This window comes from Gavia stellata, chromosome 2 (assembly GCF_030936135.1).
Source record: "Gavia stellata isolate bGavSte3 chromosome 2, bGavSte3.hap2, whole genome shotgun sequence".
NCBI classification, from domain to species: Eukaryota; Metazoa; Chordata; class Aves; order Gaviiformes; family Gaviidae; genus Gavia; species Gavia stellata.
In genome coordinates this window covers 43139891-43203327 of record NC_082595.1, presented here as the reverse complement: position 1 = coordinate 43203327, position 63437 = coordinate 43139891, and the positions used below count along the sequence as shown (strand labels likewise).

At 41.2% G+C, this 63437-nt stretch overlaps 1 protein-coding gene across 1 annotated transcript; it reads left to right on the top strand.

The window, feature by feature from the left end:
* Nucleotides 1–10124: 10124 nt before the first annotated feature.
* IPCEF1 (interaction protein for cytohesin exchange factors 1) lies at nucleotides 10125–53723 on the top strand. Its single transcript, XM_059831108.1, has 10 exons — nucleotides 10125–10148; nucleotides 16133–16169; nucleotides 16834–17003; nucleotides 25138–25211; nucleotides 27406–27477; nucleotides 30455–30516; nucleotides 34180–34274; nucleotides 39685–40054; nucleotides 49709–49902; nucleotides 53395–53723. The coding sequence occupies exons 1-10, from the start codon at nucleotides 10125–10127 to the stop codon at nucleotides 53593–53595; spliced, it is 1299 nt and encodes a 432-aa protein (XP_059687091.1). The 3' UTR covers nucleotides 53596–53723.
* Nucleotides 53724–63437: the final 9714 nt, after the last annotated feature.

The following is a 63437-nucleotide window of genomic DNA, read 5'->3' as shown; positions in this document are numbered from 1 at the left end:
CAGTTACTCAGCATGCTTAACTATTTTGTTCCTACTTTTGGGCCATAATATTGCTTTATACTATATCACTTGATATTATATTTGGGTCCTATATTGCTGCCTGAGGATGTGCAGGGATCTCGGGTGCTCAGTTAAAGTTTGTATCTTTTCTCCACTGCTGCTTCCCCCTTCTTTCACTTTTAATGAAGTGACACAGTAGGAACATATTGGTTGCACATGCAACACATTATGAAATGTGCTGAAAACTTGAATGATGTCCAGTTTGAACAGCTGTTCGACCTTCTGACCTGACTTATAAAGCCTTGTGGAGTTTCATCCTTGGCTACCTTGAATTCAACATTTCAGCATTCTTTTTATCCTGATATTTGTGGTCAGCTCACCTTCTTCTGCTAAGAACTGGTGCTTAAACTCTGGAGTCGCAGACTTTTAAAAAAAACCCAAAACCACCAACACAAACATTTTGAGAGTGAGTCCTCTGGAGTAGTTTGATTTCCTTGTTTGGAGTAGCTTGGATTTTTTTCTTCCTCATTGATCTCAACAAATCACAGATTGATGGTCAAAAGTCTGTCTGCTTCATGAGAAGTGGGTTTCTTATGCCAACCTTCTTAGGAATTCGGGTGCATTTTATATTACTGTTCAATTGTATGTAAGGTATAAAAATCAAAATTTAAGGACTGTAATAGAATTTGATACATAAATATTCTAACATCAGGACAAAATGAACTTTAGACATGATATTGTGTCTTGATTCCACTTAATGTTTTTGTCATCCTGTGCTGGGGTATGGGTTTCAGCAAAAAGGAAAGATTAATGAAAAAAAAAAGGAAATAATATTGTGAGACAATACAACTGAAAAAAAAATTGTCTAGTTAGTCATTTAGTTGTTAGACTGTTGATCTAATTTGTGTTTTTAGATAAAAAAAATTCTCTTCCTTTTTTTTGTGGTAAGAAAGCAAGACTTTTCCTTCAAGGCTGTGTATTTTTTAACAAAGTTTGTTATATTTTCTGTTTTAAAATCTCTGGGTTTTGGGGGGAAGAGCAAAATTTTTCTTGGTGTTTTTTTTTTTTTTTTTAAATGAGAACATTGTTTTCTCTGAGATTCTCCATGGAAGAGAAGTACAAGGTAGGATTACTGGTAGCTTGAAGATGAGAAATCTTTTGAGGTCATGACTGTGGTGTTAACTTCTTAGTGTAACAAAACTCAAATTAATTGATGGGATTTAAGATTGTCGTATTGGCATGTTAAAGTCACTTAAGTGTGATGCTTTCTCTTCACATTTAGACTTTCTTCAAGATATTTCTTCATAACTGAAAAAATGAGGGTGGAATGGATAGTAACACTCTTGCCCAGAAAGACAAAGTGCTTACTGGTATTGAGTAGGACTTTTGCATTCAGATGTTCCCCTCAGAGGTCTCTGTGCTCACTGAGGTGTTTCTGGTCATGCCTATGTGTCTGAAAAGCACCATCACCCATCATGAGGTAGTAATTAAGTTGCCATGTGCCTAGAGGAGTTGTATCCAAATCTTTCGATGCTCTTTCAATCTTTCCCATCTTTTCCGTGACTTTAACAAGACAGGAATATTACAACCTTACTGTGCTCGACAATCCTTGCAAAACAGATGTGCTAAATTGTAATACCTGGTCAGAAGGCATGAGAAGCTATCTAGCTGCCAACAGAAACAGGATGTGTCATGGCACTTACTTGAGTAAAGCCTGAGAGATCAGCTAGGAAGACAAATACAGCATTCCTTCTCTGTGTAAGAAAAAGTGTGTGTGGAAAGTTGTGTCATCAAGTGAGTTGTTTTAAACTGAGGCAATTTAAATTATGGGTGTTTCAAATCCTTATGTTAGCCTCAGACTTTTTAACTGGTATAAATTATAGCTCTGCTGCAATGGAAAATACCAAGTGTGGGGTTGCTTTTCTCCAAGCATTTAGTGCTCGTTAATTATTTGTACTACCATGTGGGTTTTGTTGCCAAATTCTTTTGTTGCGAAAATGGCATGTGGCATGAGAGGGAAAACTGAAGTAACAATTAAAACCAAATTATTTAAAGAGGTTCATAAAAGTAAGAGTAACTATTGAGGCTGCAATTACTGTGAGCTATACATTGCCATTAAATAGTTAATAATACTAATCTTATTTTGTCTTATATTAATATTTTTTGTCACTGGCAAGTATAAATGTTACTTTGTCTATTTGCTTTTCTTATGTAAAACTTGAAAGATATTTGTATAAGAAATAAGTTAAAAAACAGAGGTACTCTATGTTGGAATATACTCATCCAAATAGAACAGAACATAAACAGCTGGGGACTGGCTTAGAAGAAAAATAGAAGAGAGAGAATTTTTCCTTAGAAGAAAAAGGAGACAGACAGACAGAGACTTAACTTTGTATAAAGTGTTGGGAGAGCCATAATATGGTGGAATTTAAAGGAAAAAGCTTGGTGAAATACAGCTTATGACATCAAAAAAATCCAGATCTTCTGAGAAAACCTGGAAATTGTTCCTGTGAAAGAACAAGTTCAAATTTTAGTTTTATGTAAATAGTTTCACCATATTACTTTCTTCTTTAGAAAAACGCTTACTGCTTTCCTTTCAGGTTTTACTACAATGAAGGCAACCCCAGAGAAAAGGAGTAAGGAAAAGTGTTCATTTCTGTAAGATTCAAGAAGCAAGTGTCTGAAGTAGTCAGATCTGCATTTGCAGGAGTAGAAAATAGTCATCTTTAATGATTTATTTCTGTGTGCAGATGTTTTGGCGAAGGCTATAGTGTTTAAGAAGCAAGAATCATAGTAAATCCTGAACGCCTAGAGGCGCTGATGGCTGCAGAAAAGTATTGCAGCAATCTTTTGCAACCGGTAAGAGGTTTTTTCTAAGTTTTATTTCACCTCTCAGGACCAACCAGCTTGTTATGCTACCCATCTTAGAGAAGACTCCCTTTTCACACTGGTGGGAGGCTATCTTCCAGCAGATACTTCTTAACTACTTTCTTTTTGTGTGGTGTAGCAGGCTTTCTTCTCTTGCTCATTGCAAGCATAAATCAAAGGAAAGATGTCTGGTAGCAATTTGAACAGATAATGAGAATTAATGCGATTAAAAGAAAACCAAATCTACTGCTGAAATAATCTAGAAGCGGGGAAGCCACTGATGATTAAAACTGGATTTCCAGGGCAAAGTGTTTCTAAGAGCACCTTCTCATCATATCTTTGAGCTTTTATCCTAGAGTTGATTTTTTTTTTTTTTTTTTTTTTTTTTTGCTTCTCAGCAGTCCATATATGGTCTAATTTAGACATACTGAGAGCAGCACTGGGCTCCCAGTCGCCTGCCCGGCTTGCTTGTTCTCCTGTCCTGGACCTTGGAGAAACTTTATGTGACATGTACTAGCATGTGGACCTGGATGTTGAATTGAGGAATGGGTGTGGGTTAAATTTCTCTGGAGAAGCTCTGATGTGAGCAGTCCAGTTTTCTCCATTTTCTTGTTCCTGGGGAAATGCCTTTCACTGATAGGGAAAAGACGACCACATGTGAATCCTTATGGCTGACCAGACTACATTGTAGTGCTGGAGCAGTTTCATCCTCCTCTGGTGCAACCTGCCAGGGCAGTTTTTCATTTGCTACACCTCACCTCACTGAGATTGCCCCATTGCAGAGGTGATGTTTGAGTACAGTGTGTGTACTTTGTGTACTCTGAAGGGTGAAAGGAGGATAAACTCTTCAGTGCTCCCAATCTTTTAATGAAGAATCAAACAGGACTCTCAAGACTTCTGTTTCTTGTGAACTTTGTGAACATGGAGTGGAAGTCTTTGATGGAAGAAACAGCAAGTCCCCCAGCTATTTCTTTCTTCCTTCATCCTCATAATCATTGTCATAACTATTTTGCTTTACTCTTTAAAAGCTCTTCTCTTGAAATTTCTCTGGAAGTGTGAATGCTGGCCTTTTGTATAGTGCTGTTGATATAATGAACGTTGCCTGGGTGGAAGAAGGAAGGAGAGGATTCACATCCAAGCTTCAGAGAGTGCAAACCGTAGGAATTTTTTGTGGCCTTTTGTTCTCAGATACAGAAGCCAAAAGTGTGCTACTGTTATCCTGATGTATTGTATTGCAGCTGCGGCCAGTTGTAATGGGACTGAATGTCCTTGTTGGATCTCTTGTCAGGGCAACAGCTCGGGAAATATTGCTCAGGGGACCCTGGTTTTTTTGGACATAGGAGAAAACTCCATCCCTGGTGCTCTGGAGAGCAGCTGTAAAAATAGAAAGGACTGGTCAGCTTCTTCTCTAGCCTTGGCTTCACTGCCTTAAATCAAATTATCGCTGCCCACGAGATGCCTCCAGCAATGTGTGTTTGGGGGCTGAGCCCCTCTGGGCAGCATGGCAGCGCTGTGGGGAGGCCCTTCCCTGCCCAGGGCACTCCTGCCTCCGAGGTGGGTTTTCATCCCGATGGCCACTGGAGGGGAAATAGTAAAAATTCTCCAAAAGGGAAATGCAACTGTCTTGTGCTGAGTAAAGGGCCCCAAAGTCAGTTTGTTCTTGAAATGGTGTGGGGCACAGCTGGAAGCCGGGGTGTGCCAGACAGCCTCTCCATGTCAGGTCTATCTGGCAGAATTTTTTTTATTAGTCTTATTTTAGGAAATTTGGTTCATTTTGATCACAATACCTTTTCTCTTTCTTTTTTTCTCTGAACCTCATCCTCCAAATTCACAAAATGTTTTGCAGCAGCTTATTGCCATGATTAATTTTTTCAATTTTTACCTTCCATTGGACATAAAACCTTCTGCAATACCTTGACAGCAAATGTTTGTCAGAACTGCCTTCCAGTGAGGATGTCTCAGGTTCCTGTCACTGCAATGATCCACGTTTACAATTAGTGCAGCGGTTCTGTGCTCATGTGCTGGGGGGAAACATCCCCCTCGTTCTCTCTTTAGGTGCTTGACCTTGCAGCGTTCCCTCAAAACTGTGTTTGCTGAACAGCTGATCTGAAAAAATAGAGGAGGGAATGATGGTCCTTCTCCCCTCATTTGTATCTTTTTGCAAGGGACTTGTTTCAAGGGAACCCTCTTAGATTGTTGTCTCAGGAGGGGCTATAGGCTTTCAGCTTTTTTTTCTGCCTCCCCTCCGTGTTTCACCTTCTGTGCTAGCAAAGAAATGTGCATCTTTGAAAGAGAGCAGAACACCAGAGAAGTGCTTCTTCAGACCGGGAGTATTTTCCTACTCCCTACCTGCACTAGCTCCATCCATTTCTGCAGCCAACTTAACTTTGCCTGCTTTTGTTGCCTGCCACAGCAAAAGAGCCAGCTAGGAGGCAGTAGTAATTGCAGTATTGCACTTAGTGTTTCTGCAAACCCTTTCTTGGCCTTCAAACATAACAGCACTAGGAATCAGCTCAACACTATGAGGAGTCTGCATGAAAACTCACGTTTGGGGCAGACACACTTCACTAAGTATACCATTTTGATTTCTTGTTTTTGTCTGTGAGGCCGCAGAGGCAGCTGGACCATCTCCCTTCTGTTGAACCTCTTCTTTCTTTCCAGCCCCTCTCCTCCGGACAGTGGTGAGCGTGGGCTCCTGCAACTGCTTGCTCAGAACTGTCAACGCCTGTAATCTGCTGCTCTTGGGCTTCCTGGTTGGACTGACAGGACCTGGCCGTGATCCAAGCAGGCTGATGTCTCCAGACCTTTTCTGTCTCCGAGACAGGACCAGTGAACTTTGTTCCAGTTTTTCCTGGCCCTTTCCCAAACAGAGTCAGGAGTTGTCCTTTTGAATTGCTTGCAGGTGAGGGAATTGAATAGTTTCAAATGCATTTGAAAATAAGGTTATAACCAATGGTATTATAATGTGATAAATGCAGTTCTTGTTGCTAGGCCTGTGATAAGAACCCTTTTGGCTTTTCAAAGGGTAATCTTTATTTAACAAACCTAAATTTATCCATTGTGGTCAAAGCTGAAGGTATACTCTGACAATTATGACTTATGATTACACTTCAGTGGACTGTTTCTGACGCTAATGGTGAATCTGTAGTTTCATCTGCAATTGGAAACACAAAGTCATGGGGACCAAGGTGGGTGGGACATAACTTATCCAGGGTGGGATGGTCCATGAGCTTTTGTGAAAAGTGCCTTAATGTCTGTTTGTCATTGTGCCATGGCACAGCATGAGCTTAGTATCCGACTCCCCTGGTGAGCCAGTAAATGAGAGAAAATCTGCAGATGAAGAAACTCCTTGTACAAGCAAGATAGTTGATTCAGATAGCTAATTAACCAGTTAAGTAACTGACTAGATCTGATTAATTAATAGTTAATGGTAAGGCTCTGTCAGATTAAATTGATCTCTAGTAACCCAAAAGACAATTATGAGCTTACAATTGCTGTGATTATTTTTCCCCTGCATTGTTGCAAGAACCCCAGTTAGAGGTAATGTGATAATTTAGGACTATTATATAAGGCTGTCTCCTTGACACAGGACAGTGCTTCAAGCACTGCTATGATTTGGGGCAATGCTATTCCTAATGCCTGGTAAGTGAGATATGTGATTAAGTAATCATTGATTTTTTTAGGGAAATTTTTGTAGTGCTACCCCTAGATTCATATCGCCTGTCAATTCATTGCCCATTGAAGTGCAGATTGTTGCAGGCAGCCAAATAAACAGAAAGCAAGCAGAGAGGTTAAAGCTGGTGACCAGTGTAAGAAATGTAAATAGAGGGAAGGCAAAAAGTTTATTTTCCAGGTTGTCTTATAGACCTGACTTGGTGTTTGGTAAAGTGGATTTTTTTTTTAGTAGTCTGTGTCAACGCCATCTGAACAGGAACTGAGCTATGCACATTTTGTGTGCTTCTGCAACACAAAGAGCTTGAGTCATGTTACATGTCTCAAATATTTTACTCAGAAGCAGGAAGGCATATGCCCATTCTGGATGTCATCTGAGGGATGCCTGGAAGGCATGTCTGGCAGGCTTATACCAATATCATCGTGATCGACATGCTCACTGTAGCTTGTAAATGGTAAGAGACAGCATCAGGTCTTGTGGATTTTGACTTCCACAAGAAGAATATTACTAATGAATTAAGATTGCTTTTTGCAATTAGAATCATTGGAACTTCAGTGGCTTTTTTCCCTTTTTTTCACCCTTAACATTGCCTTTGATCTTTAACAGAGATATTTCTATTTATTTCAGAAGAGATGATGTAGTCAAATGGAAATGATTGCAAGGTTTTTCTGATAAGCCACTTGCTGTGTTTCGACATTTGTTGCATCAGCTATTACTCATGTACCTCCTTTTTTTATAACTCTTCTTAAAAAGGCAGGAGTGAAGTGGGACAAATAATGCTGTGCAAACTGATCTTTATAGTTCAGTTGCTGAATCAAAATAAAAAAAGTCAAAAACTTGAATTAGAAATCTTTTAGCTGAAAGCACTTTTGACATACTGTATTCAGTTCAGACTGAAATTAAATTAGTTGTTTCGGGCACCAAAAAAAAAAGAAGAAAAGCCAAAGAAATGTAGGTATGGTTTACAAACTGATAATGTAAATCCATCCCCTTTGCTTTTATCCAGTAGATCCATTATGTTTTATCCTCCAGGAAGTGAGAGATTCAAGCTTGTTTTCTCCTTTATAAAGTCATTTGAAGTAGGAGAGATTTCACTGTGCCTTGTTTTATTTTCTCTCTTCAGTTTGTTCCACTTTGCAATTTTAGTGAATTGAACATCCATCACAGCTGACTGCAATCCTGGTGCACATTTTCCATGTGGGTGCCTTAATCTGTAGGCTGGAGGGTTTCCCTCTCCTATGCCTAGATCTTATCTCGTTGCAAATGGAGAGGCTTAGGAATAGGGCTGGAATCCCACATCCTGACCTTGGTGCTTAGGGTACACCTTTGGGGGTGAGACCCTGCTTCAAGCTCAGTGTCCACCTAAGTCAGGACAAGGATACACGCATGGGTGTCTCCAGTCTGTAATCTAGCACACGGAGTGCTATGAAATGAGGTGGTCTGGGTCAAGTCTTCTCCTGCTGTAGCTGTTCCAGGAATCAGGGCACCTTCCTGATGGTATGACCTCGTGTTGTCTCCTACTAACCTGTCACTGGCTTGCCAAGCTCCCGAGCTCAGGTGTAGCTTTCATGGGCTGGGAAGCTCTTCTGCCAGCAAAACTGCCAGCCCTGGGCACGCTCCCGGGCTGCCCTGGTGTGATCACCTACCATCACACAGAGGGCATGCGAGGAGCACAGCTCAGCAGGGGATGCTAACTGTAGCCTGTGGGAGGGGAATATTGGGGGGTGGGGGACAATGGTTCCCAGAGACAGCCCCTGCAGATTCATGCTGGACCATCCAGTAAGGCGGGTATAGGCTAGCTCTACTTGAGTGGCTGTATTTACCCAGCCCCTTCTCCTAATTCACCAGTCTGTTTAGAAAGGATAGATGGTTTTCCCACACTTCACCTGCAGAAAATTGAAAGGAAACACTTATTTTACTCTAGTGCAGAGCTAAACAGGTTATCCCTTCTGAAATGTTGGTTTTGCAACAGTTGAGTATGCTTGAGCGGACATAAAATCCTAGTGCTATTTCACAGTGTAACTAATCTCACTCAGGTTGGGTTTACTTAGGAGAAATAAACTCAGGTTTTCTGTATGAGAGTTATTTCTGCAGTGAATGTGTGTTTTTTTTTTTTTTAAATATCTTTCTTTACATGGGGAATAATAAATTATACTCTTAACTAGAATGAGACAGAAGTCAATGCTGCTTTTGAAAATTGGATGCTGGCTCAAAGATTGCTTGTCCAGTTTCTGGAAACTAAACAAAAGTTTGAGTTAAAGTCACTGAGAAAGTTCTGCTGAAATCCATTTCAATTCCTTTGGCACAAAGCATGCAGGCGGAAACATTTCCTTGCCAGTTAACTAATGCTTCTCTTGCTCCTGGTACCATGGCTGATGCAAATCTGTGCAGTTTGTATAATTACACCCCACCCTCCCCAAACCCAAAGCACACATGAAATGAAGAAATGACAGGAAAAAGGCCACATGTCACAATAATTACTATAATTTGGTCTGTTATTCCCTCGTTTTTTGGCTCAGTATTTGAGGCTCAGTGTTAATTTGCTTGTATAACTAAAGGTGTTTCCTCTGCTTGTTTATACTAGCTATGATTTCTAAACATCCTTGAAATTATTTGCCATAACATCTCTCTTCATCATGATATTGCTTCAGTTTAAGCCACTTATAGGAAGTGCTTCTTTCTATTTTTGAACAGAAACAGTTGGGAGCCAGAAAAATATGTATTTGTTTGCCTTTCTATTTTTGGTTTGAAATTGCTGGAAGCCAATAGGTGGGTTTTTATTTTCTGTTTTAAGATTTTATTTTCAAACTAAAGCAAATATTATGTATGAGGAATGGCACATATCTTAAATTACTGGTTTTAGTAACAGGAAAAAGTTCTTGTTAGAGCTGCACTTCAGAAGATTTTCTATTTCTGGAAAACCTTTCTTGCCCACTTCAACAGAGTCTTGTATTCTCTCCCATTTCACTCAATGATTCTTTCATATGCAGAGGGTTGAATTTTATAGGAACTTTGCTGGCACTAAAAAGTTGGTGTGTTTTCCTTCATCTTGTACACTGCACCGATTCTTTAATCATCTGTCCTTTCTCCCAGCCAAAGGCAAATCACATAGGGAGCTGCCTATTAGTGGTGTATGCCAAATGAAATGACCTGAACGGTCACCTAAATGGATAACTAGTAACTTTGTGTGTCTTTGGAAAATAAACACTAGTGTCTACTGTTGGACTGCACAGAATTTGGTCTCCAGAACAGAAAATTGCAATTCATTATAAAATGGGTTTATGCTGTTTATTTCACAGAAAAGCTTGGATAGCTTTGCGTTACTGTTCCTTACCACTCGTTGACTTCTAAATCAATAAAATCAGTTCATGTAACATAGCATTATCTTTGGGAAAGGTCTTTTTTTTTTTTTGAGGGGGTGGCTGGAGTGGGGAGGGTAAAGTTGGCAGGTCAAAGCATCTTAACACATTTTTTTTTTACTCTACTGCCAAAACTTGTTATATGAAAATATAATACAGGACTTAGTTAAGTAAACAAAACTTTCTCTTTTTACAGCTTTCCCACTAAGATTTTGAAACCATTCATGGAAGCTGATGGCAATGCTTTTGTGAGTATAATTGAAGTTATGCCAGAGTTACTGATCAGCTGAAGAAGTTGTATGTTGGGGTTGTGTCCTTGTGATCATAGAAGACTGTGGACAACGTCAATATTCAAACAAGATCTTGCTTATGGGCCAGACTAAGTGGTGAGATTGCCACAGGCTGCCCCAGTTCTGCTCTAAGGATGAAATGAAGTCTATTGCATGGGCCTGATGCCAGGGGTGCCCTCACTTCCAAGTCCTACCCCTCAATAGATGAAAAAGCAGTAACTTAGGATACAAGAGCTTAGCAAAGGATTTTCTTAGCCACGTATCTGTCTAACCCTTGAGAAGCTTAAGGAAAGTACAGCTCTGTAGAAGATAAACTGTTGATCGCAGCTGCCTTTGGTGCCTCTCAGACTCATGCATTGTGAGTCCGGTCTTCAGTATTAGCCCAATGCCCCTGCTTTTGCCTGTAGAACAGTTATTTTCTTTCCCTCAAAACAGCCTCATACACCTATTTCACCCCACATTTTTTTTCCTGGGGAGTTTGCAGGCTGCAAGCCCCTCAGTCTCTAAGCAGAAGCATCCCCTGAGATGATGATCCTCGACTGCTCCTGGCAGCTCCCCAGAGGGATGCTGCCCACCTGAGTTTGATTCCCAGAGACGATTGTTCAAGCCCACCCATTTGGAAAGGAGGCTGGAAACATGTAGCCCCCATGCTATATATTTGCAAATCATTGCTCTCAGGCAAGGACAAGGTAAGGGGAGCCACAAGGGTGTGGGCCTGAGGAAGCTCTAGCAGCTTCTAATGATTGTGATCAGCTGCCCCTGGCTCAGGGTGCCTGGAGATTTTGATGCAGCTACCTCTGCTTAGGGAGGCACAACCATCCTTTAACTGGTGGTGCTTGGGAGGGACCTGTCTAAGAGCCAGGTTCAGAGCACAGCCAACAGACCCAGCAGTTTGTGCATCAGGGTGTGAAGAAGGAGCGAACTAAGGCGGCCTCAGTTGAAATTGTGCTGCTGTAACAGTCAGACATGGTGGTAACAGGGCAGTTTCCCCAGTGGATGTGGGAGCAGCCGTCCCGTGCTAGGGCAGAGGCTTCCACACAGACTGAGCTTCAGATGGCGGATGCAGCCATCCAAGTCCCAGGCTGCAGGAAGTGCCTGAGACCTCTCTCTGAGCCGGGAGAGATGCCCCTCTGCCCAGCAGGAGGTGCGCCATCTTGGAGGAGCTGTGCTGGCAGGTGGAGGAGGTATGGGAAGAAGTGGAGCAGGCTGTGCAGCATCAGAGAAAATGAAAGGGAGATAGATAGGGTCTCCTCTGAGACACAACAGCTTGAAGACCCTCAGTCCCCACCTGCAATGGAGAAGCAGGCAGTGTCTACCCCCACTATCAAAGTAAGCGAAACCTCTGGAGAAGGGGAAGGATGGAAGTTGATGACTTCTAGTACCAAGAGGAAGGCTCCTGCCCCGACTAAGAACTTGCAACTGCAAAAGAGTTTGACTGTCCTCAAAATTGAAGAGGACTCAGATGTGCCTACTAGCAAAGGATCTGGTTCACTCAACCGTAAACCATGCAAGGCTACTAGGAAGAAACAGTCATCGCAACGGCTGACTTCCTGCTGTGGGGGACAGAGGCACCCACCTGTAGGCCCGACCATCCATCTAGAGAGGTTTGCTGCCTGGCAGGGGCCAGGATCCAGGACTTTGTGGAGGGACTGTCAAAGCCTGTCTAGCCCTCTGACTTCTACCCCCTATTGTTATTCCATGTGAGCACAAATGATACTGACAGGGGAAACCAGTATACGCTGGAGGCCTCCCAGCTGGCAAGCAGCTTTGCAGAAAAGGACCTGGGAGTCTTGATGGACATCAAGTTGAACATGAGCCAGCAACGTGCCCTTGCTGCAAAGAAGGCGAATGGTATCCTTGGCTGCATTAGACAAAGTATTGCCAGCAGGTCAAGGGAGGTGATCCTCCCCTTTATTCAGTGCTGGTGAAGCCACGCCTGGAGCACTGCGTCCAGTTCTGGGCTCCCCAGTACAAGAGAGACATGGACGTACTAGAGAGAGTCCAATGAAGGGCCAGAAGGATGATTATGGGACTGGAGCATCTAATATATGAGGAAAGACTGAGTGAGCTGGGACTGTTTAGCTTAGAGAACAGGCTCAGGGGGATCTTATTAATGCATATAAGTGCCTGAAGGGAGGGTGCAAAGAAGACAGAGCCAGGTTCTTTTCAGTGGTGCCCAGGGACAGGACCAGAAGCAATGGGCATAAACCAAAACACAGGAGGTTCTGTCTGAACATCAGGAAACACTTTTTAATTGTGAGGGTGACCAAGCACTGGCATATGTTGCCCAGAGAGGCTGTGGAGTTTCCATCCTTGGAGATATTCAAAAGCCATCTGGACATAGTCCTGGACAACCGGCTGTAGGTGTCCTCGCTTGAGGTGGGAGAGTTAGAATAGATGACCTCCAGAAGTCCCTTCCAAGCTCAACCATACTGTGATTCTGTAGAAAAATAGGATCTCTAAACTGACAGAAGTCTCCCACTGAAGTTGTCACTTCTCTTGTACATTTTTGCTCATTGGGCGAGCCTGCCTGGCACAGAAGTGTCTGTGAACAACACTTAGTTGTACAGCTCCCCTTGCAACTGATTAATGGGTGTATTTGCTGAGTGGTGGTGTAATGGATATCAAGCTTGAAGCCTGCATTGTCCTGCAGGATCGCTATCCCATCCTGTTCAGCCCTCAGGTCTCAGTAAACTGATGAGTAAACAAAAACCTACCAAAAAAGATTAAAACCTACCCTGTATTGCCAACCTTGCACAAAAATGATGACCCTCCTAAAGTTGCAAATAACTGTAATGTTTTGCATTTATTTCGGTGCTTTCTGAGGATTATTTCTTTGGGATTTTCCCTGGTAACAACAAGAGCTAGAAATAGATCTGATTTCTTTGTTTGTTTGTTTTTCAGTTGAACCTGTGCTAATGAAATAAATCATTTGCCATCAGGAAATTGAGCTTTATGGAGAAACATCCACCATGGTCAGAAGCATAGTAAAATCATGACATTAGGTTCAGTTTCAGATTGTTCCAGTGACTATGTCTGGTAGTACCAGTACATTCACATCTGAAACTGATGTTATGCCCCTGTTCGGTACCATTGGTTTTCCTGGTAATAACTCTGCCTTCCACAGTTTTCTTTGTTTTCCACTGGTCTCCCATTAGGAGTGAAATTAAAAGTATCTCTTAATCAATGTTCACCCAGGTTCACTGAAGTGAAAGATTGTTGACTCTCATAAGCCAGTTTTCAGAGGAGGAAACTTAAATTACTTCTTGAGGAAAGGTTTGCCACTGGAGACTTGCTAATGTGTTGTATTCTCATGGAAAACTGAATCCAAATCCTGCTAGTGAGGCATTTTATGCATTTTGTGGTAGTTTTTCTATTTTCTATCGGTTTAAGATGAAAACAGTTTCACTGAAAACTGTTTATTTCATAAAATTAACTATATGACCCCAAACACGGGTGCTTTGGAGAAAGAGGTTGCTTTTGTTTGTTCATAAATCAACAAAATTTGAGAAGAAAATTTTGTGAATAACAGTGGATTTTATTGCTGCAGTCTGGGATTAGAGGTTTCTCTCGTGCAAAGTAAACCAGATAATTTTTATAAGATGATGCTGGGCTTCTGAACAGCACTAAAACATCTAAAAGTTGCTGAATTCCAGGTTTAGGATTAATTTGTTGAAAATTTACTTCAGCTTTCAGGAATACTGGGAAAGAAAACTAGAAATTTATCTTAATTCACAAAATCTTACTCAGCAATGATTTTATTACAGATTTATCACTGATTTTATCCAGGCAAATTAAACCCCGTGCTGGCTGGGAAAGCTTCCCTTTCTTCCCCTGTTAATTTCCCAACTCATCCCACAAACTATGGAGAGATGGGGATCCATCACCCCTGTCAACCTGCAGCAGGATACCATCATTGCTGCTGAATAATAAACACACATTTGTAAACTCTTTTTGCTACCCTGAGCTCTTACTAGGTAATAATTTTTTCCTCAGTCTGTATATAAAGTGGGCCCTAACAGATGATTTACATAATATGGATATTAACCCTTTCTTGACAGATGAGCCATAGACCATGTTGTTTTGCTTTAGATCATCAATAAGGTTAGTGGAAAGATCTACTTCTTCCTCCGTTGTTTAGAGAGCCACATCCTGTGTCAGTATTGCTCTTCTTGTTTTACAGCTTTGTGTTGGTTAAAGATGAAATGAACCCACCGTAGTATCATGGCAAAGATGTGATGTTGCCCCACTACATAGGTTTTGTGCAAGGAGAGCTGATTCACATTTGGTTTTCTTAATATCACTTTGGGTAGCTCTAAAGGAAAGTAATTAGTGTGACTGCATGACCCATTGATTCACTAAGGCCATATATTATTTCCACATGTCCTAAACAGGGCGTTACTTTCTTTGGAATGAAGACACGAAGGGCGGCCTGTATAGGATGGGGAACTAGCAGGGCCTCCAATAGAGCCAGTGTGTTTTCTCATTGCTTTTCTTTTGTCTGTTGTCATGGAGAACAGTCTGAGAGCGAGGCAGGCAGTAGTAGAATTTAAAGGAAAAAAGGAAAAAAGAAAGCAGGACTCTGGGATTATTCATTCCTGGTAAAGCTTCCCACAAGTGTGATGTTCAGGTCATCTCAAATAGGCACCAGATAAGCACATGACTGTGATATGCCGTTCTGCACTCTGATACGTGCTCAAAGATCACTGGTTAGAGAAAGTTCTAGCTCTTGTAAATACTGGTGGCAGTGGTCTCTCCTATTACTCTTTCCAGATGGTGTAGCTTTAGTCACCTTTAATTCACCTGTGAGAAGAGCCATCAAATCCTTCAAGAAACAGGGTTTTGTTTTCCTAAAAACCTGGCTGGCTAGGCAGAGGGGCTGCATTAGGGATGTTCATAGCGTAGCTCTGCAGCGGATCAGGTAGCTACTGACTTTGCATAGAAACATTGTGGCTGAGCATATTAAATCATATGTCACCTTATCCAGCGTTTGTCATCCAGAGGCTTCAAAACCTTCCTAAAAATAGAAAAAGGTGAATGCTTTTGTTCCCATACTAGAGATGGAAAGGTTGAGGCAAACAGAAGTCAAGTGCTTTGTCCACAATCACATGACCAACCAGGCTGGCTGGGGAGAATTTACTCCAAAAGTGAGACCTTACATTTCTAATGACCTCTTTTTCACTCTGTGGTCTTCTGTTTTAGTTTCATTTTCTATGTGTTTATGTGGGATGAAATATATAGACTGCAAATGAGTAAATATAATTCAATTGTGTTATTTTTGCAGTGACTAAAACTCTCATATATGGCATGGCAAACTTCTGGCATATTTATGTTTTACGGTTTGGATAATCTGCCAGGTTTGTGTGATTTTTTTTTTTTTTTTCTTTTTTGAGAAATATTGTGCAACTCTTACATGGGGGAAATACATTCTCTGCACTAAATGAAAAAAGAGGAGTGGAAAATCCAATTTTTTTCTTTTTCAGGATTTCTTAGTATGAGCTAAACAACAATCAGACACGTGGCATGTATTTTTCATCTCCCCATGTTTGTAAATCCGCATTGTGGAGTTTAATGAAGCATTGAAATGCTGGAGTTTTAACTTCTATTTTTTAACTTCTGAACACAGAATACAATTCAGGCAAACACATAGCAAAGTAGAAGCTGCCCGTGGGTGTGAAACAGGAAGCACTAGTAGATAGACACATGTATAATAGAGTTACGTTTGCTCTTGCTCGACTAGATATACATCAATTTTAATTAACACGTTTTATGCTTCAGCTACTAACGTCCCTTCAGCAGTGAGTGGGTTATGCATTTCCATCCTGCATATACCACCAGCATCACCACCACGTCCTTCTCTAGCTTCCCCCTCCCCTTTCTACACAAATGTTGCAACACAATCTGAAATTTCCTCTTTTCTTTCCTTCCTGCATTTCTTACAGGTTCCCTTGCGTCAGAAGACAAAAAAGAAAAGTCAAGGTAATGAGAGATTGTTTTTTCTTTTCTCTTCTGGTTCCTCTTTTGTTATTTTCTTAGTATGTCTTATTCTTGGGAGGGTGAGGATTTTATACTGCTACTCAGGTGGTGGAAGGCTGCTTTTTAACTCCACTGATTCTTGCACCGATTCTGAGAAAAATGACAACGGGCTGTTCCTTTGGACTAAATCCTTGTGGTATGCTAATTGAATCAAAGCTGGAAATCAGTGAGGTAGAATCAGCTGCCTGCATATACACACACTAGCGGTTTTCATGTACTTGGCATAATAGTTTTCTCTAGCCGACTTAAATAGATGTATTCTTCTCAGTGCAGCTGTGTGAAGGGAAATATATGCATGCTTCTCTTAAAAGGATCAAAGGATATATTTTGTAAATTAAAAAACTCGTGTATGGTTATCTTAGCATTAATTAGTGTCTGCATTACCTATAGCTTATTATTTTGTTTCTGCACATCAGAATGCCTTTCAAATGAATGTGTGTTACTTTCACAGCCGTTATAAAACTGAACGACTTCTAAGTATATTTTAAGATATGCTTGGAAGACTCGCTGAGATTGCTAAGTAAGGTTGGTATCTTTAATTGGCAGCAACATCTTTCCTGGTAATGCACTTTTAAACAAGGAGAACACTGTATTTTTAATGGCACAGGGTTCTTTATAATGAGTCGGCGGAGGATATCGTGTAAAGAGCTGGGGCAAGCCGATTGCCAAGGATGGCTCTACAAAAAGAAGGAAAAAGGAGCTTTCATTGGCAACAAATGGAAAAAGTTCTGGTGTGTGCTGAAGGAGTCATCACTGTATTGGTACAGCAGTCAGCTGGTGAGTACAACGTCCATTCAGCTCTGGGTGTCGGACCAAGAGCATCTGCTGGGACCGAAAGAAGGGGAGCTGGGGTCACAATTTAAAGGCACCCTGGAGAGGTACAAATGACTGGGTTTATTTCTCAACCCTGACATTTCTTTTAGTCTGGGAAATATCTATGTGAATGTGAAACATGCAGAAAACTATGTGTTTTCTAATTCAGTAAGCATTTGTGAAATGTTAACTTGCTGTCTGTTTTGCCCTTTAAAGAGCTGCTCTTCGCAGATGCTGGTGGCATTTGAATTTGGGAAAGGTTTTCCTGGGTGGGCATTTTGTAGACACTTGCTATCAAGACTCAAAACAGGAATGCTTCTTCACTTCTAGTTAGTTTAATTTTCAGAAGTCTGTCTCCTGCTGCTTCTCTCTCCATCCCTTTCCACACTGAGGTTAATCTGTTTATTTGTTTGCTTTTTTGTTTGTTTGGTTTTTTCTTTTCTTTCTTTTTTCCCCCCCAATTTGCACTCGTAGGGTTGCAGATATGAGCACTGTCAAGGATGTTTTTACTCCTGGTCTTCCTGATGTCTCATCCAGAGCATTGTAATTAAACATTCTCATGTTCTGCTGATTTTTAACTTCTTGCTCTGATGAGTTGATGCTAATAGTGAAATCTGCAGAACACAGTGTTTTGAATTCAAGGTCCAGTTTTCTGTTCAGAGGATTAGCTTTCCTCAGGACAACTAGTATAGTGTTTCTCTTCCAGCTGATCCAGCCCAAATAGCCTGCTCCACTTAGAGTGCGAGTGGGAAATAGTCTGAGACAAAGAACAGCAGGCCCTGAATTCCTGTAATCAACTGAAGAACTAGGAATTAAGAACCAAAAAAGGGGGTGGGGGGGAAAGACATAGTGAGAAATACAGAGTAACCCTTTTAATGAAAGGTTATGGCTGAGTGCAAAGAAGCAGTGAGACCTAGGGAGCAGCTGGCTTTACTCCAGGCTGTTTGATACCTCTTGGCTTGATTGGGCAGAGAGGATGTTTTGCCCGTCCTAGGAAGATTCAGACATAATTATTCTCTTCACTTTGCTCTCTGGCACTACTACGTCTGAAAAAGGTCTTATCACATTCAAATGATGACTGGGGTGTGCAGAGGATTAGAGGATGCCAGCAACAACGTAGGTTGAAACTCAGCAGCTTCAGTGTGGAATTGTGGACAGGCATCAGGTTTCTTAAATGTAACCAGGCTGCTCTGGAAATCAGCATGTCCCAGGCCCAGCAAAGGATGAAAGATTAAAGAAACCCTTATTAATTCTTAATAATTCTTAGAACATTCTAAGAAATTTAAATGCAATCTGGATTGTTTCCATTTGTTTATTTCTATTTCAATAATCCGCATTAAAAATCTTGCTCACAAATAAAACAGTTTAAACCATAAAAAAAAAAATCCCAAAACAAAACTTTACTCACATAAAGAGTATTTCACATGCTCCCTTCAGTTGTGGGTACTGTGTTGGGTTTTTTTAACAGAATAAAAACTTTGACTGACCTTTCTTAAACGGCATTTAAAGATGGTATTAGCTATTCTTTTTTGGTGGAAAAGTGAAAACAACTCTGCTGGTCTTGGGCTGTTGTTTTTTGTGGTGTTGTGGTAGTCTGATTTAGCTTCCTTTCAAGACCAAGACAAATACATGCATGAAAGAAAAAGGAAAGAGGAAGAAAAGAAATAGGAAAAGTAGAGGGGAAAAAAAAAAAGCTTTGTTTTTCCAATGCTTGCAATATTTCTACTTGGAAGACATGGCCTAGCAGATATACTCATCAGTGGCATTAATACCCTGAAAACCCTTATTAGTATTGACTGTTCTAAATCACTGCTCGCAGTTGTACTTCTGGCCAAACAGTGTAAAGAAAGGTGAGCTGGCTGGCTGACGTGAAGTTGGGAAGAAATAAAACAAAGCAAGACTAGCCCAATTTTGCGTTCTGGGAGGAGAAGCATGGTGGGGGAGAGGTGCAAAGTCCACCACTTTTTTTACTTGTTGTGGCCTGGCTACATTTCTCTCTTGACATCCAGAGAAGCCATAGTCATGCTGGTCCCAGTGCTACTAGGCAGCATTCACCATTTGAGTGACCTTGTCCTTTTGGTCCATGCCTGCTCTCCTGCTGTCACTGACTGTCCCAAAATAAACAAGGCTGAAGAATGTGTGGCAGCCTCATTCCAGTTTTTCATATACCCTGAAGAGCTCATACGGCTTCAAAATACCTTTGGCTTATGTCAGCCCTGACTTTTCACCTATCACAGTTCTTGTAAACACATTAGCTGGTAGCACCTCTTTGCTTTCAACTTCTGCTGACTCTCGCACACTATTTTACGTTAAAAACCTGAGGTTTCTTTGGACAACTTAAAGTGCAGCCTCTGCATAATTTTAGATTTAGGCAATGCTTGCAGAACGGCAGTAACTAGGGGGTGTGGGAAGGAGGGGAGGTGTCTTTTGCAAAGATCTGCTTACTTAAATTGGTGAGACCAGAGCCATGCTCAGAGTCATATCTGAGATGAATTAGACCTCTTGTATTTTCACAGATATTTTCACCTCTAGATTGACGAAGCAGAAATAGCAGTGACTTATTCGCTTGCTTGATATTTCTTTTTGCTATCTGGCCTTGCTTTAATACTGCCTGCACTTCCACTGCCTTCAGTGGAGTCAATCCTTGGTCCCAACAGGGCATCCAAGATAACAATCTTAAGTTCATAGTTGTATTGAAAGAGGAGGAGTCCTCCTTCTTACATGTTTGAGGCTTCCCATGATAGGGCCTCTTATGGAGGCTGAAGTGAAAGGTGGTGGTGGAGGAGTGGGGCTGAGGTCAATGGAACCGGGGCACGCTGGCTGCCTGTAGCTCTGCATGACCAGTTTCGTTTTTGTGAGAAATGAGTGTGTTTTGTTCACGGCTGTGTGGAAACCACAGTCAACCAGATAGTGGCAACTGTAGCATAGCAACAGGATGCTGGACCTAACCTTTTTTTCTAATGGAGATAGAGAAAATAGGGAGTGGGTGGAATTTGTATGGGAACGTGCATTATCCTGGATTTGGGTAGGTAGCCTCAGCTGACATCATGTTCTCGGTGAAGTCTGCCTTCAGGCAAATCCGAAGCTCTGGATGTTTCTGTCGCTCTAATTTAATTTGCCTTCAAACCACTCTGGTGCTGGTCTTGCACATGAGGCAGATTGGGGGAGGAGATATAGGACACTTGTGGTGATATTTGCAGGCAGTAGGTCCTTTAATTTAACATAAAATATGTTGTGAAAGCCACAGCTCAAAAGAGAAAAAATAATAAAATGCCGAGAAGGGTCAGCAACAGCAGATCAGACATCTCGAGAGTCAAGCTTCTCTTTCACTGAAAGTAAACCAGAGCACACATCCAAATCCAAATTAGCTTTTGACCAGCTAGCTGAAGTACTGGGAGTGGTGTAGCACACTGGTGATCTCACCAGGCTTGAGTAGAATGCCCTGAGATCTCTTCCCATGTACGCTTGCTCTTTCCATAAAACATGGATACCATATGAGGCCGGTAAACTTTTATTTGCAGCATGGATGTGCCCCCGTCCTGGGGAGGAGAAGCTGTTTGGAGTAGGAAGAAACACAGAAGGGTTGGTTTTGCAATGGAAACACAGAAAATGTCAGAAAATTATTGTGAGCAGTCAGGCTTTCTGGGTGCATTCAGGAACACCAGGCTCCTTGGACAACTGTTCTTCATTAGTGTTTGATTCCCTCTTTCAAGTACTGCTCTCTGGAGGCATCTGCCTTGAAGACAAGTGTTTAAAGAGGGCAGTGTGTCATCCTGCCTGCATCTTTAGCAGTTTTAGTTCTCATACTGAAACCCTGGCGGGAATCAGTACTCGTGCATACAAAGAGGGGTAGAGAGGGAAGACCATCACATAGAGTCCCAGGCTCCTGGCTCCTTGCACTTGTTGAGACTATGTTGGATAGTGTTGGCTGGAAAGGGACAGAGGACTAAACGCCTCTGTCTAGTGGGCCTTTAGGATAGCTCAACTGATTTTCCAAGTAGAGTCGAAATACAGCTTTGCAGAACGTGTTAATGATGGTTGCCATGGGAATTCAGCTGAAAAGAAATATAAATATAAAATCAAAGGGTTGCAGGCTGTGATCTACTGTCACTATTTATCTTCGTGGTTTTTTCCCCTGTTCACTGCATTTAAATTGGTCTTCACTCCAACAGCTTTGCCAGGAGCTGTATAATTGCAGTCTTCTAAAACAGAAACCTTTCACCTTTGAGTTAGAGTTGTTTACGTGCATGATAAAAAGTCATTGATGTCGGTTGATTGTGCTGAGGGCTTTGGGGACCACTGGTCCAATATGTTACACAAATTTTTCACAGTTCTATAGGTTGCCTCACTGGTGTACTTGGCAGAGAGAAAAAAGACTAAAAAGGCTTGAGGACTGAACAGCTCCTGGGTCTTCTGGGGGCAGCGCTGAAACACTGTGATGAAGCTGTCAGGAGTACCCTGAATTGCAGATTGGAGGTGTTCCACAATAACTAGATATTTTCACTTTACAGAACTGTTTTTTAAAATCTTTCTGCATCATTACATTCACTTTAAATATTGAAAAAAGTCTATGAAATGATTTACGAAATCTCCTAAAGCCACAAAATTTAGACAATGTATTGAGGCAAGCTAAAAAGGACTTGGCCTCTTTCATTGGATTCATGCATTATGATTCATAAATAGGTTTGAATTTTTTTGAATTAAAATCTTTTTCTGTGAAAAAGTGGTTACTTTCTTTTTTGCCCCAAGCATTTGCAGAGACTGTTATTATTGAAATGACTTTCCTACAATTGGGCATAGCAAAAAGTGCGGATTTAAATGTTAGACTAACCTGCATAAAAAACACAAGAGATACCAGCTTATTCTTTTAAACATCCTGATTAAATAGGAATCAGGTCAAGGTTCTTTTAATTTGAGGGTTTTAGGGCTATTTTGGAGCATTGCAATAAAATCTGAAGGAAGTTTGAGTGAAATGTGTGAGTTAAATAATAGCATGTCATGTTAAAGATAACGTTTTGGAGAAAAGAAAGCATTTAGGACTTTTATACACTTTTAATGTTTTAAAATGTCCTTTTTATTCCAAGAATGACTGAAAAGATGACTTCCGCATGTTCTGTTCCTCGTGGTCATTGGATTTCTATTTACTGACTGTGGTAACACTCATAAGGTTTTACTGTTATGTTTTGTTTTCCCTTTTTTTCTTCCTTTTTACTGATAATTATGGAACTACATACCCATCAAACCCTTGGGTTTTGTTACATAGATGGCATATCTGAGATGTGTACCAATAGTGCATTTAAAAAAAAAAGAGATGTGGTTCCTAAAATTCACACCGTTATCCTCCTTTCTTTCACTCATACATAAAATGAAACATTAACCTTTTCATATAAATGAGCAAATGTGGCGTCACTGACAGAATTAATATAAAACCTGACTGCATTGAACATAACTTTTTACTAACCGCCATGTGCCAAATATTGCATAAGAAGTCTGGAGATTTCTCTGTTGTAAAACTGGTAAATGTAAATTACTGAAATCAAAGCCTACAGGCATATTCCCATTAGCAATTTAGAGAGTATTCCTCTAATTTAGATACTCATTGGATACGTCAGTGGTTCAAATCCAAGTTCCACCTCTGCATGGGTGGAAGCACCCTGGGTGAGTGTCCCCACACTGGCTTACAGGATCCTGATAATTCAGTAGCTCAATACAAAATCTGAATGATCAAACATTTGTATAAAGTAAAACTGAATTGACAGCAGAGACAGTGACTTATCTAATGGCGTTGCATGCACTTAATGTCCTCATGAGTGTCTGTGCAGCACCCTAAGCAATTTATAGGATGTAGTGTAGACCAATGGCTACTGCACCAATAGATGAAACTGGCTGAGCTGTGATTGCAGTTGTAATGTGTAAGGCTAACCCGTGTCGTGTCGTCCGCCCCCCCCCCCCCCCCCGGCCCCCAGTCACCCACTCACCCGCCTGATGGTTTACCTAGCTCAGGCCATGGATTTATTTGTGTGTGTGTGAGAAGATACCTGGGTATATTCCTTTTTACAGGGTCTTTATTCTTTCTTTTTTTTTTAAACTGGGCTTATTGATCGATGCTGCAGAGAAATAATGGGCATTGTACACATTTCTCTTCCAGCAACATGTGTAATTAATAATGGCTTTGATACCCCATGAACTTTTTGTGTGTTTGGTCTCTGGTGTTCTTAGACTGGTCTTGGGAACCAAACAGGAATTTTAGTGTTCTTGCTGCACCTGTTCTAATAACTGACCACTCTTTTTGGCACAGAAACGCAGGATAGTACATTTTCTATCTTTAGTGCAACGCAGCCCATGAATAGAGTGCCTTCTTTACTCACCCCTACTCATTTGGTCATCCTATATACTTAGTGTACTGTGGATCTGGGATGGAAATACTAGCTCAAGGTCTAATTGATTGAAATATACATTAAAAAAACCCACCTGTTTCTGTACAAATGAAGCCATGTTGCAAAATTAAGATTTGTTTTTGTTTTTTTTTTCCAGGCCAGTTGCTAATAAACACCATTGTTTCTTCTGTACTGAAAGAAAATAACAAAAAAACCCCTTCTACCTCTTTTTTTTTGGTCCTGGAAGAGGCAAAACCATTTACTGGTGAAGATGCAAAATATAAACCTCTCATATGAATATTTAATACATGTCAACTGCAAGAATGGTGGTTATGCTGTGATTTATTGTATACCAAAGAACAGATATACAGAGGTGTGGCTAAGCCACCCACTGAAAAATCAATTCTGTATCCATATTTCAGTTCTCAGAGATTCATACTTCCAAGCATTAAAGCTCAAATACTTGTCTTGATGAACAGCTTTTTATAATCTCTTCATATTCACGCACAATATGACTTGAGATGCTGTCAGTCATCTTCATTTATCCTCTGTCTTTGTAATTGTCGTCTATATTTTACCTGCTTTAACTCAGTGTACGTTTTCAGAATGTTAATGTGCTCAGGAATAAGAGCTGGGAGCAGCAAAAAAGTGATTCAGGAATGAACACTTTCTGTATTTTGAAAAGTACAGTTTTTCCTGACATTAGGTGTTACAGACTTTTGTCTACATTCTTGCTCCTCTTAGGAGGAGTCCTGGTCTTATTGTGGCTCATCAGGTGAATATAGATAGATGGAGTAAAGGAAGATGTTTCAGCTGCAGGCAGCAAGGACAGGGATTTGAGGCTAACTGGTAACTTTGGTTTTGCTGGAGCTACTCTCTGACATAGAGTCCAGCTGACCCAGAATGGAGATGCTAATGCTTAGTAAACCCTCTCCCATCCAGAAAGGGGTGACTGCATATAAACAGTGTACAGTAAATGTCTGCCTGGCTTTTGCTACCTCTTGTACCATGCCCGCAAATTTTGGGGGGGAGTGATAGCTGGGTGGCCAAAGCCAACTGAGGTTGGTGTTTAACAACAGAGTTCAGCTGCGTGGGACTGTCCCCTTGCACCATTTCACCTCCTGGCATGGAAGCAGCCCGTATTGCCTCTGCCTTGCTCACGTACAGGCGTGTATAGGTGACCCTACGAAACAGTCCATGCTACAATTACCCAGGGGACACCCTCCTCCATCTCTACCTAGCATTATTTTGGATCACTTTTGAATTCCCGATGCTATAGACATGTTGCTATGGACTAGACTTATGACTTATTCATGAATCTTAGATAAGGGTGCTCTGATACAAATGTTTTGAGGTGAGGAGGAGGGGGAACCTACCTCAGCACTATTGTAGGAGTTGAGGATCCTTCTGCTTTCAGGTGCTTTGATATTTGCAAGAGTACAACAAATCCTATGCTCACACTCTGCCACTTGCACAGACAGGAGTGGTGGCTTTCTAGCATCCAGGACTTGCACAAAGAATAGCTGGTATAGGAATATTTCTTATTCCCAAATATCAGCCAAAACATCGGGTGTTAATCTGTCCCCATGGTGATAAGCATATATTTTCACACTATAAAAAGCTGTCAAAAACGAAGACTTGCATGTTAAATATTGTTGAGCATTGGAGTCTGGTATTTTACCAATTGGTTAATGAGGTGATTTTATTTTTTTTTATTGCAGGCTGAAAAAGCAGAAGGATTCATTAGACTTCCAGACTTCAGTGTGGACCGAGCAATTGAATGCAAAAAAAAGCAGTAAGTTTATCTCTTGCCTCCAGTTTTGCATGATTTTTGCAACGTTGCAAGAAATTGAATCTCCGTAGTGCCTGACAATGAAGCTGTGGGGAGCTCTTCTGTTTTGTATAAATAATGAGATATTAATTGAGCTACTGAAAGAAAACCATATTGCTGTGCTGGTTTTGGCTGGGGTAGAGTTAATTTTCTTCATAGTAGCTAGTATGGGGCTGTGTTTTGGATTTGTGCTGGAAACAGTGTTGATAATATAGGGATGTTTTAGTTACTGCTGAGCAGTGCTTACACAGAGTCAAGGCCTTTTCTGCTGCTCGCCCCACCAGCGAGTAGGCTGGGGGTGCACAAGAAGTTGGGAGGGGACACAGCCGGGACAGCTGACCCCAACTGACCAAAGGGATATTCCATACCATATGGTGTCATGCTCAGTATGTAAAGCTGGGGGAAGAAGAAGGAAGGGGGGGGACATGTTCAGAGTGATGGCGTTTGTCTTCCCAAATAAGCATTATGCGTGATGGAGCTCTGCTTTCCTGGAGATGGCTGAACACCTGCCTGCCGATGGGAAGTGGTGAATTAATTCCTTGTTTAGCTTTGCTTGCCTGCGCAGCTTTTGCTTTACCTATTAAACTGTTTTGAGTTTTCTCACTTTTACCCTTCCGATTCTCTCCCCCATCCCACCTGGGGGGGAGTGAGCGAGTGGCTGTGTGGTGCTTAGTTGCCGGCTGGGGTTAAACCACGACAATTGCAAAAATATTTTTGAAAATTCTCTGCCAGATGTGCTCTGTTAAAACTACAAATAAAAAAGTAGATCAATATGCCAAATGCTTTTCTTTTTCTTTGTTCACTGATTACGCGTAATTGTATTCTGTCTTAGATACCTTCTCTTAGGTGGGGGGGGTCAACAGTGGTGCAAGTAATGCTGCTTCCCTCCAAGTGGGGACTATCCTTTAGGCTGCTGTGGTGCAACTTTGTTTAGCAGGGTACAAATTTCAAAAAATTATCTCCAACTCCATATGCAGCACTGACTTCCAGCTGCTTCTGAGTACCCTTCAAAGGTTTGGAGGGGTGTTGCTGCTGTTCAAAGTTATAAAGCTCAGCATGGTTTTTATTCTGTTCCTCAAGAGAAAGTTTTCATTCTTCTGTTCAGGTCTCATGCTGACATTAGCAGTAGGTGTTCTTGAGACTAACTGAGCTTGACTCCTCCAAAGAAAGCAGACAGCTATTTTGAATATGGGGAGCTCCATTTTGTTTTCTCATAGGAAAGATTGAATCACGTAGTAAAAGACCATGAGAAAATGTTACCCTTCACTTCTGCAGCTGTTGGCTGTCAGCGACTGGGAAGAAAACACGTGCTCATCACTTATTTAGGATGGAGTGAGTTAGGAGAACTGTGAGGAGTGACCGGGGCTGCTGGGGCCCAGTCAAATAGTGTGTGCTTCCATGAGACAGAGTCAGTCACCTAATGAGGAACAAAAGAGGGAAGCCACACAGTCTCAGGACTGGAGACTATGTTTTAGGGAAAAAAACCAACCCTCTGAAAAGTCTTACTGATGGCTATTCAACTAAAGCATAGTGTGGGGCTGAGACCAACAGGTTAACTATTGGCATGTCAAGGGACTACCTCCATTTTGTTTGTTTCAAGCCTACCACCTAGTTGCCTCTTTGGTGCCTCCTAAAACTTGTCTTGTAAGTGAAGAGTCAGTTCCTATTCACCCGCTGCGTGCCACTTGTGATTTTATTGTATTATATCTCCCTTCTCTCAGCCATCAGTTTTCCGTGCTGTGGGGTCTTAGCCCGATTAATCACTCACGGAAGCTGTTTCATACCTTGGATCACCCCTGGTGCTTTCTCTGAATCTTTTCCAGGTTTACTATGCTTTTCTGAGCTGGGGGAAGCATAGCTGCACACAGTATTCTAGATGTGGGCACAAAACTGAATTATAATGGCATAATGAAGGTCTTTTGTTTTATTCTTCATTCCTTCCTTTTTAGTTCCTGTAGTTTATACCCTCTGAATAATGTGTGCCCTGGGAAACGAGCTAAAAATAGAGTAGATTTTTAAGGAAAGAGCTATATGGATGGGTAAACTGATCTGGATTAATATAGTGAGGTGAATAAATATTTTAAATAATTCATTCAGCTATTTTTTTCTTTTCACATGTAAACTACTTTTCTTCATCTCTCTTCTATTTTTCTTAAAGTGCTATTAAGATCAGCCACCCACAGATCAAGACATTTTATTTTGCGGCAGAAAATGTTCTGGAAATGAACACGTAAGTAGGAGCGACTGGCCATGTTTCATCCTGTCTCATGCCTGGGAACACCCTTTGAAAGTTCATTCTCTCATTGTCAAGCGGTTGTTGACAAAGTTATTCGGGGAATTACTGAGTCTGTTTTGTTTTCTGATCATTGTATAGAAGGAAAATACTGCTATTTGTTCACTAATGACAGTTGAAATCAGAATCACATTAGCCTGATTTTGATACTAACCTTCCCAACATTTGCTGGTATAAATCTCTTTCCTTTAGAGAGGCACAAAGATTTGGTAGCAAGTTCATGACCTTGGGAGAAGTGAGGGAAGGAAGGAAAGAGAGGGAAAAGCTTAATAAAGTTTTGTCCCAGCAGTGAACTAGGACTAGAATATAATATTGTCTGCTTTCAGAGTAGCATGTCAGTTAACAAGGAGGGTTAAAGGGATAGAAAGGGCTGTTCCTTTAACGTAAGTAACAATTTACTTTGCCATCAAACTATGTTGCAGTTAAACCATCCTCATGAAAGATCAGAATTTTTCTTTCTACAAATGTCTGTAAGAGCAACAATTCACTCATGCAGTTTTTAATGCAAGAAGTAAAATGGATATGAAAATGCCATTTTAGGAACCACTGAGCTATCAGAAATAGGTATTACTTGCTATTGATCTAGTTTTGGCTGATTTAGATACATATCATGTCGTCTTTATCTTTTTTACTTCAGATTGCAGTCTGTTCACAATGCTATTGCAGTAAATGGTCAAATAGCAGATACAGAGCAGTACAATTTAAACGGGAAGAGAGCTCCTATGATAGTCAGGTCAGGATTTTAATCATGGCTCTGCTGGTGACCTCTGTGAGATTCTTCACAGGGCATTGACTGTTCTTTCCCTCTGTAAACAGGAGGCCTCATACATATTTACCACAACAGAAAAGGATAGAGGTTGAGAGAACGTGTGTGACCTTCTGAAAGGACTATAGATACAGAAATGTATGATACTACAGTAGTGTACGTACATGTGTATTCATAACTCTGTACTCTATAGATGAATAGAAATAAATATAGATGGAAAGAATGTGTTGCCCTTTGCAACTTGGAGCATCACAGAACATATTGGTGGAGGGATAATGCAGCGATACAGAAATGGATGGTTTCCAACTGGAGCTCTTGAACGGAGTGAGAAGCTCTTGAGGCAGATGGGCTGAGGATGACTGAGAATGAGGGACTGCTGGACAGCAATATTTCTGTAGAGAGTAACCCTGGTTGAGAGAGAAGAGAGGGAAGAACGTAGTGAGAAGGAAAAGGAATATTAGAGCTAATGGAGGATGTTAGTGAGTGCTAGCAGCCAGTTTGGAGCTCAGCTGGGAATTCTCAGTGTCTTAATGACGCTTCTGAAACGTTTAGTCTCATGTGAGTGAGTGATTGAAATCTACGCAGGTGTTCCAGCTCCTAGGGCCCCAGAATGATTTTCTTCAAATTCTATTTCTCGAGTAAATTTCATTTTTGCTTAAAGGTAGGTAGCCTAACATCAGAGAGCTTGCACTATACTGCACTAGTACTAATTCCTTACTGTTGTAACTGATGATGTTTTCCTTGGCAAAGTATAAAATACATGCATTTAATACATAAAGTACACGCATACTCACGCATATGTCAAAACAGACTAAAAGACATCTGTTCTCTTGGCTCCAGTCCCACCAATACATATGCATGGGAATGGTTCCACTGAACTCACTGGGGCATTCGTGTGTGTCGAGTTACTGGTGTGCATAAATGCTCAACGGATTATGACCTTTCATAACTCTTCATGCCTATATATCTGTTTAATCAACAGTGGATTTATTAATACAGTGATTTGCTTCATTAATTTAGCATGTATTTGTCATTGTCATGCACACATTAAAAGTGAAAGCATTCTGGCTAGCTGTGTGGATTTACCTGATCTGTTGCACATGTTTACTAGTGATCTGTCTGACCTTGTGGTTAATGGAGTCCTGTATTTTTTAGCAAACCTTTTCTTTTGTTTAGATTTTTTTGTGTAAAAAACCATTCTGTTATGATTAGCTGTTAGAAGAAAGTCAATAATCCACTCTTACTGAAATGACACTTAGTTTTCTTGAACTGTTATGTGGCTTTATTGTTCATACTGTGGTCTAAAAATCCAGTTGCTTTGACACTGATCTTACTAGCAAATTTCCCATTGCTTAAGTAGAATCAAGATCAGACACAATGTTTTTTCAGAGTTATGAATCTTAATTCCTGCCCTTCATACATTCTGTGTTTAGACCTTGAGTTTTAATCTGAAAGGTTTGAGCTTTTTTACTTGTTAGTTTCTTAAAACCTGGATAGATCTGAATGACCTACAAGCAAACACAATGTACAAAAAGTATATTCAGGGGTTGTTTCTAGCTCTAGAAAAATGCAGCCACCTAGGAAGAGAAATGAAAAAAGCTGTTAATAGCTTAAAGCAACACAGGAAGTGAGACTTACTAAAAGCAAAAGTACATAGGGAGTTAAAGAAAGCAGTATATAATGGTCAGAAAGTCTAGTTTTAAATGGCTTAGATTCTTAGAATGTGCTACGATAGCTTTGAACCAGGGCAGCTAACATCATCTTCTATTGCTCCTGTGCCTTTTGCTTCATCTCGGGTGAAAGATAACACCTCAACAGCAGGACTAAGCCACTGACATCTTGTTATAGCACGCATGCTTTTCCTTTAGCTTCCACAAATGCAACTCCTTGATCATCAGTAGTGCTTTTTTCAGGATCAGGGAAAGATGTCCCAGGCAACTAGTCCTGCTCAGTATGGGGAGTATTAGTATTCAGGTAACTGGTGCCTTTCTAGAGGATGCTCTAAGAAATAGAAGGAAACTTAGACATTTAGTCTTCAGTTTAGTGAAAATAGATGTAGTAACATAGAACACATCTGAAAGGGGCAAAACTATGTCTGAACAGCATGCAAGTATCCCTGACTCTGTATTCCCTCTGTTTCAAACACAGGTGGCTGAGTAAGCTGGGGATGGCTGCAGACCCTCAGGCACCCAACGGGAAGAATGAGGAAGGTATGCTCCTAACGATGGTTTCAGTGTGTAATTATGTCCTGTTCTTCACAGTTTTTGCTTGGCCAAATTTTTGTCAGCACTTTTCTTTCTTTTAAATTGTCAACTTGGGTCTGTCTACTGACTGAGCTCAGAGAAACCACACTGACACAGCGCAGAGTAATCACAGAAAAAGAAACAATGGTGAGAAACAGTGCCACTGAGAGACACTCAGTGATCTTGTGAGAGGTGTGTAACTACTGTCTGGGAGTTTGCTGGCTTGCTAAGCCTACCAAGTGCAAAGAGAAATGGCTGTGCTAGTCTGGGTTTTGAGTGGGTAAGGTACATTACAGGAGTTGTGCTACGGCCCGGGAGCTTGCTAGCTTGGGAACATCTTGTGCAATGTAGACCTGTCCCTACTGTCTCCTCCACTTCTGGGAGTTTCAACAGCAGCAATGTCTGGGGGGCGGTAGTGGTGTACTGAAGCCTACAATTTCCTTCACAGCCAAGCCCAAGAGTTCATTGTGGAATGAATAATTTTAAACATTCCTTAGCAATTTATTTATTGTTTTAATTTGCACACTGACCTAACAGAAATTTTTGGTGGGAGGATACCTGAACTTGCATCACAAATCTGGGTAGAGGACAAAGCAAGTCACCTGTCAGAATGCTTGGAAAAGCTGCTGCTGAGAACACATGATGGGAGCTGGTTTAGAACGAGAAGCACTGTGGGTAGTATTATGTTAGCAAACCAGGGATGGACTCTGATCTGAGGAATATGTATCTTCTTCCAGGCTTTTGAGCCCCCATTTTTAGAGTATTGGTACCCAGTGCCTTTTTTAGAACTGCTCAGGTTGTGAAGGAGCTGGCATTATGAAGAAGAAACTGGTATTTGTAGTAGTATGAACACTTAGGTGATGCAGCGATTTTTGTCTGAGCACTGAAATGCTCCTTTCTGCATCCCTTATGCTGTTTCCCAGACTAAGGTTGTGGTTTATGTCCAGACTTTGGACATGTAATGCCATCATTGATTAGTCTGATCTGACTCTGTTTATACTCTCGCTCCATTCATACTCTGCCATTGAAAGCAGCTTTGGGGCTAGTGAACATAGATACCACCGATTTCTGGAGATTCAGCAGGTCTCATCAATTTCTTTGTTTTCAGCTCATGGTTCCTCTATTTCTTGTCAGGAAACTTGTTAATTTCCATACCCCCAAGTTCCTCCAAAATGCCTGTGTCCTCTTTGAACACAATTTTGTATCATAACAGTCTGAGATAATTAGGATAAAGGGCTATATTGAGTATTAGGCTGGGTAGCAAGAACTGCATGGTAATTGTACTTGGGGAGGAAGTGCCCAAACATGTTGTCCGTGTTTTCACAAAGGAGGGGTTTGATGGAAGATGAAGGTGGTCAAAATTCTGTATGTGAAAATAATTTTTTTTAAAGCCTCAAAAAATGTAGTATTGGTTGTGTTGGCTGAGTCGAGAATTATAAAACAATTCAAAATGAGTCATCCCACTAATCTTAACTGAAAAAAAGACAGAAAGATACAAAATAATCCTCTCAATAACCTCTGCAGCAGGTTATCTAATTACCCTGCAAAATATAACATACCCAAGATTTCTTCAGCTTTTGAAGCTGGTGGCCCAGAAAAAGGCACTCTGATTCTTGTGTCAAACACCTCCTCATCTTTCCATGTGTTTTGTCACAGGTGCTCCAGCAGCACCACTGATGTGCCTGGGTGGACGTGCCCTTGCAGAAGCATTGCTATGTTTCAGAAAAATGCTGTCATTACCCACAGTCACTTCTGTTCCTGCTGACCTGGTTCTCCCATCTGCATCCCACACCATAACTCTTCAGGACGGCCTTGGCTTTTGTTATGGCAGTTCTTGTGTATTCATGTACTTCCTATGCCCTTAACACCCCCCCCAATCCCATTTGCCTATTTAGAGTATCAGAAACAGCTGTTGATTCTTTTTCAGTTCAGTGTGCCTAAAAAGGGAGCTGTAGAAACAATAAGCTCTTAGTAAAGAGTTATTCAAGAAGGCATTAATAGAGCCTTAGAATTTGATGTAGGCCTTATTGCAGCCAGTCTCAGTCCTTTATGCTAAGATGTGCCAGCACATATTTCCAGTAAACAGAATAGCAGCTATGCTATTAAAAAAACCCTATAGTTCTGCAAAGAGTACGGGGAGAAAAAGTAATGAATCTCTTTAAGTTTCACTTCGTTAGCATCTCAGAAACTTCTCTCACATGTATAAAATCCTTCTCTCTTAAAACTTTGCTCCCCTCACACTATGCTTATTAAAACCCCCAAATGACATGCACAAAAAGAAAGTGTGGGGGTATAAATTTAGTTAAAAGATGAGGTAATCACAGGTGATTTCCCAAAGACAGTGCTAACACACTGCTTTCTAGTGGTGTGAACCTGTGAAGTCCAGCTCTTACAAAGTACTCCCAGAACATAAGCAACCCTCACCTGCTTGGGGAGAGAGCTGGCGGGTTGCTTCCACTGGAAAGACCTAACTGCTCTTGGACGGCACAAGCTGCTGCGTGCAGCTGGTGGAGGGACAGGAAGTGCAGAGTGCCCGCGCCAGTGGAGTCCACAGGGGCAGCCTCTGCTCTCCTGACAATAGCCACTCACTCATGTGGTCCTCATTAAGCTCTGACTATGCCTTTGCAACCTTTCATGTCCCCAGCTCAGTCGGGTGGGGGTGAGCGCTGTCACCCTTCACACGTGGTGCGGGGCAGGATGCAAGCGCAGGCTCCTATAAAGGTTGGATGTGAAAGGCTGATGTGTGCTGGGAGATTTAGCAGAGGGAAGTGATCTTGCCTGGTGGTTACAGCCAGGCCCTGGGAATAGGAACCAGCACCTTACTGCCTCCCCTTTTCTGTGTCTCATTTTACCAATGATTATCACTTCATTAAATCCACTTTTAAAAAGCATCTGAGAAAATGCTTTCACCTGCTACAGAGGTAGTTGAAAGAAATAACAACATGACTGTCGCTCTGCCACATGTCAAGAGATACTGAGGCTCTATCAGCTTGCTTTTTATTTAAAAAAAAATAAAAAATAAGTGGGGTGTATAGTCCTAGAGTACTCTGTTTACCTTTAGTACTAGCTCTGCACATGTGCTGCCATGCCGCATGGCGAGCCTATGTGAGTTACCATGTGGTAACAGGAGACTGTCATGAGGCTGCTCTGTGGTTTCCAAAGCACCATGTGAGCAATCTATTTTCTCCAAAATTGCAGCCAGAACACCAACACCAGCTAGCTCCAGGAAAACTTGCTGGTTACAGACATTAAGGGACAGCATCTGCTACTTGCAACAGGTCTCCCTAATTTATACTACAAATGATGCAGCCTTTCTTCTAAAGGTTGCAAAGGGAAGAAAAAAAACCACCCACCCCAAACCTATCTGTGACGCTATCTAGAGCAGTGCCACCTAGTGTTTCCTGCCATAGCAAATTTTTTTACTTTAAAAAAAGAAAAAATGTTGCTGTGGAGTAGTGTAGCATTACCACAAGTGGGTTAATTTTCACTGTAGGAGACACTGACTTGTTACAGCATGGTCCTCAGCCCAGAACATCCTACTTGGTGATCTTTGGTTACCACAGCTCTGTGAGGAATAAATGAGTGTTGGTCTAACACTTTGTTTTTGCTCATTTTCCATGTCCGCCTCAGAATGCTACAGTGAAAGCGAACACGATGATCCAGAAATAACAGACACACCACCTCCTCCCTACACAGTCCAGCCACCACCTCCTCCTTCGGTAAGTGTTACAGTAATTAGCTTGTTTCTTGTTGCTAGCCAGTTGGAACAAAACTTCCTTGAGGTGGTGGGCCTTTGAGGAATAACCTAAAACAGTGGCTGGAAAAGTTCACTCTGTGTGCCTGTGAAATGAGGATGCACTGACTTCCCCTGCCCTGCGGCAGAGGATGCAGTTATTGCAGCCTGCACTGCTGGGAGCCTTGCACTGTAAAAGAGCGGCTCCTTCAGATGGAGGCATATTTATCTTGCTGGAGAAAGGAAGGTGTCACTCTACCTCATACACAGGCTGTGTCTCTTCTTTACAAGGTTTTTAACACTGCCATAACCTAGTTTTTCATACTATTCTTTTTTTTTTAATCAGTCCCAAATCTTCTTTCTTTTCGTGACCCCAATAGCATCATGCAACAGATCTGTATTTATTTATCTGAGTGAGCTGTTCTTAAGACTGCCGAATTTGAAGCTGCTTTTGTGGCAGTGAAGGGAAACAGGCGTCTTCTTACCGTGATAAAATTGATTCTTTTCCTCTACCTCTGAAAAATAAACTATAAAAAAATAGGCATCCTCCCAAAATCTATCCTATTTTTCTCTCTTGCTGTAGAATATTTGCCGAGACTATTCCTTCCTGTCTCACTTCATTTCATAAATTAGAATAAGCGCTATGCACCCTCATATGTCTAATCAAATTGACTTGCCTAATTATTAGCCACTTCTCGCCCTATTAATCTTGTTTCTATATCATTGCTTTCCCCAGTGATCTCGCCTCCCCTTACATGTGCTTTAAGATATGAGGTTTACTTAATTCTGTGTTTAGAAATCAGTATTCCAGTTCGGGATGGTAATGCAGCTGAAATAAGGAATCCTGAGTTCAAGCCTTTCCCTTCCCCAGCTGAAAGTTAACATCGAGGGGTATGCAGTAATAAAGTACTAAGTAGTACTAAATCATCTCATTGCATCTGATGGAAGGGAAGTGCCTGCTGCCTCATTGGTGTGGTACAGGTTCCTGTATAGCATGCTGAAATGACATCAGTAGCTGGGGTGGGCACAGAGTCAGTGAAGGAGGAACACATTTGAAATCTACAGATGAGCTGGAGAAGCTTGTGCAGTCACGGGCAACAGTAAAAGATGTCATGCACAGGATTGCCTGTCTGGCAATCTTTAATTAGCTCGCATAAAGCTGGGAGCATGCGTCACACTGTCACCCACTTGCCCCCTTCTGTTTCAGTCAGAGAAGTCAGTCTTCACTTCCTCTCCTGAGAGAGTTGTGTAACGTTAATCACTATGAAACAATCCACCTGGCACTCGGGGGGTGCGTGGTGTTCACTGCTGTGTAAAATGTAATTCTTTATTGCCTGTATTAACTGGAAGTTAAATGTGGCCAAATGGCTATAAATATCAGAGAAAATAGGATCTTTGGCAATACGTCTCCAAGAGTTATTCTGGGCCGAGGGCTGGTAATGAAGCATCTTGAATTTTATACCTCAGTGGCTTGCCTTTAAGACGCTGTAGATGTCTTTTCCTTCTGCTCACCTCTGAGTGAATGCCTGCATTTTTCCAGACGATGAGTTTTAAACAGGTCCTGTTTTTTATCTGGCTTCCTGCTGCTTGTCAGTCTGTGGCTGCAGAGGTGATCTCCGGTTGTCTCCTTCCCATATGCTCTTCTTGAGTTTTGGCCTTCACGTTTTAGCAGGGGACGTGTGGGAGGCAGGCAGTGGTGCAGGTGCTGAGGGAGCCTGCTTCCTCAGCCTTTCCCTTAAAGGTTATCTCCCCTCCAGCCTTGACCTCTCTCAGCTGATTTCCCTTCTCCTTATCCCCGGCTTAAAATCTCTTCCTCCATGGACAAAGGTTAGTGTCTCCTGAGCAAAGTTGTTCTCTTTTCACCACAGAAGTGGCCAGTGGAATAAGCTCCAACTGCCATGGGTCTGCCCTATACTCAGCTTGCTTACGTGGTGGGTAGGAACAGTTAGGTACCAATGCAGCTGTGTTTGACTGCAAGTCAGAGTGTTCTTTTAAATACCCAATTTAATGCCCCACTCCTTTCTGGACAAGTACTGGAGCAAGAAAACCACTGGAAGGATTGGGAAAGCACAGCTTCTACTGGAAAGTCAATTCTAGGAGCGGAGCTCTTGGTTGTCTCAGGGAAGGCTGGTTAAACATCGCTTGCTGCCTGTTTATTTGCTGTAGAGTTTTTGAACCAAGCTGTGAGGTCCCAAACATGTGATGACTCTTTGGGTACCCCACTTTTGAAACGCCTGCTTGAATCTTCCAGGAAGAGACACTCATTCTGGAAACCCAGCCCAGCATCAAGAATGCCACAGACATTGACTGGGGTTCATTTGTTTTTATTATTTTTATCTTTTTTTAAAGTTGCACTTCTTCCTCCTGAGTGCCAAAGGGATTTTGCAAAATAGGAATTAGGAGCTATGGACATTTTGGAAAACCAAACCAATGCTGTCTTAAGCAGAAAAGCCTCCAAACTTCTTGATATCAACTCAAGACTGAAAACTATTAGTCTGGAAATTAGTAGCCATCCAGGTGCAGGCTCTGTTAACGTGTTAGAGCTGCAAACATTTTGCTGTACTTCTAGCACAAAGTTTTCGCTTGCTGTTCTGTTCTCTGCTGACCCAAACCATTTTGCAACTTGAAAAAAGTAGTGATCATGAGCTTTCTATATTTATGCACACTTTTGGGTACTATGCAAGGAAAAAGCAAGTGAGGAACAAGTAAATTTTAACATCTGTAGGACAAAAGTTAAACTGACCATCTGCATTAATTTCTCCATATGTGAATCGATTTACAGTTCGAAAACCAGCAGCTATGTTGAAACAATAGATTGCAGCAGTCCCAAAAGAACAATTGAGGTGTTTCATGGTGATAATTTTTCTCTAAAAAATGCCTAGAGACTCATTGATCTCCAGTGGAATCCTTACAATCTACTGGCTCAAGCATCTACTTTTTAAAATTTCCCCAAATGGAGATTTATTATTATATGGATGATTGCAAAACTTCCGAAGGAACCACTCGAGTAAGTTAGGTACACATTTGTCATTCCAAAGGAAAAATAAACCACAACACATATGTAGAAAAAAAGAAACACATTCTGGCAGTCATCTTTATTCTCACCCACGTTTTTTTTTATTTAACACACAAGGAAAATGAAAACAAAAATATATTCCACTCAGTGAGGCACAGTTTTCATTTCAATGGCACTTTCTTTTGCATGGACAAATGCCAGAAAAATAGAGGTGAGATCTAACATCTTCCTTTCCTGTCTCTGAACAATTGAAACTAGACCATCCGCACCATGTGAGCAAGAGCTTTTACTGTTCAGTCGTTCTGTTTGGCTATACAAATGCTTCAACAATTTGTCTTTGCAATAGGAGCTCTTAGATGAAATGCTTCAGGTCACCTGTGTTCCCAAGGGCTTTTTTATCACTCATACATGTAGTTTATGACAGCATCTCCTTGTCCTTTGCTTTAGGATGCATTTGTAAAGGTTTTATTTCTAAAAACAAAAATGGACCTAAACCACAATGTTGTACTTCTCGTAATAGGAATATAAATTAAGTCTGATCCTGCAGTGTTTGGGACAGTCGTGGAGGAATGGCTTTGAAAATTTACAAAAGTGAAGAAAGTGCTACAAACAAATGGTGACCCGCAATCTGATTTTGGTCCTCCTCATCTTCTGCATTGATTAGTAGCTATGTTATACAGCTAGATTAGAAGCACAGGAAGGCAAATCTACTTTATTTTTTTTTAATGTAAAAATGAAGTAGAATACATTACAGCAGCACTGAATTGCAGAAATTTATATATCATAAACCAAAAAATCGTCACTCTTGGTTTGGTTTGTATGAATACATCTTATTTCTAGTTTACCAGGTTATAAATAAATATGCTAGGTTAGTACCTTTATTGTGTTTGCAGCTTGTCCTTCTCAGTCACCATCTCAGTAATTTTCAATACTTCCAACCTAGTTATCATCTGCTTTAATCCTTACACAGTTCTATTCTACATACCTATTGAGAACATAAACTTGCCAGAATTGTGGTCCATCAAGTCTGGTATTCTGATTCTGACATTGGCCAGTAGCAGATGATTTGCAGGAGGAGTAAATTTCTGCAGTAGCAGATACAAGAAATCTTGCTTTCATATCATGATGATCTCATCACGATTTCTGATAGTTTCTGCTAAGAGCTTCACTATAAGGCTTTGTATCCCCTTGTCTTTCATTACTTTATTGATTACTGTCAATTAATCCTCTTCTGGATATTTGCATGTATATTTGTGTGTTTGTGTATGTATTACTTGTGTATTTGACTCTCTTGGCTCATCTTTTTAGTGGTGTTTGGTGGCTGAGAAGCAGACTAGTGATAGTTCTTCTTGTGTGAGTTGCTTTTGGTAACCAGATAATAGTACAACTCAATCAATGTAAATGCCTACTGTAGACAAAGACCTGGGCATCTATTTGCTTGTCTGGGAAGCTAAATACATTTCAAAACTTTGTTCTTTCTCTCAACCTTTCTCTACATGGAATTGTGCATCTATCATACCCTCTCTCATTCAACTCCTAGCTCCTAACGATGACTGTTAGATGTCTCTGAGACTTCTCTGGTTGTATGCGCTCTTGTTGAGGCAGGGTGACAAGTACAGTATGGAGGACCTTAGGATGTCTTAATGATTTCTAATGTGTTTCTGGTGAAGTTTGGGTCCCTTTCCAGATTGATGTGCTGAAGGATGAATATTAGCAGGTGAATGAGCAGCACAAATCTTGTACCATTCCCCTTTTTCTGTCCTCTGCCCTATGACTGTCTGTTTTTTCTTTCCACCATTAACTTGCCATCATATTACCGATCAGCCTTCTTGCCTTAGTGAATGATTAGTCCCTTGAATGGACGAGGTCAAATGGCTTGGTGTGCTGAGAAGGTCAAGGTACTTCAGTGCTTGGCCCATTTCTGTCTACCTGTGGTTATGGCATTGGTGGATTTATTGAATGCTTCAAAACAACTTCATGTTCAATGGCTGATTCAGAGTTTCTCTACTGCACTCTTGATTAGACCAATAAAGTGAAGACAAAGTAAAGAGTGAATGTGAGTGTGAGACCTAGCATTGAAGACTACATTCAACACAATATTTTTCCCTTGGTCTTTTGTTTCTAGGCATTGTCAGGTTTTTATCTATTTTACCTCTGGCTTCCTTGTGGCTTAGTTTCTGAAGTTCCTGCTCTGTAGGAGATTGGCTGCCATACTGCAGGCTTGTTTGGATGGTTGATTAATCAGATTACATCAATTTTTGGTCTGTTAGCATTTCAGCTGCTTATCTATAACACGTAGAACCTAGGAACAGGAATAACTTGGAATTAATTTTTCTTTTTTCTTCCTTCCCCACCCCCCCACACTCCCCCATTTGTTTCTGGAAAGCAGGATCAGCAGAAGTCGTCTTTCACCTCAACTCTGTCAAGTGAAGCATCTTGTTCTCTCTCCTCTCCTGAAAGCACTTTCAACTCCCAAGAGACGTCTTCTTCCTTGACATCCAAAGTGGTTTATTCTGAGAGGCAGTCCTGGCTTGACCTAGTTAACAGCTCTGCCACAGAAGAGGGTGATCAGCCTTTAACTTTCTGCGTACAGATTCACTCTGATGAGCTGCCAGAAGTGGACTGTGGAGAAGAGGCACAAAGCCAGGAGGTCCAGGTTTCCAAACCCAGTGGTGGATCCCAAAAGTCTTTTTTAGGTCTGGATACACATTGTCTAGCTGTGCCGGATGCAACAGGACAGAGATCACTAGCCAAAGGTGAGCTAATGAGAGAGGAGATTTTTGTCTGCAGAGCCACGCAATGTGGGAGTTCAGGGGTTTTCCTCAACTTCCTTTCCCCTTCCTTCCTTTATATTCTTCACTGAAGAGTTTTCCAGTGGCACATCATTTATAACAAACATTTGGTTTATTGTGCATTAAATATATAACCTAGTATCTAATTTATAAGTATCTTTACAGCTTTTCTCAAATTTTACCTGTATGTTAAGATCGCAGCCTCTGTATAAAATCCCTACATAAACATATTTTTATTATTTTACTTTATTTCAATACAGCTGTCTTTTATTAGTTAGGATTGAATCAAAATTTTAAGAAAGTGTGTCACAGAACTGATACCCTAAACAAAATGGCATATGTAGAATGTGGTGAAGAGGCGGTTAGGCCAATCCAATTTTAAAAGTAAAAGCAGTTGCATTTACTTCCAGTACATCGGCACTGGTGAGGCCGCACCCTGAATGCTGTGTTCAGTTTTGGGCCCATCACTACAAGAAGAACGTTGAGGTGCTGGAGGGTGTCCAGAGAAGGGCGATGAAGCTGGTGAGGGGTCTGGAGCACAAGTCTTATGAGGAGCGGCTGAGGGAACTGGGGTTGTTCAGTCTGCAGAAGAGGAGGGTGAGGGAAGACCTTCTGACTCTCTACAATTACCTGAAAGGGGGTTGCAGAGAGGTGGGTTTTGGTCTCTTCTCCCAAGTGACTAGTGATAGGACAAGAGGAAATGGCCTCAAGTTGTGCCAGTTGAGGTTTAGACTGGATATTAGGAAAAATTTCTTTACTGAGAGAGTGGTGAAGCATTGGAACAGGCTGCCCAGGGAGGTGGTGGAGTCACCATCACTGGAATTGTTCAAAAAACATATAGACGTGGCACTGTGGGACATGGTTTAGTGGGCATGGTGGTGTTGGGTTGATGGCTGGACTTGATGATCTTACAGGTCTTTTCCAACCTTAATGATTCTGTGATTGTAATCAAGGGGAAACAACTGCAATCCTGAATCAGAAATTCCATTAAGATTAGATTTTGTTTAAGCAAATGGGTATCTGCATAGGTATCCTCCTACTGAAATGTACTGCTGAATTAAAAATGTGGCATAGTTCCAGAATTTGGTCATTGTTACTGTTAATAACTCTGCCATAACGAGGCAATGTGTCTTACCTTTTGGGCAAAGCTGCTTCTTCCTGCATTAAAAGCAGTTGAAGCATAAGAGGCATTTCTGGCATACAATATGCTGAAATGAGAAGATGCTCAGCATCCTGCCTACAGAGGTAATACGTAAAGAAACAATGATGTTCTTGTGCATCAGCTCTACCCATGATTCCAAATCCTTGTGAAGATTTGAAGTAAGTACTTTGTTGCTGGAAGAGCAGTGTTGTCTCAATACAATGCAAAACAAAGGTGCAGCCAAAAGCTTAGGCTGAAGGTAATGCAAAGGTGGAAAGAAACAGCACTGGACTCGTTGGGTACTTACAATATTTCTCTCTAGGTGAACTTGGCACTGATTGAAAAATTATAGTATAAGGCTCATTATTTACATTGTCAGTCTCCCAATTGTTTTACAAATATCAACAGTTAGCACCCCTTTAGTTTGTCATGTGTTTTTCTGATTTTACAAAAAAAAAGGAAATTGAGCGAAGTACAGATTTTAGCAAAAGTGAAAATTAATTCAGAGTGTTTTGTACTCAGCTTCATTATCTATCTTCTAGGCTGCTCTGCTAGAGACTTCTGTAGCAATGAAGATCAGTAAGAATTAAAACCAACAGTGAGCATATGTACTATTCCTATTTGGCGGAGAAGAGTGGATGTTTTGAGAGAGTTACTGTGGCATCTAATTCCCATAAGCTCTGGCTTTACACATAGTGAAAAGGCTGGGGATGCCAGAAATGGGGTCCCTAATGAAAATGTCACAAAGATGTAGTAAATGCATTGTCTTCTGTAATTTCACCTTCTGGGTTGAATCTAAGTAATGCCTTTGGGAAACATTATAGCGTCGATTAAGGTGGATTATTGGAGTGTAGGTCATATATGGAGTGGTGGCTTATAGATCCTGTTGAGCAAGATTCAGTGGCTGCTCTTCAGAAATCTAAACTTTTGCTTAGAATATGTTACTCTGGTATTGTCAGCAATCCTGCAATAATGCATAGGTTAATGCTTTCCACTATAACTGTAAGGATGACAAGTACTTTTGTGGATGGTCATAGAATTAACGTGACACATTCATAACCGTTTAAAGCATAGTTTGATACGTTCAGTAATACTCACCAACAAAAATGGGATTAAAATGTAAATCAAGGCACACTTTGGTATATTCCTGCCATTTGCAAAGTGGTTTAATTTTCCCAAAAATATTCCTGGGGAAATGTATTCTTTTGTTGCTCACTGTTTAGCTGATGGCCAACTGTGATTGCAGAACACTTCCATCCTAACCACACTGGTGATCTCTGATGGAATTCCAGAAATAGATCATTTCAATGAGACAGTCACTATGGAAACTGTATAACCTCACTAGTTACTGTCTGCATCATAACCTGTTGTTGAGCAAGTAAGTAGTACACCATACCGGCATTTTTCTTTCCTTTATCAGTCTGCATAGTATAGGGAGGGGATGGAGAGTGTTGGCGTGTGGAGGCCCTCCCCCACAATGGCCACTGAAAAAATAAATGAAATAATTTGCAAGGAGATTAGTTAAGCTACTTCAATTTGAGAATGAGGTAGAAAAAAAGGATTAATGTAAAACAGCAACTGAGTTCCACATGAAAGTTATCAAAAAGGATGCAGTTCTGGTTCTGTGGCTTATCCCCCAAGAATTTCCCCTTCCAGCTAGTTGATAAGGATGTGCACAAATATTGTGAGATGAATTCAGATTGTGGGGTAAAAGCTAGCTGCAAAACCTCATGATTTACAATAACTAGTAAGAACACCTTTGTTATCTGATGTGAAACAAGGATGCATACTGTAGTGGAGTCTGTATTATTTGCTTTACGATGTTTCTGAATAGTGCATTTCTGACAGCTTGTTATGTTTCAGAGTAATGAGACTGTGTCCAGGAGGAGACAGTCCATCTTGCATCAGCATCTGTCCTGAAAGCGCATGTCCCGTGTGCCTAAAGCCGGCCCTGCTGTTACCAGAACAGCTATGTGGTCTTTGAACCCACTCCCCACAGAGCCTTCATGTGTGTCCATGCTCTCCCGTTCCCCTTGTGAGGATAGAAAAAACCTGTCACATGCTCTGCTTTGTGGCCACATTCTGCTTAATAAAACCCCATGAGTAATTTTTGGCTGTAGCTGATAGCAGCCTAGAGCTGAGGTGAAAATTTTTGAGAACTGAAGACCACTTTCATTGGCAAAAGTCAGTAATGGAGGCCAATGTGAGAAAAGTTGGTTCCTAGAAGGAAGAAAGAGTAACTGTGGCTTTGTGGGAAGAGCTTATAATGAAAATCTAAAATGAGTGAAGAAACCTCAGCAATGAGTTAAATAATGAAAGAAAAGTTTTCTCAGAGATAAATGGATGAATCTCTGTAGGACAGACTACAGATTCAACTAGATGATCATGGATTATTTTTTCAGTGAAAATTATTTAATGAAATCTGCTAAGGAACTGTAAGTGCCTGGTACAAAGAGCTGTACCATGTGATATTTGTAACAACCATTCCAGCCACTCTTAGTGGTGTTATGACCATTCTCAGCCTTAATTCTCAGTGCCAGTTATTGGGGAGAGGTTACATACCAGAGAGTAATATAAAGGTACAAAAAAGGAGAGTTTAACAGTTTTCTCTTTTGAAAGGAAATCAGCATTATGTTTCCATTTACTTTGTGGGAATATTTATTACTTCCGTGTTGCAGCTTGCTACATGCACAGTGACAAAGGATTCAAAGCTGCCTGTGACACAAAGAAACTGAAAGGTAAACCAGAAATAGTTGAGAATACAAACAACTATCTGGCTACGTGCTCTGTATCCAGAAGCTGGCCTTGCCCCGTCTGGGATGGCTAGACACGCTCTGCAGCCAAACTCCATCCTTTGTATTTCTTCTGGCAGCCACTGGAACAAAAAGTATCTGGCTATGACCCACCACCATCATCATCAAGAACTATGATAACAAAAGGAAGCTGCAGAAACTGAGAGGTTATTATAAGAGAACAGGAATGCATGTTTGTATTTATTTAGGGACCTTCTACTATAGCAATAACATCCTTCTTCCTTGCATTCTCTGAGCGCTTTATGATCATGTGAAGTTAATGCATCTTGGCAAGGAATTCTTGTGGTACCACTTCTGGTTTATTTATTTTACCTTGGCTCACAGTAGCTGGTAGAAGATCTAGTGTGTGCCGATATTTTGAAAAACCTGGAAAGCTTTTCAAATACCACTTGAATTTTACCTGGGTTGGTTTTGTGGGAAGGAGTTGGTTAAATAGGAGCTGGATGCATTCAATTCCTTCTTTTCTCAGAACTGACATCCTCTTCCCCTCTGGAGTCTTCCTGTGCCACTAATAGCCAGAACAGATCCTCTGGTATGCTCTGGCCCCTTTGTTCCTTCTGCAAAAGTTACAGAAAAGGGCTAGATCGTGGCTGGGACTAGCCAAGAAGTACACCTATGGTGAGAACAACTGTGTAGAGAAACAACTGTGTGTGATTATTTTGTTTCTCATCAAAAAGGCTTTAGCAATCACAGTGAAAACTATGGTGTTACAGTTTTCTGAACTTTCTGAAAAAGAGATACTTATTTGTGTTATTTCCAGTTCAGACACAGTTTGTTAAAATGCCATCCGTCACTGCTGAGTCCACTATACTGTTATAGTCAGTAACATAACTTTCCCTGTTATTTTCTCCCACTCTCTCCTACCTTTAGTTCTGCATTTGCCAGTGAGGAGTTTGCCTAAGCTATGCCCACCTAATTCAAATATTTCCTGTCTTTTCTGTAGTTATGTGGAAATTGTGATTTCCCTGAGGTGTTATCATATTCCCATTGAAAAGTCTACTACCCCTATGGAGAAGAGATGGGGGGTGGGTAGGTAAGGGCAAAAGCAGTTTATAATTTTTTCCTCTGCTCTCCCCAGCCTGGGTGTATATGTTGTCCCACTGGCATAAAAAGTTTTGGCAGAATCAGAAATGGATGTGCTGGCACAGCTACAAGAAGCACATAAGAGTAGCAAAGACAGGAGGAAGAAGCAGATTTTTTTTTTTTCATTGAATTAATACACAGTTGGAGAGCTGTGAGATCTCAGTTTGAGAATGGGAGAACAAGTATTTACATTTCAGCTTAGATTTAGTAAGATACGGTCTTCTGGAGGTGATTTTCAATGCAAAATGCTCTTTCTGCCAAACATTGCCAATTTCTCTATCTTTACTGCTGGGAAACAATCAACTTGATTTGTCACAGCTGCTTTTTGATGGATGATTTTACTTTGGTAGGCTTAAAGAGCATTAAAGTTGAGATTTCAGGCAGGCTCCTGTATTTCTGCTGCAAGGTGGGGAGTCTCAATATGTTAATGTCTCCCACTTGTGGCAAGTTGGCCAATGGGAAGGTGGAAGCTGAAAATTGAGGAGGTGAAGAGCTGGTGTGTTGAACCCCTGGCAGCTTGTTCTTGTCTGTGATATCTCCTGTTAATTAGAGAGAAATTCCAGATAAGTGGTATCAAGCCACAGAATTGTGTTTTACTTCTCCTGAAACAGAATTTGTCAGAAGGTCTGACTTGCCTGAAATATTACTTTAGTTTCCTCATCCCAACCTAGAAGGTCTCTTTCCCTTGACTTAAAATATCTCGGGGCAGAACTTCCCTTTTCCTCAGGTCAGCACTGGTTCTTTTCCACTTTCCCCACTGTGAAGTCTGACAAAGTTAAAAGAGCTATACAATACTACAGAATTTTTCCAGAAGTGCTATGAAGTTTTAGCAGGCTGTGAGGCTTGTGAATGAAGAGCATGGTGCAGGATCCCAGGAAAACTGTTCCTTCCAGTGGCATCACTCAACCGAATTGCTTATAGCTAATACTGCCAAGGGAAGGGAAAGGTGCACAATGCAGGTGTTCCCCTGTGTGCATGTACACACTCATAAATGCAATATGTAATATCCTTCCACTGTAGCCATTTGTTCCTTACCACTAATCCTTCAGTAGGTCCTGAGAGAAAAATGAATGTATTTTATCTTGAAAATAGGATGAGATAAAGAAGTGCTGTAGTAGCATTTCAGTTTCCTAACTTGCATGCCTGAGACAGAAAGTGCTTAGCTTGAAGAGTACTGGTGGAAGAGATAACTTGAAATATTATATTTTGAAGTGATTTTGAATGTGCCTGCTGTTAGCTGTGTGACCCGGCTGGAAAGACTCACTCCAGAGCAGTGCTAGTGGAGCCCAACCTGTCCATGTTATTAAGAATTTTTGCCGGATGAATATACCCATCATTGTAAATCTTCAGAGGTTAACAAAGCTTAGAGTAGGGGTGGTATATTTATCTTTGGGAGGCTGACACAATCTGTTCATTTTTACACCAGGGCCTGAGCTTGTGTACTATGTCCTTTTTGCATAAATTTTTACTTTGTGATGGAAAGCAAATATTTTGTTAGCACTTCAGTAGTATGGTCTAGACAGCCCAGGTTTCATAGGAGGAATCCAAATCACTGAAGCCTAAAAACACAGAACTGGTGATGCCTGTGCTTCTGTTAGAGACTTGCTCATCTGCAGTTCAGTGCCCTGACTCCAGGTGCAAGGGAATTAAGCAATACCAAGTTCCGGAAAAAAGTGCTGTGAATGTTTGAATCTGGAGAAAAAGTCTGTTCTGTGCTTAAGCCTTGAGTCCCTTTGCTTTATCTCTATTATCCGACCTTAATTTTCTCTCAGACGATTTGCGGGGAAAAAAAGCAAGCAAACTACAGGTAGAGCTTTCTTTGTTTACTTTCATGGCATTAAGAGGCTTGCGAAATACCATAATGCACCATTGTGTGAGTAAGAACAAATATATTTTCTTATCACAGATCATTTTATTGGACTTGTTAACTGATTGCTAGACATAATGCCTCTCCCCTTCCTCCATTATCTCTCCCCCTTCCAGATTTACAGCATCAGTCTAGTGTGTTCAGTGGCAGCTTCAAGCCTGCAAAACATGGGCTTTTGCTTTCTGATCTTGGCTCAGGAGAACTCAGGTAGAAGTCCAGATAGGTATCACACACTCTGGCCTCAATTTATAGAGGTTTATTGGCAGATATATTCTTTGTCAATAGCATCAGTATCTGCTTCTACACAAAGCACGGTATTAAGATACTGTTTTGTGGTTTTGGTTTTTTATTTTAGTTGTTGCGGGAGAAGTTCACTGATCATCAGTGTAAACAAAGATGAAGACAAAAGTACTATGTAACTCATACCTGCCTCTACACAGCCTGTAGGTTTCACTCACCCTTGTTTTCCAACTGTTTCCTGAAGTCTCGTTTATCTGCTTCACTGTCACTCCCTTTATCCACCTGATCTGAAGAATCTGGCACGTTCCTTTCCCTTTGGAATTACCTGACCTTGATCAATCCTTTGGGGGTGGGAGTGGTGGAAGAATAAGAAATAGGAGAGGAGTTTAAGGTTGCAATCTTGAAAGAATGCAGAAGCCGAGCGCACGTTGCTGGTCAAGCGCATCATCTGGGAGCCTTTTGCCGGGCTTTTCTGACTTTGGCTCCATCTTTTTCTGTGCTGAGTATTACTGCCTTCCTTACCTTCACCCATACGTGCACAGAAGATATCAGAGTACTTAGCATGGAAGAAGAGTGTTCTGTGAGGTTGTTTTCCGATGCTTGTTGCTTTGTAACCCTTTTAGGACACTGAGGAGCATAATGAGTTAGCAGGAACCTTATGTCCCCCATGGCTTGACTATTTTTTAAAGTTGCTGGACAGGATCAATGCAATTTTTTTGCTTCTTATATATGCTTTCTTGGATATCTGATAAAGGTCAATTTATCTCTCAAAGTGATGCTGTGCACAGTTCTGATGGGTGATGTCTACAGTAGAGCTGAGCCAGTCCTGTGCAGGAGGGTGGCTAATGAAACAAACAGCTGCTTCATCCTAAGAAAGTACGCAGGAAGCTAGCTATAATTATGAGCCTCATGGCATGAGCCAACAGTTTTCAGGAAATACTACTGCCGTGTATTATGCCTTACACTTGCATTTTTTTTCTGTTTCCTGCAGCTTGTTAAATATACAACTGTTCTCCTTTTCTTCCCCCAGCACTGTGCCAATGTTGGAATCTATATTTAGTTCTTGTCAAGTTACACCAGGCTTTTTATAATCACAAAGTAGTGAAAAAAAGGCCAGCAACACAGTGAAGGCAAATATTTGTAGCATATCATAAACCTTTCTTGTAACCTAAATATTTAGAAAGAACAGGGGTGTAGGAGGATGCTGTACTTTTTAAAGCATGGAAAAGATAAGGAGCAGACTCCTAAGTGTGCTGAGATGTTGGAGAAGTCTTTTTGCTGCAGCATGAGTGAGCAAAAGGACTTCTTCCTTTTGTTCCGAAAATATTTGCTGTCTGAAGATGATTTAGAAAAGTCAATGTTTAACTTTTCATTAAAAGAAAAAAGTGCTCAGCCAGTTCGACCTGCACATGGAGGCCTGCAGTTGAGAAGAACCACCACCACTATGCCCAGTGAAATAAAAACAAATGTTACCACAGTGGATCTTGAGGGACTCATTAGCACCCTGAAAATGACAATACTTTAAGATTTTCCTTTAGCAAACACTGAAGGAGAAAAGCTTGCAGTGTGGACTGAGGGACAAGAAGTAAGTTGCGCTGTTTGCTGCTGAAAATGGCCTTCTGCCAAAACTCCCCTATATATGCCTGGTACATTTTTAGTTTCTGACTGTTCATTTTAAAGTTTTTTTTATTCTGAAAAATGTATTTTCTTCAATTTTTATCTTATTTTATGCTATTTCTTTCTCAGCTGTTTACTAGCTTTTCCTTTCATGTCCTCTCTGTCATGGAAGATGGTGCTGCAGCTTGGGAGCCATCAGAATAATTAAGGTGGAGGTAATCAAGGCTTTGTTGTGAGGCACCACAAGCAAATTCTGTGCTACAATCTGTGAAACTCAGGGATTAGGCATGAGGTGCCCCAAGGGTTCCTGCTTTAATCTGTTTTCTAGGGATCTTCTCTTGGGGTCCCTGAAATGTTCTTATGTTTCATTTAATTGCTCAAATTTTTTTAAACTCGGGTTTCAATAATTACCAAAACCTGGCGAAGAATTGGTACACCAAATAGAATTTGACCTGTGAGTTGCTAGGTAGAAACATAATACACTGTCTGTAGCAGGTAGTGAACGGTGAGCGGGTGTAGATGTTATCAGAGTTGTTTTCATTCAAATGTAGCATTACTGACAGTTGTTGAAAGTCTGTGATATATTCAGAGCATTGAAGCAGCACTCTATCAGCAGAAATACATGCTCGTATGTGTTTGGATCACCACCTGATTCTTAAAAACATTTGAGTTTGGTAGTATGTCTTTCTCATGTGCATTATTATCCTATACATTACCCTAAAAATTGCCCTTGGTTTTAACTCTAATCCCATTACTTTTTGACTTGGCTAAGAGCCTTCCTGATGGCTGAACTTAACACCTCTGCTATCTGCTGCCACATTCACATTCTCATACCCAGTTTATTCTTTTCTTTGCAGATCAGGAAAAATGTGATGATGATGATGAGATGGAGCGACTTTACAAGTCATTAGAAGAAGCAAGCCTGTCTCCTATTGGTGATCGTCGGCTGTCAACAAAGAAGGAGCTTAGGAAGTCATTTATCAAACGGAGCAAAAACCCCTCCATTAATGAGAAACTCCACAAAATTCGAATGCTGAACAGCACATTAAAGGTGAGGTCACAGAGCTAGCCAAGCAAAAGCCTGAGAGAAAGAAACAGTTTGGCTGAAAAAAGAAGCAAGCCTAGACTTCAGCCAAGCTCTAATTACATATTTGCTTAATGCCCCAGAATTCAGTTAAGTTTTTGAAATTGTTTTCTAACTCATTCTGAATACTGATGTGTGTTTTGTTGTTCAATCTGAACTGGAAGCAGAGGCAATAGTTCAGGAGGGACTCTTCTTACAGAAGTTCCAGCCCATTTGGAAAATTTAATAAAGATTCTTTTAGCTGGAAAACTTGCAAGCTCAGCTGAATACACTGAACAGGGGAGCCTTAAAAAAGGAAGAGCAGACAAAGTACGTTGATGATAAAGGACATGAAAATTACACTGAGCCAAAAAAAGTTTTCGTTATGTGATTATTGGAGAATGTACAGGATGTGCCAAAGCTATTGTAAAGACCTCCTGTAACTAAAATATTTTTAATAATAAAAGCATCCTGCTTTATGTTGGAAAAGTATCATGAACTGTAGGGGTTCAGGGGACGTTCCATGAAAGGGCCGGTAAATCTGTCTGGAATATGGGGATTTATGAGGCTGTTTTCTCGCCAGCATCAAGGGTCACGGGATTTCAAAGCCTGCTTCTGAATGGTACTGAGGGAAACAGAAAGCTTAACCATAGCATTTAAATTGTAAGGAGAAGAAATAATAAATGCAAACCTGGGGCTTCAGTGTTTCTTTTTGTATGCATTAGAAGCAGGAATTGAGTATCTTGTTTCAAGTGTGTGTATTTGGTTTCAGGCATTGTAAGCTGGGGGCACGCATGTAAAAACTTATCCTATCAACACAATCATTGATTTGATGATTATTTGCAACGGGAGGCTTGGCTTTGGCACCCTGGCCTGTGTTAAAATTCCTGAAGATACAGTTGAAAAGTCAAGTGGGAATATAGGCATTCTCCCTGGCTCTATATGAGTCCTGGTGAAGGCTCCCCTCATTATCAAAGAGTCTTCAGTAACATGGTACGGACTATAGCAGTATTCATCTGCACCAGCAATAAAGTGAGCCCATCATATAACAGAAAGTTAGTTTTAAAAGTACGCCTATTTTACGGGACAGGAAGCTAAATATGGAAACATACTGCAAAGTTTTCCCTGATAGGAGCCTCCCTGGTAAATCTAAGAACTACTTAGCACAAAATGGAGTTGTGTCTTGTGGGACAATCGATTTCATTAGTATGGAGCTGAATGGAAGCCTAGAAGCCTTACTGCCAGACATGAGCAAGGAGGACAGCTTTGCATTGATTTCACACAGGAGTATTGTATAAGTTGTGATTAGCAGTGTTTATAACCTTAGGCTTGTCTAACTCTTGTATTTAATATGGAAAAATAATTTTTGGAGTGTTCGTAGTGTATAAAATGTGTTGATCTTTTTTTGCTTTCTTCAAACTAAGAAATTGGAGTATTGACAAGACAAATATAGCACAGACATTTTCTCACAGACACAAACAGAGTTCTATACACAGCAGTGTTTAACTTAGCCTGTCTGAAAGGCAAATGCCTGCAGTGGGAATGTGCCATATTCTTTGCATCAGTGGGATTATGTGCTTTTAAAGTCAATTTTCTTAACGTATAACATGAGACATGAGATAATTGGAAATGATCTATTGGAAATTTAAAAATCAGGAAAGTTTTGCATCTGATCCATATTTACTCTGCTTTAATTAAAACCCTATTAGTTTGAGAAGTGATTTATGCAAGATTCAGTGCAATTTTGATTTTGGACTTTTGGCTCCACATCTTTAGTTTAGATTAATGTTGCTGCCACAATATATCATTAACAAAACATGCTTTGGATAGTTTGAAGAGAGGGAAGCTGTGTGCAAATGCATCACAGGTTTAATGAATGTGGGAAATAAATTTAGTGGTACAGGAAAAATTCCATGGCATGGCTTTTTGCCACCAAGTTTGTCCACTGGAAATACTCTTCTCTCCCTTCTACCTCCCTATCTCCTCCTCTTCTCTTAGGCTAACTGCGCATATCTGCATCAATGCCAAAGCCTTCTTACAAGGGCTGGCACAAGGTCTTGAGGGTAGGGCCTGTGTAAACCAACAGTTGAACAAGTTTTTGTGTTTAAAAAGCGGCTCAGGCATCACAGGGAATAAAGTAGTTGATAGTTCATTAGAGTAGTAGTAGGATATGGATGTGTAAGCAGCAGATTGCTACTATTGGGAAGGGTCGTGAATGTGTGGGAGTATTTTCAAGGCAGCCACTAGCACAGAGTGTCCTCAGGCATGATGAAACCAGTGGCAGCAGGAGAAGATGGTTTGAACTATTCCATTGCTTTTTCACACAGACTGGGGGGTATGGAGACAGGCAAAAGCAGTAAAGGTTTGCGAGTGCAGCATGGTGCCTCCATTAAGAAATTGTAGCTGCTAGGTAGGGCTTCTCTGTCCTGTGGTCCACTGCATGGATAGGCAATAAGGACTGGAAAAGCAAAGTGGTTCGTTATGTCAGAAAATGTGAGGACATCAATGAATATAAATATCTGAAAGGAGGGAGTGAAGAAGACAGAGACAGGCTCTTTTCAGTGGTGCCCAGTGACAGGACCAGAGACAATGGGCACAAACTGAAACACATGAGGTTCTGTCTGAACATCAGGAAACACTTTTTTTACTGCAAGGGTGACCAAGCACTGGCACAGGTTGCCCAGAGAGGCTGTGGAGTGGCCGTCCTTGGACATATTCAAAAGCCATCTGGACACGGTCCTAGGCAGCCTGCTCTATGTGGCTCTACTTGAGGGAAGGGGGTTGGACCAGATAACCTCCATAGGTCCCTTCCAACCTCAACCATTCTGTGATGCTGTGACATAAAGGGTCTCAGTGTCCCTATGTCAGTCATTGTTCATGTCTTACAATTGAACCAGGGTGCCTGCAATATACGGTCTTAGTTGCTCTTGTCTAAAAGTAGAGACCAGATTTAGTAGTAGTAGCTGGTGGTAGATGTATTAGCAGCCACATGTGCTCTAGCCACTCTACTGCCAGTGCACGGATTATATTGGATTATATCCAAAATTATTTTCTGTCTAGCTCCCAGAGAAGAGACATTTACAATGTGGCCAGGGAATAAGTATTTTTTGAGAAAGTGGGAACTGATGTGAATTACAGAAATAAATGCTGTTGTGTCTAGTTTCATGTAAGTACTAACTTGTTGTGAGACAGCATAACAATGTCTAATTTTCACATGAATCCTCTCTCATGAAGTTTTGCTAAGAATCCTATAAAAAAAAAAATCTACGTGAAATCATAATCTTGCCTTCAACTGCGACGAACTTCTACTGTGGGCTTAACTTTGGTGATCTACATTCTAAAAATGGGAACAAGTTGCCAGGAGGATGGATAATTGGCCATCTCCTTGTGACCTGGTTCTCTAATGTTCCCAGAATGTTTTTATTATGGACAATGAGCTTGACAGTTTCTGTGGGAAATAACCACTTGTTCTCTTCCTAGTGTAAGGAACATGACCTGGCCACAATTAACCAGTTGCTAGAGGACCCAAAGCTGACGGCAATGAAGTACAGAGAGTGGAGGAACACAAACATTATGCTGGTCCAAGATATTTATCAGCAGCAGAACATCCAGGACATGTCCACAAAGAATAGTGAGGAGCAAGAGATGACTTCACGGCCTATTGCTGAAAGTGCTATCTGAGGCCATGGTTCAATGGTTCATGGCAAGATTCCTCCCCACGGGTCTTCACGTACAGGCACTTTAAACTGCTGCATTTTGAGGTTTGTTTTTTCCAAGTGTTCTTCAAAAGGTAAACCACCCCTTCTCCAAAGCTTTAAGTCCTCTTGCAAAACTCATTTCATGTGAAAAGGGCGAATCCCCCAAATTAATATAGCATGCCCGAACCTGGGCTGTATACCTAAGAAGGCTATTTTATGAAGCAGTGAAGAAATGTTTTTCCGTCTTTGGAGAAGCAAATTAAATATGTCCACCTCCTGAAAGTCACAGTACTCTGTAATATGTACTGTATAAATATGAGATCCTTGGGGTTGTTTTAACCATGTAACTTACCGTTAAAGGAAGCTAAAACAATGCCAACAGGATGTAGTCTACTCTCTACCTTTTTACCATGTAAGGTAACCTGATGTATCCATTTTCATCTCTACATTCATTCACTTTCACCACTCTACCAGTTTAAACTGAGACAAATAGAATAGCAATTATGCATGAGTTTATACTACAGACAGCTGTTGGGCACCCAGTTTGTGCTCTGCCTGATGTTTTATGAGTTTCAAATTTATTTATGGACCAGATCAAGGTACTGTCTTTCTACATGAAGAATAGAAATTCTCTCAATGTTTGCCAACGTGTAACTTACTCTTCAGTGAGGCAACTAATGCTTCAACAAATTTCAACTTTTCTTACGGACTTGGCAGAGTTCCTTGGAAGATTATTTTCTTCTTTCTTATTTTTGACAATTGTGAATATATAAGGTACAAGTTCATCCCAGATTTCTACTTAGGAAGGCGATCAAGTTCACGAGGCGGAAGCTAAATAGTTAAATTCCTGATGTGGACCTGAAAGTGTAAAATATAGCTGCAAATATTTTTGTAAATATATGTCATTTTATGGCGTATATGAATGTGACTATGTACTGTATATATGTTTTATTTATATATTTATATATGCTGAATTTCCTAATGTAGACAGGCACACATGGACCAGACCCACCCAGATGAGAATGCTTACAGGTTGACTTGAAAAGCCTCTTTGTTTTTTGTTCCACTATGAATCACAGTAATGGCTCTACAACTGAGACTACCCTGGGACATCTGCTGTAATTTTTTCTTCTGTCTTTCCAGCTTTGAGTTTTAGATGAAGAAAATCTGTACAATTTAGGGCAGGAAAATAAGTTTTCTAGAGAGTTTCAGGATTTCCCTTTGGCCAAACAAAAATAAGTATGCTAAGAGGTTTTGCTGCAGAATCATAACTTTTTTGCTTCATTGTCCTCAGTACAAAGTTTGGTTTTTCTGCCTTCCCAACTTCTGCATGTGTACAAGTATGAGAAACTTTTCAGAGTGTTGAATTTTGAAAAGCAAGAGTTAGTCCACCGTTCTCAAAGTAATGCTGCTACAGGAGCTGTGGCAATCTGCACTTCTGTTGGTTATTTCATAAAGATATTCTTTGTCATTAGTTTTAAACACAGTTTATCTTTTGAAGCAAAATACATTATACAAATGCAGCCATACTCACTTGTCTTTATACATCATGTATTTTATCATTGCTTGACTGAGAAAATTATAGTTAATAGTGTTAGTGGGAACATGTGAAAGCTTTCCCACCTGTGTAGTGATGTCTGGCTGTTAATACTGCATTTTTAACACTCAGCAACTTTCCTTTTAAAATAGAGACATGAGATTATGTCCCAATGCATCAAAAAATGAGAGTTAAGGCTGTGCTGAGTGTGAGAACTGAGGAGCAGATGGTAAGCTATAAGAAAGGGGAAACAGGTGGAAGAGTGTCGGGGAAATGGGGGCTGGCTGAATGCAGAAGCAGGGCTATGCTTGGGATAGCATCACTGCCTCAGGTATAAAAGGGTTTAGGAGTGTGAGGGTAAGGGCTGATATTGGGTCAGGACTTAATAACTGGGGCTAGTCTGCTGGTGGGGAATAAATGTTAGCTGAGACCTGCAAGTGGGTGACAATGACTAAATGGGGGAGCAGACACAAAACCCAGGTTGGATAAAAAGCTATTGTTTTCAGGAAATCTTCATATGAGTGGTGATTCTTCAGTAATTCTAACTAGAATTTGGTAGAAATTGAGCAAGCTCAATACTTGTTGCAATTTGACTTAGACTAATCACTTCCTAAAAATTAAGCCCATTTTAAGGTTTTTTATCTTTCACCGTTCCCAGAAGACCCTCTGGATGGTGGACATCTGTGAGTGTCCTGCCCCTGAATGAAATTCTACAAAGGAGATGCATAGGTGGGAGAGGGCTAGCCCCTGAATTTGACATGATGGCAAATAACTGCTGAGCACACACTGAAAGTTAGGGGCATAGGGATTAATCTGCTTGGTCAATCTCAATTTTAACTACTTGGCACTAAATAATTGATAAATAATGGAGGTCAAATTGAATGTACACTTCAGATTTTCTCTTGCAGGTGCAGACCATTCAGTTTCTCATGAAACAAAGGATGTAAATACCATTTTTCCTTTCAAAAGCATCTTCACTTAGATCTTAAAAACAAGCATGAGCTTAAGTGGCCTGTCAAACTGAGCCAGACTAGTCAGTGCCTTGCAGTTCTAAGCAAAGTCCTGGTCAACTCCATTTGCTGAAGTAGATTTGCACTATACAAAGCAAAGCGCTATGTGGCCTGCACACACTGTGTTGGCTCTTTTCACACTGTGCTTGTATAAGCATATACAAAACGGGTTTCCCAAATACAGAGGCAGACAAATGTCTTTGAACTGCCCAAACTCTGCTATTGGTTTTGGTGAGATTAGACAGCCTAAAATAGTTTTTAAATTATTCTTTCAGATGGTCAGTAGATACTTACTATTGAACTACTGAGTTTTTGAAACCCTGTTGAGAATGAGCTCTAACACCCTCTTTGAAAAGAACAGAAAATTCTTGAACGGGGTTGCTTTAATGCGGTTGTTATTTTAACAAATTTCTGTGTGTTCAAGAAAACAAATGTATGAGTTTTATGCAAGTGCAGTGCTGGGAGTCTATCTCTTCAGCTACTATTTAGACCCAAAACAAATGGGAAAGTGTGTGAAATGTGAAGTGAAAATTGTAGTAAAACAGGATTCATTTTCCAGCATTGCTAATTAATGTGACAGTTTTGACCTGGTTCTGGATTCATCGCAAGGGGCTGCACAGCAACGTGAAAGCCACAGTTGGAGAAAGAAGTGTGCACAGCCAACTGCTACAACTGGTGGATGCAGCGGGGAGCCACCTTGGCAGGAGAAACTTGGGCAACTCTGTGCTCCGCTCAGTGATTCTTGCGGTAGACGGTATCTGTTGGTCTGAATTTGGAAGGCCTGAACTATTGACTCACAGCGTAGGGAAACTGTGCATCCCTTGTGAATGTTCAAAAGTCTTTAACCATAACCATCTGCCTCATGGGACTTGTTTTATGTACTTTTTCAGGAGAAACTGTGTGTGCATGGATGTGTGCACACGCATACTTATTCCTTTGTCAGTGAAGCCTTTTGGTATTGGTGCAGTAAGTCCAGCTATGCAGATTTTGGAGTAACTAATGACAATATCTAACTTCAGCAGTTTCTGCAGCCTGTCTCTGGTGGCTTTTCTGGAAATCGAATCTCTTTCTTTTGGCGGTGTAGATCTCACGAGCTACAAGAATGAGATAGGATCACATTTCCTTTCCCAAGATGGGAAAGGTTTCATACGGAGACAATGACTCATTTCTGCATCTAGTTCTGATGATTTACTCAATACTGGTTTTCACCTGAAACAGGAATAAATGATGTGCTACAACCTTTTTCCCCCCCCCAGATAACTTTCTTTTTGGAGAAAACTTTAATATTGAGAGAACAAGCTGTCATGCTGTGTCTATTGCGTGAGCCTGTAAGCTTACATGTCTATCACATACATAATATAAAAACTTGTATTTTTAAACTCTTAAAGTAGCAAGAGAGTCCATGTAAGCATACTTCTATATGAGGAACTCAGTGTACTGTGGTTGAAGTTTGGGTTTGGGTGGTTTTTTTTTTTGTACCAGCAAAAAAGTAAAACAAACAAAAGTGACCAATTGCAATGAGGGCCTGGGCTTACTTCATTTATGAGACACATCCTTCTGTTAACAGGAAGCCAAAGTGGTTTTCTTGTAGTAGAAGAGCCAAAGTGGTATTTCCTGTTTTGTGTGGGGCATTTCGAAGCAGCAGGCATCTTAAGATGTCAGCATTTCCTTGACGGCTTGAAGATTTATCCCATTTTGGTCTGCTCCAAGCTGCCACATTCTTGCATTTTTAAGAACCAGCTTCATTATTAACTAAAATAAAAATTAAGGTGAAAAAAGAAAAGGAAAAACAGAACAGAAGAGCTCTGAGCTAAGCTCAGGCTGAAAGTCTCTTCTCTGTGCATAAGGGTAATGGGAGCTAAGCTTGCCAAAAGGTAGGCATTTCAACACTGAAAAAAGATTGTCAGGTGTTGAGGAGAGTACTACATTCCTTGAAATTTGTTATGGGAGAAGTTCCAACACCTGTCTGCTCTGGAAAAATGAGTATTTTTCTAATTTATTTCCTCCTGGTAAAAATCCAAAGGGAGTGTCTTATAAACTGGCAGAAAGTTAAAAATGAAATATGCATGTAATTCATTGATAGTTCATCAGCCTTGATGTATTACCTTGAAATGATTGACTTTAGATGACTCAGCCTTTAACGCAGAAAATCCATTTCTTTGAGAAACCATTGTAGCTACCACAGTGTCTGAGGCTTATGTACCCCATCTGGCCCACATGAGGTCCATTTTGAGGATGTAGGTGTATGGCATTTCTATATGGCAAATAGCTTACATCATCAGACCATAGCTTAGGAAAGATGTGAACTCTAATGCTCCCTGTGTCCTTGATGCCTTAGGACCTACCCAAATTATTCTGACTCCTGAAGTTGCTTATGACAGTTTTAGATTCTCTCACGTAAAAATAAAGAAAGGAGGATATGAAAATACATCTCCCACTCTCATGTGAAGAGAAAGTAGCGCTAATCTAGGAAAGATTAGAGTAAATCACTTTATTTATGAACATGTAGCAAAATAAATCACCTGGTGAAATGCCGTATGTGCACAATAGCAGTGCTCTTGTGCAAAGCTTTCAATGCTGAGGACTGGTGAGAAGGAGGAATGGGGGTGCCTATTCTATTACTTTCTGTGTAGACAGGGAAAACCATGCATAGAGGAGTATTTGTAAGGGTATCTGTTAGACAGGGGCAGGGCCTGCAGCACCATGTAGGTATATGGAATCCCAATTTGGTATTTTATCTGCTAAGTCTATTTTTTTTTTCACTGGTTTCAAACTCAAAGCATAATGTTTCCACTCAGCGCTGCCTTTTCACTGCTTGTTGCCCACACATGTGACTTGATTTTAATGGAATGATACACACATCTTGCAGAATGAGAGCCTTATGTTTGCACTTGTCAATTAAACACTGAAATGAGAGAATATTTTGCTCAGCCTTTTTTTTTGCTTTTCACTGTGGATTTTTCAGTTTACTGCTATATAATAAAATAAGGATTTGCTGGTTCTTTAAACAAGCAATTTTCCCTTGGGACTAATATTACTATTAAGTTGAATAATCTGGAACCAGGAAAAGGCAATGAATGGTTTGACTGAGGAGTGCCTTCCACTAGTTAGCAATGTAATTTTTGAAACTTCTGTTAAATTAGTTACTTTTCTTTAATCGGTTGCTGTAGCCACCCTTAAGGAAGGATGGTCTCTTCTGACAGGCCTGGGAGGTTGTTGGATTTTTTTTCTTAGCTCACAGAGCAGCCTGATTCAATTAAGAGAGGATTGGGATCTATGTCAAAAGAGTTTCAGTTTAGCCGGAAAGGTCAGCCAGGTAGCAGCACAGTGACAGTGTGCTTCCTAAGAAATGAGCTTTTCTAAGGGCTCGGCTGCTCTGAAGGAAGAATGTCCCTGTCCCCCTCTGTTCCCCCAGTCTCCTACATGCTCCCACTGTTTGCCTCAGGCTAATCTGCTCATCATTTGGCACCTCTGTCAGCTCAACCGAGTCAGACAGCAAGGAACAGACACAGCAAGCTGGATAGTTGTCTACTGCAATGGTGAATAAAATTGGCTTGTGGAGAGGTTTAGTGCCTGCCAGAGCCCTCACAAGGGAGGCAGGAGGATTGTGTAGGCAGAAGCAGAAGGAAGAAGAGCTGCATAAGCAGGAGGGAAGAAGGGGACCTCTTCCTTTAGGAGCAGAGCATTAGCTTGACTCAGCTTCCCGCAAAGCTTATAGCTTCACTTGCACCAAGTGATTATTTCCCTTTTTTCCCCCTGCAACACGTGGTTGTGAAGACAACCTGAGGGAACAGTTTTCATGTGGGGTTTACTGTGATCTCAGCCTGTGCTCTTGCTTTCTGTGCCTCATGTATGGCCAAAGGTTTTGTTTCTAGGCCTGAAAGCCAAACCACAAAAAACAGTGCTGTGTTCCCTAGGATCCTTCCTGCAATGCTTGCTGCAGGGATGCTGGTTGCAGGCATGAGGGAAGCAGTAGTTGGGCTGGAGAACCATACATGCACTCGTTCATGCTAGCTGTGAAACTGCACCTCACTGTCTTGGACTGCCGCTTGTTTTCCTCTGGCTTTTGATTTACACCCTCCTGTGGTAGTACAAAATATAACTGGCTCCAAAGTTTTGTAAGAATAGAAATGAGTTGCTCATCGTGATTTGGACATTTGCCTTTTGTCTGCTTAAAAAAATCACTGAATTCACCGGGCTTCCAGACAGTCCCTGTGAGCTTGAGGTCAGTGTGTTCATTGGCAACACAGAGGGCAAAGGCACCATTCCTGGCATCTGACCCTATTTCATCACTTCACATTTTGGAAAGGCTCAGTCATGATTGGCTGTTTCTTACTGTTGGAAGAAAGTACCTACTGTCAGGGGGCAAGTTCCTGTATTATCTTCCTGTGTTCAAGAAATGACCTAGTTGTCACCAGGGGATGTTTAAAATTGTCTGACAGAAGCCTTGGTAGTACATGGGATACTGTGCATGGTGACAAACTGCTCTGTTATTTTGATGGGGAAACACATACCTTTCCTCTTTCCACTTCTGGGCAGAGAGGTGTCAGTCTTGGGCAGACAGGCAAGTTCTCCTTGTATTGCTGGTGGGAAAACACAGCTTCTTGCAAACGGGTCTCAGCAAGTTCTTCTGATTGAGACAAGTGATCCCTTAGCACAGCCTTCTGGCTGTTAGTGAGACAGCAAGCAAGCAAATTACAGGTTTATATGTAAGAGCGGAAGTAATAGTGTTACTGCTGTAGGTGTGATGGTCTCAGTCTACAACTGCGCAAGTTTTACAGAGAGGTGACAGTGTTTGCTGCAGGTGGGAGAATGGAGATGCTGTCTGGCACACTGGCCCACTCCAGACCTGAAACAGAAGTGGTAAACTGAAACCAAGTACAGTCTGAGGATAAAGATGCTCTGTGAGGAAAAGCAAGTTATCACCTGAGTGGTCAAGACAGGTGCTAGAAAAGGAGAGGTGGTAAATTTAGGGGCAAAAAGGGGTAACTGTTGCCTGTGGAATAATCATACAATCATAGAATCATTTAGGTTGGAAAAGACCTTTAAGATCATCAAGTCCAACCATAAACATAAACCTGCTAAGTCCACCACTAAACCATGTCCCTGAGGACCTCATCCACGTGTCTTTTAAATACCTCCAGGGGTTGGTGACTCAACCACCTCACTGGGCAGTCTCTTCCAATGTCTGACAACCCTCTCAGTGAAGAAGTTTTTCCTAATATCCAATCTAAACCTCCCCTGGCACAACTTGAGGCCATTTGCTCTTGTCCTATCACTTGTCACTTGGGAGAAGAGAACAATACCCGCCTCTCTACAACCTTCTTTCAGGTAGTTGTAGAGAGCGATAAGGTCTCCCCTCAGCCTCCTCTTCTCCAGGCTGAACAACCCCAGTTCCCTCAGACACTCCTCATAAGACTTGTGCTCCAGACCCCTCACCAGCTTCGTCGCCCTTCTCTGGACACACTCCAGCACCTCAATGTCCTTCTTGTAGTGAGGGGCCCAAAACTGAACACAGTAGTCAAGGTGCAGCCTCACCAGTGCCAAGAACAGGGGGACAATCACTTCCCTACTCCTGCTGGCCACCCTGTTTCTGATAAAAGCCAGGATGCTGTTGGCCTTCTTGGCCACCTGGGCACACTGCTGGCTCAGCCTCCTTTTCCACCAGGCAGCTTTCCAGCCACTCGTCCCCAAGCCTGTAGCATTGCATGGGGTGTTTGTGACCCAGGTGTGGGGCTTGGCACTTGGCCTTGTTGAACCTCATACAATTGGCCTCGGCCCATTGATCCAGCCTGTCCAGATCCCTCTGAAGAGCCTTCCAACCCTCAAGCAGGTCAAGAAAATGATGAGGGGCATGAGATCAGTGGAAACCCACAACCTGCCATACAACTGATGTCTTGGAGTGTATGATTTTTAGTATCTGTTTATTTAATGTCAATGAATCTCAGCCTGTAAATTGTTAAAGCTGTTTTGTAGACCACCCTAAAAGACCAGGGTTGAGAGGTCAGAGGTGGTTTTGTGGAAAATGCTCTCATGCTGGTGCTAAGGACAGTGGTGTGTTTCTATCCCTCATGAAATGTATGCGCAAGTCTGGTAAAACCCAAAAGGTACTGTCACGGTGTGGCACAGGAAAGACAGATGAAAATTCAGAGGCATCTCCAATGTCCTCAGCCTTTACAACGTCAGCCATGCACTGGTCATCTATGGGCATATCTGTGCTCTTGTGGATCTGTTGCTTAAGTAGAAGGTACATTTCTAAGATGTGTTTTCTTAAATCTTATTTTCATCACAGACAATAAATTCAGTTCACCTTGGCTAGCACTTAAGTTCATAAATTACAGCACTGATGAAAATGACCCTGGTGGTGGTGTCCTTTTCTGTGTGATTTGAAAAGTTCGCTCTACAAATGCCAGGAGGACCCCCAAATAAAATTTCATACTGCTGTAAAATACACACATCACTTTTTCAGCTTGGTGTAATATTTCATCATGAGCATAATTTGTTTTCTGTGAAATAATTTATTTGCTCATCTTGCTGATGACAAGTTGAGGCAGTTCAGGTGGCTGCATGTTATGTGCTATTTCTGAACCGGGTTTTCTAATACACAAAAAAGCTTGAATTGTAATGGTGATACTGGTTAGAAAAAGCAGGTGAGAGTCCTCAGAACCGATGCAGCAAAGAAACCTCAGCACTTTGGAGACAGTGACACAAATGATGTATATGTCTTGAAAAGGGGATGTAGTAACATCACTCATTAAACAAAGGAAGGAAACTAGTCCCGTGAGGAATCAGATGAATGATGAAGGCAGAGTTTCTGTGACAGCACAGTTCATACAAGTATCTGAGTGTGAAATAACCCTGGGAACAAAGTCCAGATGCAGGAAGGTGTTCAGGTACTTTGTGTTGGCTGATTTGGGAGCATGGCTACTCTGAGTGATCACAGGGCAACCTGGTCGGGCCGTACACCAGGCAGGCCCGGGTGCTGGGCCAGGGGAGTGAGAGACAACATGGCCAGGTCTTTCCTCCAGACGTTAGCACCCATGCCAGCGGTTCTCTGACATGAGGCTGATTTGTGGATCTGAGCCCAGCTTAGATGACCTGGTCTAGTTCTGCATTTTAATTTCTGCCTGAGAGCGTTTGCAGTAGGGTGCAGGACAGCAGTGGCTGAAGAGCCTGGTTTATTGGCCTGGTCCTGTGAAAGCGCTTGGACTCCAGCTGTGTCTAAGTCTGGCCAGGGTTTCCTGTTCGTATTTCAGTGTTTGTCCGATTGCTCTTGCT

What these genes read in the sequence shown, in the direction of transcription:
- IPCEF1 (XM_059831108.1), top strand. Translation starts at nt 10,125, where the DNA reads ATGGAAGCTGATGGCAATGCTTTT. An exon ending in AATGTTCTGGAAATGAACAC is followed by an intron (nt 27,478 to 30,454) that starts GTAAGTAGGAGC and finishes TTTCAAACACAG; the next exon opens with GTGGCTGAGTAAGCTGGGGA. An exon ending in CAACGGGAAGAATGAGGAAG is followed by an intron (nt 30,517 to 34,179) that starts GTATGCTCCTAA and finishes TGTCCGCCTCAG; the next exon opens with AATGCTACAGTGAAAGCGAA.